General features: G+C 43.6%; 4 protein-coding genes across 6 annotated transcripts in view; 1 reads left to right on the forward strand and 3 right to left on the reverse strand.

The window, feature by feature from the left end:
- The window catches only part of LOC136705512 (chloride channel protein 2-like), a 22,439-nt gene extending 11,798 nt beyond the window's left edge, over nucleotides 1–10,641 (forward strand). The window contains exons 15-23 of the mRNA XM_066679129.1: nucleotides 2,272–2,485; nucleotides 3,177–3,310; nucleotides 3,881–4,050; nucleotides 4,738–4,813; nucleotides 6,658–6,725; nucleotides 6,849–6,887; nucleotides 8,056–8,160; nucleotides 8,952–9,038; nucleotides 9,764–10,641. Coding sequence (XP_066535226.1) covers nucleotides 2,272–2,485; nucleotides 3,177–3,310; nucleotides 3,881–4,050; nucleotides 4,738–4,813; nucleotides 6,658–6,725; nucleotides 6,849–6,887; nucleotides 8,056–8,160; nucleotides 8,952–9,038; nucleotides 9,764–9,946 — 1,076 coding nt within the window. The 3' untranslated portion in view covers nucleotides 9,947–10,641. The remainder of the gene's footprint in view (nucleotides 1–2,271; nucleotides 2,486–3,176; nucleotides 3,311–3,880; nucleotides 4,051–4,737; nucleotides 4,814–6,657; nucleotides 6,726–6,848; nucleotides 6,888–8,055; nucleotides 8,161–8,951; nucleotides 9,039–9,763) is intronic.
- A 1,109-nt stretch (nucleotides 10,642–11,750) lies between these two features.
- LOC136692861 (eukaryotic translation initiation factor 4 gamma 1-like) lies at nucleotides 11,751–53,813 on the reverse strand. Of its 2 annotated transcripts, XM_066666576.1 has the most exons (31): nucleotides 53,488–53,813; nucleotides 47,700–47,775; nucleotides 47,448–47,569; nucleotides 46,955–47,035; nucleotides 42,392–42,589; nucleotides 40,258–40,354; nucleotides 36,238–36,377; nucleotides 33,758–33,850; nucleotides 33,392–33,476; nucleotides 31,801–33,297; nucleotides 27,941–28,023; nucleotides 27,120–27,315; nucleotides 26,582–26,715; nucleotides 25,765–25,881; nucleotides 24,991–25,374; nucleotides 24,374–24,520; nucleotides 23,258–23,494; nucleotides 22,302–22,406; nucleotides 20,900–21,226; nucleotides 19,955–20,066; nucleotides 19,576–19,696; nucleotides 19,199–19,476; nucleotides 18,840–18,961; nucleotides 18,428–18,600; nucleotides 17,973–18,098; nucleotides 17,419–17,500; nucleotides 17,137–17,235; nucleotides 16,898–17,038; nucleotides 15,561–15,642; nucleotides 14,596–14,739; nucleotides 11,751–13,151 (listed from the first exon to the last, which is right to left on the reverse strand). In XM_066666576.1, exons 3-31 carry the CDS (start codon nucleotides 47,523–47,525, stop codon nucleotides 12,967–12,969), a joined length of 5,664 nt encoding a protein of 1,887 aa, XP_066522673.1. In that variant the 5' UTR covers nucleotides 47,526–47,569; nucleotides 47,700–47,775; nucleotides 53,488–53,813; the 3' UTR covers nucleotides 11,751–12,966. The 2 variants fall into 2 exon arrangements, with proteins under 2 accessions (XP_066522673.1, XP_066522682.1); XM_066666585.1 differs by lacking the exons at nucleotides 36,238–36,377; nucleotides 40,258–40,354; nucleotides 42,392–42,589; ... (2 more) ...; nucleotides 47,700–47,775; nucleotides 53,488–53,813 and adding an exon at nucleotides 34,172–34,295 and having other exon boundaries at nucleotides 11,752–13,151.
- A 6,057-nt stretch (nucleotides 53,814–59,870) lies between these two features.
- Nucleotides 59,871–70,900, reverse strand: part of rab38a (RAB38a, member RAS oncogene family) — an 11,524-nt gene continuing 494 nt past the window's right edge. The window contains exons 2-4 of one of the 2 annotated variants that reach the window (XM_066666616.1): nucleotides 63,637–63,823; nucleotides 61,444–61,724; nucleotides 59,871–60,280 (exon numbers count right to left, since the gene is read on the reverse strand). In XM_066666616.1, coding sequence (XP_066522713.1) covers nucleotides 60,128–60,280; nucleotides 61,444–61,724; nucleotides 63,637–63,823 — 621 coding nt within the window. In that variant the 3' untranslated portion in view covers nucleotides 59,871–60,127. Of the gene's footprint in view, nucleotides 60,281–61,443; nucleotides 61,725–63,636; nucleotides 63,833–70,900 lie in introns of those variants that run through there. The other variant, XM_066666609.1, reaches the window with a different exon arrangement.
- ctsc (cathepsin C) overlaps nucleotides 65,752–70,900 on the reverse strand; it is a 5,569-nt gene continuing 420 nt past the window's right edge. The window contains exons 2-7 of the mRNA XM_066666597.1: nucleotides 69,958–70,103; nucleotides 68,777–68,949; nucleotides 68,507–68,659; nucleotides 67,543–67,661; nucleotides 67,330–67,461; nucleotides 65,752–67,232 (exon numbers count right to left, since the gene is read on the reverse strand). Of these exons, the coding sequence (XP_066522694.1) occupies nucleotides 66,733–67,232; nucleotides 67,330–67,461; nucleotides 67,543–67,661; nucleotides 68,507–68,659; nucleotides 68,777–68,949; nucleotides 69,958–70,103 (1,223 nt within the window). The 3' untranslated portion in view covers nucleotides 65,752–66,732. The remainder of the gene's footprint in view (nucleotides 67,233–67,329; nucleotides 67,462–67,542; nucleotides 67,662–68,506; nucleotides 68,660–68,776; nucleotides 68,950–69,957; nucleotides 70,104–70,900) is intronic.

Consider the following 70,900-nt stretch of genomic DNA (forward strand, 5'->3'; position numbering starts at 1 on the left):
ACTCACCACAAGGTGGTGATCAGTTGACAACTCAGCGCCTCTCTTCACCCGAGTGTCCAGAACATATGGCCGCAGATCAGATACGACTATAAAGTCGATCATCGAAATGCGGCCTAGGGTGTCCTGATGCCAGGTGTACTTGTGGACACCCTTATGTTTGAACATGGTGTTCGTAATGGACAAACTGTGACGAGCACAGAAATCCAGTAACTGAACACCACTCGGGTTCAGATCGGCGGGGCCGTTCCTCCCAATCACGCCCCTCCAGGTCTCACTGTCATTACCCACGTGAGCGTTGAAGTCCCCCAGCAGAACAATGGAGTCCCCAGAATGAGTGTTCTCCAGCACTCCCTCTAGGGTCCCCAAGAAGGCATGGTACTCTGAACTGCTGTTCGGTGCATAAGCACAAACAACAGTCAGAGCCCTTTCCCCAACCCGAAGGTGCAGGGAAAGTACCCTCTCGTCCACTGGGATAAACCCCAACGTGCAGGCGCTAAGCCGGGGGGCTATGAGTAAGCCCACACTTGCCTTACGCCTCTCACCCTGGGCAACTCCAGAGTGAAAGAGCATCCAGCCCCTCTCAAGGAGATTGGTTCCAGAGCCCATACTGTGTGTCGAGGTGAGCCCAACTATATCTAGCCGGTACCTCTCAACTTCGCGCACCAGCTCAGGCTCTTTTCCCACCGGAGAGGTTACGTTCCATGTTCCAAAAGCCAGTTTCAGTAACCGAGGATCAGAACACCAGGGCCCCCGACCCCGAACGCCACACGATCCACAATGCACCAGACCCGGATTACTACCTCTCCCACAGGTGGTGGGCCCATGGGAGAGTGGACCCATGTGTCTCCTTCGGGCTAAGCCCGGCCGGACCCCATAGGTGAAAGTCCGGCCACCAGGCGCTCGCCAAGGAGCCCCTCCCCCAGGCCTGGCTCCAGGGTGAGGCCCCGGTAACCCTGCTCCCGGCAAGGGAGGCTGTGTCCATGTTTTCCTCTTTTTCATCCGTGTCTTTATGGATCACTCTTTGTCTGGCCCATCACCTAGGACCAATTTGCCTTGGGAGACCCTACCAGGGGCTATTGCCCCCGACAACATAGCTCCTAGGCTCACGCAGGCACGCAAACCCCTCCACCACGTTAAGGTGGTGATCCAAGGAGGAGCCCCTTCTCTATCTGCACATTACAATTGTTTTAATCCAAGAGCACTATTTAAACCAGGTTCTCCGTGACAGAGTTTAGGATTTGTGTAGGAACTCTGAGCACAATAGGGACTCCTCTGGCGAGTGGATACTCCAGCTCAGAGAGATTGGGAGGCCTTGCCCTTAAGCGGAGGAGTGCCTCAAACCCTGCGCGCATCAATAAGCATTCTAGAGAAACAACCATGTACTTCCCAGAGGTGAACTGAGTCTGTCCGTCATGATGCACTGATGAACTCGGTTCACATCCCACCTCTGGGGAGTAGATGGTTGTTTCTCTAGACTGCGCAGGGTTTGAGGCACTCCCTCGCTTAAGGAACTTGAGACTGTAGAGTGGGTTCTGTAGGGTTCTTTGGGGGGTGAGGTTCTCCCTCACTTAATTGCAATGTCTACAACTGTGGGGGACTGCTGTTCTCTCTGGTTTGTTTACGTCCAGAGGCTCTGTAGCTTTTAAGGTGGAATGGTGTGTTTGAGGAAAAAACATCTGTTGTTGGTACGCGGCTAAACTTTAACTTCTACTAGTTTAGAAGTTTAAAGTTTACTTCTACTAGTTCTGAGAGTGTTTAACTCTTTGAACGACTACAGAATCTCTGTAACTCCATGAGTTTGGTTTTGTAGCACTTCCGCTCTGTGTTGACTTTCATGCAGTTAGCGCTCTCCTGAATTTGAAATGGGTTCGTACCTAAATAATCTGAAAATAAAAAGAAAAAATGTCAATATGGGGCATCCCTTTTTAGGATTTCTAATATTTGGTGCTTTGCAGTTTCACTGCCGTGAGCAGAGAGAGAGGAAGCCTAGCGTGTCGGACAAAGACACATTGTTTTTATACTCGTTTACAGACACCCGGGCTTTGTAAACACATTAGACCAGCACAAACCGACTGGAGAGAGGCAAACGGTGAGGAAACATCCTCAGAATTTGGTAAAAAGAGGTGATTGAAATTGTGAATGTTACCTTTAAAAACAAGAATTTAAGGAGTTTTCCCCTCACTGTAATCGTATCTCTTTTTTTTTGGACATAAGAGGTTATGTTTGCAATATAACAGCAATAAGATAATAAACGTGTGTGTGTTTGCATAGGTGCTGCTGCAATGTCAGGCGCTGCCACTCACACCATCTCCACAGCGATGATCGTGTTTGAACTGACCGGTCAGATCAACTACCTCTTCCCCACATTCTTCTCAGTCATTGTGGCCAATTTTGTGGCCCAAAGCCTACAGCCATCACTCTACGATTCCCTCATCCGCATCCGGAAACTTCCATACCCTGGGGGGCTCAGCTGGGGTCACCACAAGTGAGAAAACTTCACCTTCCATTTCTCCATCCTGTCTCCTTCCCCTGTTCTTCAGCGCTCAGGACCCCACAGAGCAGGTGTGATGTGGTGGTGGATCATTCTCAGCGCTGCAGTGACACTGACGTGGTGGTGGTGTGTTAGTGTGTGTTGTGCTGCTGCGAGTGGATCAGACACAGCAGTGCTGCTGGAGTTTTTAAACCCTGTGTCCACTCTCTATCCACTCTGTGAGACACACCTCCCTCGTTGGTCCACCTTGTAGATGTAAAGTCAGAGACAGTAGCTCATCTGTCACTGCACAGTGTGTGTCGGTCGTCCTCTAGTCCTTCATCAGTGACACAGGACGCTGTCAGCTGGATGTTTTTGGTCGGTGGACTGTTCTCTGAGGGGTTTTAAAACTCCAGCAGCTGCTGCTGTGTCTGATCCACTCACACCAGCACAACACACACTAACACACCACCACCACGTCAGTGTCACTGCAGCGCTGAGAATGATCCACCACCACATCACACCTGCTCTGTGGGGTCCTGAGCGCTGAAGAACAGGGGGAAAGGGGGCTAACAAAGTATGCAGAGCAACAGATGTGTGGTCAGTGAAGCTGATTAAATGGATAGTGACTGGTCCATCCAATTCTTTAAATATTCATGGATTCATTTAAACATATTTGGCTTACTCTCTCTCTCTCTTTCTGTAGGACGTGTGACATACAGGTGGAAGACATCATGGTAAAAGATGTGAAGTATATCAGTCTGAACTGCACTTACAGGGATCTCTACAACATCCTGCGCAGACAGCAGCTCCAAACGTTCCCCCTAGTGAAATCCGCAGGTTGGTACACAGTTCAGCACAAACACTAGTCAAACAGAGATGCCTACATCCCAAGGGCCCCCTGCTGTATGCAGTGGCAGTGTTTAAAGGGAACACAGGTCTGGGTTTTAATGAAACATCTGTGTCCTGTGTTTGTCAAAATGCCACAAAGCACAGCAACATTTTACAATGGTCTAAACTGCCCGTTCATAACGGCAGGTTTCAGCACCTGTTCCTTTAAATGATAATGAGCCGCTCGCTGTTCACCCCGACCCCGAGCTCACAGCAGTGAGGAGCGAGCAGCAGAAGCTCTGGTTTTTAGCCGTTTTAACTCAGTGCTCTTATTTCTCTGCGCTCATTGTGTCTGTTTTGCTTCATTTAACCTTGGCTTTGCGCTCTCACATAAACACGGGTCCAGCGATGTGATTGGACAGACTTAGACGAAAGTGCGGAGCAATACTCAAGTTTCTGCACTTGACGTCAGCTCGTTTTATCCCATTTTCTGACTCGCACAGAAAACCTTTGTTGTGGGTGTTAGAGCTAATGTCAGTACGTGTTATATATATTTTAACAACCCTCCATTTTCTTCAGAGACCATGCTCTTACTGGGATCTATTGAGCGCCCTCAGTTGGAGGCCCTCCTCGCCCAGCAGCTCAGTCGCCCACGCCGATTGGAGTATCTCCGCCAGCTAATTCAGGGCGAGTGTAAGCCCACGAACGCGGCCTGCAGCGATGATGGAACCCTGAAAGTCAACCTAGAGGTCAGGACTTCTGACAGTGACTATTGGACTAGGCAGGGGCTCACAGTAGATAAACTACAGTCACCAATACACAGCACAGGAACTTTCATTAGTGTCATAGACCTGCCTTTAGAGTCAAGGTCAGTCATTACATTCAGTAACTTGTCTCTGACACACACACACACATATATATATCCAAAAGGTTCTGGACTCTCCTTTTTAGTGACATTCAGTTACTTTACAGTGCACATTTTGTTGATGAAGGTGTTTAAATGGGGAGTTCAGCTTTTTTCCCCCTCACATTTTATGCTTTCTAAACAGATACAGGGTGATTTCCACACACCTCAGATAGTTTTAAATCAATAGCTTGAATCAGTTAAAGATATTTTTAAAAAATACTCACACACCCAACATCCATTGGACTCCATTCTGTTGCAAAATCAATGTTACACACATTATACACACACTTGTACATGCTTGATGCAGACAACAATGTTCCTCAGAATGACTCGTTTACTGATAATTAAAAGGCAGTTGTGGAGGCTAAAGCTTGTTGTTGTAACTGACTGTGCACCCTCGAGTCGTACAAATTTATTCATCTGCTGTGCTCCTGCCCAACTCTAAGTTACAAATTAACCAAAAATCATATTTAAAATGTCAGATGATGCTGGTTTTCCTAACAGTGTGTGTGTGTGTGTGTGTGTTTAGGTCTCTACAGATGAACTCTCATTTGGTACAACACATTCATTCTCTACAAAACCAATCACAAGACAAATGGAGAGAGGTACAGGGTCCCTAAACACTACCTACACCACCAAACACATACAAATGTACCAGCTGCACTACAGAATTACATGAAGCACTAATATCGATGTGTTTGAATTCAATCGAATCCTCACAGCAGTTTCCCAGCACACAGTCAGATAAAGAGATAAAGAGAGTCTATTCCTGCAGTAGAGAGGGACTGTTCTCAGTCCAGCAGTGACCCTGAGGGGTCTAAATCTACAGCAGCACTGCTGTGTCTGATCCAGTTGTACCAGCGCAACACACACTAAAGCCCAATTTATACTTCTGCGTCGACCCTACATCTTAGGCAACGCATCGCCGCAAACAGTATGCCGTAGCTTATGGCATAGCTTGACAACCACCTCTCCTGAAATGTAACTACAAATCGCGTCAGTGCAGACTGTGATTGGTCAGAAGTCAGGCGGACATTGTTTATACAGAACTGAAGTAGTACAGGAACATGAACTATTCTCCTCCACAAACACAGAGACAGCAGCACATTCACAGCCAGAGATTTCGATGCAGAAAGCAACCCAAAAGCATAAACACTCAACAGCGTAGGCTCTGCATCGAATCAGTATAGAAGTATAAATCGGCCTTAACACACCACCACCCAAATCACACTCGCTCTGTGGGGGAAGTCCTGATCATGAAAGAACAGACTGAATGGTGGCTAACAAAAGTATCCTGATCAACAGATAGACTACAGTCTGTAAATAGAACTACAGATTGCTCCTGTGTGGTCAGTGGTGCTTATAAAACAGACAAGGGTGTAGTTTTAATGTTATGGCTGGGTGTATCAGCATATATGTAATATTGTACTGTACACACACATTCAAAAACAATCACTCAAGATTGAGCATGATTGTCCTGGTGGATCTCCAGACGGCCACAGAGGCAGATCCGGGATCCACAGCATCCACTACACAGTGGACATGGCTACACCGCAGAGGTGGCTGGTGCTTGGGTCTTCAATTTGGTAAGCTTCTTACTTCTCTTGGCACTTTATATGGTCTTCAGCTGTTTCCTATTGTATCTGTCCTCTGCAATGTCCCTTAGGTTTGGGATAAAGAAGGCATTGTCCAACTCTGCACCTGGAGAGCTATAGTTCTTGAATCTGTAGAAGTATCCCGGTGAGGATTGTCCAGTAGGAATGTCCCTCAGCTCTTTCCAGTCAGACGCGTTTGACATCAGGCTTAAGAAAGCTGGCTGAGAAAACCCAACCAGAGGTGTCCATTCTCATTATGGTTGGCTCTGTTTGTTTACACAGAGAAGTCAATTGTCTTGGGGGTATTTCTCAGTGTTTGTCCAATAGGGAAAGTGTCCAGCAACAATCCTATTGGACAATCCTCAGTTTTGGGCTTAAGTTATCTGGCTAAACTTAGAAATCCTGCTTTCTGGCCTAAGACCTTCCAGAACTAGAGCTGGATGACACTGACTTAATTTATGCAATCCGCCCTACCTCTGAAATTCACCCTTGACCTTCCCAGCTTGGTGGCAAATGTGATGGGGATGACCACACTAACAGCATCTTACACATTTGACCAAACATCCTGAACCCTGCTGTGGGTCTGTATCAGTGTTATCTGGCAGTAGGTCTCCAGGAACAGGTCCACACAACCTTCTTTTAAGGGCATTTCAGAGTTTTTTGCTGTCTACCTAAGGCCCTTCTCTGATCTCATGGCTTGCTTCTGAAAGCTGTGACCTGATGTCATAGAACTGTTCTGAACTGGTATTGAAGGACAGAGAGCGGGTAGTGCAAGTTCTTAAATAGTTAGCCATTGCAGAATGTCCCGTCAAGTCAAAACCATACTTTCCACTGATCCTAACTTTCATTCCTAGGTTTCAAAGATACAGACATTACCTTAAAGAGTCTTCTCTGTTCCCATTCGACTGTGGACGGATTAGAGGTAAGAGAGTAGGAAGACCTACTTGGGATTCCCTCAATCCTTCCCTTGTATCCTTAGGTAAAATGGTGTGTGACACTTCTGTGAATGATCGTGCATGTTGATGTTTGATGTTCTCTCTTCTAGGATGAGCCAGATGTAGATGACACCATGACCAAACGAGAGGTAACAGTACAGTATTTTATGCCCAGACCTGGGTTTTCAACTGTGCCTGAATTCTTTGTCGCACATGAACTTGATTTCCAAATGATAGCATTACCTATATTAGACAAAGGAGTTTAGACAAAAGCATGTCATTAGAATAACAATTCAGATTTCAACAAATGACCAGGGGTTTTGTGTAAAACTTGCATAAGCCAGATAGAGGGACATACTCAAATTTGGTCACACCCAGACAGTTCAGGTTAGGTCCGATTTGCAACATCAGACGATTTATGAGCTGTGTATAGTATTGTTTTATAATTTTGCTCAAACATATTTAATATATTTGACTATGACCCCTGGAGCTCGGTCAAGTCCAAAGAAGCACAGTTGGTCTCATTCTCTTTGGGCAGGTAAAGGCCTTTTCACACAGAGTACGATTTTTTTCAAACCTAAAAAACGGATATGATATTTAACGTAGTGGAACCTTCACACAAAGAAATTTTGAAAGAGAAAGACAAAATAATAAATAAAAACAGAACAGGTTCTATATCAAAATCTGACAAACCATCGCATTGAAGGACACCATTAATACCTGCGTAAAAATCAGATTCAGTGTGAAAAGGCCTTACGAAGGCTGTCTCCCCCAACCACACTCGCCACAACGTTGGCCAACATGAGTTATCAGCTGACAGCAGAATGGAGGACTTACCGCTCTCCTCCAAATGTTCTGAGCTCAAATTAGCTTGCACTGGCATCAGTGTGAAAAGAAGCAGTGGCTGGTTTTAAGTCTTGCTGCCGCCAGCCCTCCAGGTTTGGTAGCTTCATGATAGAAACCTGTAGCATCATCATAGGTTGAAACATTCTAGTAGGCAACAAATGAAAATGATTAAAACTGGGGGGTTACTAACTGGCCCAATGGTCTAAGGGTTGGCCCTATCAACAGTAGAATGCCATTTCAGTCCCAGGGATGCCTCAGCCATCTGAAGCCGGGAGACCAACTGGTTTGGCCCTTGCTCTACTCATCATTAGCAGGAAAAACTGGTAGCATTGTGTTGGATAGAGGGAGTGGACATGGCAATATTTGGGTGAAATCTGGAAAACACTAGTTTGAATGAATAAAAAGGGACGGAAATTGGGCCGAAGCTTTGTTTACAAACAGCTGTGACTTTGTCCTTGTCTCTGGGTGCAGATCGCCGACTGGGAGGAGCAGCAGCTTGCGGAAACTGTCAACTTTAATAACTGCGAGATTGACCCTGCCTCTGTCCAGCTTGTGGAACACACCTCATTGAACAAGGTGTGTGCCCCCTAGGGGTCGGCTGTGTTACATGTTCTACTCTTGGAAAACTGAACAAATACTTATAAAACCAATGGCATAAAGATCACTGTAAAAAAATCACTGTAAATGTAACTTTTTTTGTGATGTGAACTGGATGTTTAGTGATTTATCTGAGATTTGGGAAAAGGTGATGTTTTGTGCAGTAGTTTAACACAATCACAAACTTGTAGTCGATATGAATTGGAAATTGGATCTCATTAAACTTCCTTAATTTTGATTTGACAGCGGAAAAGTCCAGTCACACAAAGTGTGTGATTCATTTATCGGATTCTTTTGACCTGGAGCTGTTCCACAAAGTAGGATTTCTCAGTTTTCCTTAAGATCAAAGTCAAAGGAGCTGAGTCACATGGGACAGTCTTCAATTGGTTAACTGAGATATCCTGCTTTGTGGAATACCAGCCCGTTGGTTTAAATTAATCATTTAATTAAGTCATTTCCCTTTAATTCAGACAAGGATCCTGCTGAGTGCCCTGAGAGATGGCCATAATCGGTCAAATCCCGTTTCATATTCACTGTAATTCGGGACCTGAATGGAACCAGTCTGGTGTTTTTGGGGAAGTGATGATCAATCGTGAGTGACCAAACTCACCTGCCCTTTTCGTACTCGGGTCTCCTCCACTGTTTTTGTTATGAGCCAATGACTTGGGAGTCTTTCATCATTGACTTGACAATGTGGTTGAGGTATGGCAGGAACATCTGATTTGTTATTTGTTCTCTTAACCCACCTTCTCTTTCTGACTCTTCTTCAGATGCACAGCATCTTTTCCCTGATGGCTTTAAATCATGCGTACGTCACCAGCGTTGGGAGACTCCGCGGGGTGGTGTCACGGCGAGAGGTGAGGATTTAGAAGACAAAAGTCATGCTGGGGCCATCTTGATAAGGTTAAGGAAAGAAGACGACATACTACAACAGATTTATCCAAGCTGTGACGTTGAATCATATCAGACCAGTAGCGTATCTGTTGCTGGAGTTTGTATTGATCATCCTCTAGTCCTTCATCAGTGGTCACTTGACCCTATTGGCTACATATTTTCAGTTAGTGGACTACTCTCAGCGCAGGTAATAACCAGAGAGGTAGTTGCACAAAATCGCTGGCTACTTCATTATGGCTACACCTCTCTGGTGTGGAGTTTAGCTCATAACATAGTGGTCAGCCTCTAAACCTTTCTACAAGTGGGCAGCAGTCAGATTTCTGGACATTTTTCAGTGATGGCCCATTCTGTAGTTGTATATGATACACTCATAAAAGCTCCACACACTCAGATACACATGTCAGTGACACTGCTTTGCTTGTAAGAATTACTCCAGTCTCTCATCCACTGTAGCAGTATTTCACCAGCGTGATCAGTCCATCTGTACAGATCTCATCCTGAAAGTGGTAGTGTCTTTGGGTTTGCTCAGATACAAAACACACAGAGGAGGACTCAAACAAGACAAACAAGATCTGGTTTAACCCTCACACAATTAGACTGAGGCTGAGAGAACAATGATCCCGCACTTAATAAAGTGGACGCTGTGAAAGTAGCCAGTAACTCAACCTGTAAATGTGATTTCTCATAGATGCAGAAAGCTTTCGAGAACTCCGTGAAGGTTCAAGGCCCTGAAACACACCCGCCCTTGACCAGCTTCAGAGAGAGCAAGACCAGACGCAGGCACACGCTGACCCCCGAGGCGACAGACCTCCAAACACTCCTGGGCAGCCAGAGTCAACTCGACCTGCCAACAGAGCCCCAGGACAAGTGATGGAAGTGCAGTGGAGCTCAGTGAAGGAGGGAGGGAGGGATGAAGTAATACACAGGGAGATGGGCAGTGGTGTTAAAATAAATGTTTAAAAGTAATAAATAAATTAATTAATTACTTAAAACTGACCCCTACCAAACCCACTTTGTAGAAATGAGAAAAGACAATTGTTAACAGTCCCAATAAATCTGAAACTGGACCAACATCGACCCAAGATGGTTATTTGTGTTCTGTTCATACCATGAAGAAAACAGCCCATCATTAATATCAATGTATCTCCATGTTTGTGGATGTTTAGTTTACATCATTTAAACCCAGCAGCTGTCCTTCACACTGGGTGGAAATTACACAATGCACGGACCAATAGAAATACTCCGTAATTATTTGGAATAAAATCTTTTTACATTGAGTTCCACTGAAAGTTATGTTTTTTTTCCCCTCCTCCTGTAAAGTATTTCCGTAAGCGATATGTACTTAAGAAAAACTTATAACTCAAGGTTCCTATTTCTATTCGCTGGACTATGAATAGCGCCTCAAAGTGGACATGTTGTGGAAAAAACAATATCCTGTTTGAATCCACTGGGACCTCCATTTCTGGCTCTGGAGACAACCAACCCACACACTGTGAAACAAGACCCTCCCCCAGTCTGAAAGCGTGATAAAACGAGTCGTTCTGATTCTGCTTCTCTTCTGACATCAAGTGCAGAGACTTTAGAATTGCCCCGCCCCCTCGCCTGAGTCTGTCCAATCACAGCGCTGGACCGGAGCAGAGAATAAGAGCACTGAGTAAAAATATCTGACTCAGACGAGGAGGCGGGACAAAAACTGAAAGTCTGATATATATATATATATATATATATATATTTTTTTTTTTTTTTTTTTCATTATTTATTTATTAATTTAAAAATGGTATAGTTTTTAATCTTTTTATTCCAGCTCTGATGTAAAGTGAGCAAGTCATGGTTCATAATTAAATACTTAATAACGTGAATCCATATTTATATACACTACACTGCCAAGTATTCACTCATCTATCTTCGCACGCATATGAACTTGAGTGACATCCCATTCTTAATCCGTAGAGTGTAGTATGTCGTCAGTCCACCCTTTGCAGCTGTAACGGCTTCCACTCTTCTGGGAAGGTTCTCCACATGTATGTAAATACTTGACCATTCTTTCAGGAGTGCATTAATGAGGTCAGACACTGATGTTGGGCGAGGCCTGGCTCAGAGTCTCTGCTCTGATTCATCCCATAGGTTTTCTATCGGGGTTGATGGCTCTGTGCAGGCCGGTCATGTTCGTCTGCACCAAACACACTCATCCATGTCTTTAAGGACCTTGCTTTGTGCACTGGTGCACAGTCCTGTTGGAACAGGAAGGAGTTGTCCACAAATAATTCCCACAAAGTTGGGAGCATGAAATTGTCCAAAATCTCTTGGTACACTAAAGCATTAAGACTTTCTTTCACTGGAACTGAGGGGCTGAGCCCATGTCCTGAAAAACAATCCCAAACCATAATGCCACCTCCACCAAACTTTACACTTGGCATAATGCAACCACCAAACACAGACTCGTTTGGCGAGTGAATACTTTGGGCAATATACCTACCACCCACCTACCCAGGTACTTGAGAATATTTTAAGTCAGGGTGAGTGCTAGCTAAACCACACAGAGCTGACAACAATATAATTACAGATATCGGACAAAAAAGAAAAAGAAAACTCTTAAAAGAAATTACGTCATTACAGTTAGCATATTTTTATTTTTGAAAAATTAAACAAACAAAAAAAAAAAAAAAAAAAAAAAAAAAAAAACAACAACAAAAACCATTAACAGTTATTTACAGGACTCTCCTGAAATGCATTTCCACCCCAGGGAGCAGAAAAGGCTTTTAGGATTCGTACTGTCATTTTCATTTAATCTTTTATTTGTTTATTTATTCTTTTTTTTGCCTTTTATTATAACTTTAATACTTCTGTCATTCAGTTTTAAAGTTGATCTCTAAATAGTTTCAAGTTTAGTATTAATTTCATTTGTAAAATGCACTACAGACGGCGGGTTAAAGTAAACCCCCACAACCACTTTCCTCTTCCCCACTATTCACTCAGTTCATTTTTTTCTCTGAAGTGGAGGAAGGTAAAACCAGACGGGGGGAGGGGAGGAGTCAGGGGTAACCCTGCCCCCAGCAGCAGCAAAAAATAAATGTCCAAGTCCACGCCCTCTTCTTCTCCTTGAAAGCCCAAGATAAACCGTCCAAACATCGGCTCTGGAGAGGGATTTGTTTCATCACGTGTTCCGTGATTTAAAAAGAAAAAACACAAAAGTAAAGAATAACCACCACTTCATTCATTCACCCAAATACTTGCAGAAAAGAAGAAAAACAAAGGAACTAAAGCGGAGGAGAAATTGCAAACCCAGGCGTGCCATTACCCCCCCACGAAAGCATTTCGTAATTTACATTTTTTGCATCACACACCATCCGTGCAGCACATGGAGCGTCCAAACGCAATGCATGTAGTTTTCCAAAAAATAGAACTCTGAGCAGCTTTTTCCATATTCGGAGTTCTCCACCGTCAACGTCCGGCAACGTCGGAATAAAGTCTATCCATTTAGCGACGTCCAGAAAGTTGTCGTCATGACAAAACCATGAGGAAAAAAAAAAAAAAAAAAAAAAAAAAAAAAATAATTATCTTAAAGTCTTCAGCGGCATCTAAGGCTTAGTATCCACCACCTCTCTCTCTTTCGCTCACTCTCTCTCTTTTGCTCTCTCTCAAACTACAATCTGAAATTTTAGAAATCATCAGTTCAGTCTTTCAAAAAACACATTTGGTAGCGCCAAACAAAAAAGCAGAATCCTTCCCTGGAAACTTTAACACTTTTTTTTTCTATTTTACTTCTGATTTTTTCTTTTTTTTTTTTTTCTTTTTTTTTTAAATTCCAGGACGCTTGCAAAATTCAACGGCTGTTTTTTTCCTCTAAAGAAAAACAATAACACAACACCAAAAAAAGATCCCTCCGGAGACCTAGCTGTTGTTGTCCGACTCGTCCTCGGCCTCTCTGAGCCAGGTGAAGAAGGCGGTAACGGATTTGAGGGCCACGCCCTTGCCCTGCTGCTCGGCCGGGTCTTTGCTGGACTCCCACTTGTAGAAGCCTTCCTCCTTGATCACGTCCTCGTCGTACAGAACGTCGAAGAACATCCGCAACAAGTCTGCACACACGGGAAGGAAGGACAAACTATTTTTATGCAGCTGTTGTTGTTTTGAATTATAATTATACACTCTACACGGTTATGGGTCCATTTTTTAACACACTCTTCAGTGCAGCAGTGTGCAGTTTGGGACACAGCCACAGACTAACGTTAACTTACTGCATGTTTAGAGCTCTTTCTCACGACCTGAACACAGCTGATATTAACGTTCACTAACTCTCAGATCCTCCTCTGTTTCCCTAACAGTTAAATACAAGTCTCTTTTATAACTGTAACTATCCAGCTGTTATCTGTTGTGCTCTGGTTACTGACCTCAGCCCAGAGCTGGTCAACACTAACTTTATAAACCAGGCTCTGACGGTGAAGCGGAGGTGAAGCTTTATATTTGAACAGGGGCCTTAACAAAGGCTGAAAGAAGACCACCCTGTGTCTGACTCACTGCCAAAACTCGTTAATCTCAGTGGCACACTTTCAAAATATCAAACCCTGCTGTTGAGCCATAGTTGGTGGGACGACTGAAAAAGTGACAATGTAGATCAACACGTTTTTTAAAACTGTGCCTTTGTTGACGGGATGTTTTTAAAAAGTGTAGGAGGATAAAATATTAGGTGTAGAGACATAGAAAGCATTTTTGTGTAATGTAAAATTATGATTAAAAATACTATTTATTCAATAATTTCACTGTTTATTTTACAGTGACTGTTGTGTCATATTAAAAATGACCTAAAAATTAAGTAGTGAGTGAAGACAAAAACAATGGCAAGTTGTAATTTATTGATTGCTGCGTTCGTTGAGAGCTCCGTCAGGAAAAACCCAGCAGAAGACTGTGATGGATTTCTTCTGTTCTTGGGGATAATACTGTGTTGGGTTTAAATGATTTACAGATGGGGGTTTCAATGTTAAAAATCGGGGACAGAATACTTCAATTTTAGGTTATTTTTAGTTTAATAAATTGACAATTGTCTTTTTTAATAATACACAACAGTTACCATAAAATGGCCTGAAGTGCAGAAGGTTTGAATTCTCAGTCACAATTATACACTACACAAAACACTTAGTTGAATATCTAGTGTGTGTGTGTGTGTGTGTGTGTGTGTGTGTGTGGACCTTTTCTAGCAACAAAATGGTCACAAAAGGATATTATTTTTGTATCTGATGCACACTGGGTCAGTGAAAATGACAGACATCTGAGCACATCTTTCACCGTCCAGATGTGAACAAAAACATAAGTCACAAAGTCCATCTGAATGGTAAAAAAATACTGACGTGTCAGCTGCTATCTGGACGATTTACAATTTGCAAAGTGTGTGCCAATTTGTGTGTGCATAATTAGCTGGACATCTACCCTTATGTAGACACACACACACACACACACACAGTTTAATTAGCTGGACAACTACTCTTATGTACAGACAGACAGACAGACACCCACACACACACTTACTAGGAGGCTGCTCCATTTGAACCATGAGACTCTGTAGTGCATAGAGCGCCTGCAGCTCCTTCTGCTCGTCCTTAACATAGCGCTGCAGCAGCTGGGCCCTCTGGGAAATCTCTTTATTGTGCACTTTATAACCTACGTTCTCACCTGCGCAGAGGTGTAAAATTACAATCACAAATTTACAAGGGCTTTCGCAGGATTTGCAAAAACCTGCATAACTCACGCAGAGCAGAAACGCCACAGCTGTTACAAGGAGAGTCCTATTTAAAGCAACACTAGGTAAGATCTGGTTATTTCCCCTTGGTATATCCCCTTACAGTTTCAGAGTGTAATTTACTTTTACAGCACTGTCCTGAAACCAAGGAGGAGGGGTGGTTTCCTCCCCTCCCCCAAAATTTACATAGAGCAATTTCTGCAGTGCTGAGACGTGAGTAGTATATCTATTCTCCCTGATAGAGCTCAGTGGAGCATCATGATGATTTTGAAGATGGAATTTCAAGGTTAAAATACTACCTAGCATTGCTTTAATACAATGAACACTGTTTTATTGTCGATGTCCAATGAAACGCATGTATTTCCAAAATAGTAACTTTACAGGGGAAAAAAAAAGACCTTAAGTTTCATTGGAAGTCAAGTAATTTTGGAGCATTTCTATTGGTCCGTTTATCATTAAACATTCACACAGTGTGAAGGAGAGCTGCTGTAAATGAAACATCCACAAAAATGGGAGGTACGTGTTTCTCCATGGACAGCAAAAATACACCTATGTACTTGATATAAAATATTTCTACAACAAACAAATAAAAAAAAGCTTTTGAATGCAGAATAGAGAAATTAACGCCACAACAACATAAGAACACTTGAGAATTAACTCTTGCAAATAAAACTGGAAGTAAACACCACAGCGAATAAGAATAGAAAGAATAAACGACACGTCCATTTCCACAGAGAGGTCAGAAGGGACTCACAGATAATGGCAGCCTGGCAGACAGAGGTCATCAGGGCTCTCACAAAGGCGTTGGACGCTGTCTGCTGCTCATCCAGATTCGCCTGTGAAGGACAAAGACCAAAGGTTAAAGTGAGGTCAGAGAGTTGATCAGTCCCCACCTCAGTTACCGCATAAACGTTACCTCCATTATCCAATATCTCACACATTTAACGTCTGACGAAGTAGAAAAGTGTGCTGCTGTGGGGTTGTAAACACTGGCAGCGGATGGAGGTGGTTTTTTATTCCAAGTGCAGATGTTATGGGAGGAGTCAGTGGGCAGTTCCTAAATCAGGAGCTTGTGTCTGATTGGCTCCGCTGGACATTATGCGAAGAGTCGGGCAGTTCCTAAATCTAGAGCTTGAGTTTGATTGGCTCTGATGGATGTTATAGGAGGAGTCAGTGGGCGGTTCCTAAATCAGGAGCATGTGTCTGATTGGCTCTGATGGATGTTATAGGAGGAGTCAGTGGGTGGTTCCTAAATCAGGAGCATGTGTCTGATTGGCTCTGATGGATGTTATAGGAGGAGTCAGTGGGTGGTTCCTAAATCAGGAGCATGTGTCTGATTGGCTCTGATGGATGTTATAGGAGGAGTCAGTGGGTGGTTCCTAAATCAGGAGCTTGTGTCTGATTGGCTCGGATGGATGTTATAGGAGGAGTCAGTGGGTGGTTCCTAAATCAGGAGCTTGTGTCTGATTGGCTCTGATGGATGTTATAGGAGGAGTCAGTGGGTGGTTCCTAAATCAGGAGCATGTGTCTGATTGGCTCTGATGGATGTTATAGGAGGAGTCAGTGGGTGGTTCCTAAATCAGGAGCTTGTCTGATTGGCTCTGATGGATGTTATAGGAGGAGTCAGTGGGTGGTTCCTAAATCAGGAGCTTGTGTCTGATTGGCTCTGATGGATGTTATAGGAGGAGTCAGTGGGTGGTTCCTAAATCAGGAGCTTGTCTGATTGGCTCTGATGGATGTTATAGGAGGAGTCAGTGGGTGGTTCCTAAATCAGGAGCTTGTGTCTGATTGGCTCTGATGGATGTTATAGGAGGAATCAGTGGGTGGTTCCTAAATCAGGAGCTTGTGTCTGATTGGCTCTGATGGATGTTATAGGAGGAGTCAGTGGGCGGTTCCTAAATCAGGAGCATGTGTCTGATTGGCTCTGATAGATGTTATAGGAGGAGTCAGAGGGCAGTTCCTAAATCTGGAGATTGTGTCTAATTGACTCTACTGGACATTATGGGAGGAGTCTGGGGTGGTTCTAAAGCAGGAGCTTGTGTGGGATTGGCTCCACTGAATGAGCAAATGTGCACGCACACACACACCTACCTCTACCCAGTCGTATATTCTCTGATTGTTGGCCTTGTCCTGCAACAGCTGATCCAGCTGTTTAGAGATCTCTTCTGAGCTCAGAGACTTTTGGCCACTGCTGCCTTTCACACACTCCTCTCCCAGAGTGTACTCCACTCCCTACACAGACACACACACACAGAAAAACTCTTAAAACTGTTTGTTCAGATGTGGGCCGCAGAAGTGTATTTTAAACCGACTTCTTGTTTTCATCAGACCTTTTCAGTCACAAACTTGTTGACGTCTTTGTCCTCAGGCAGGAAGTCCTTCCAGCTAAGCACCGCCTCCCTCCACATAGCTCCCACCTTCTTATGTGTCTATAGAGAGATCATACAAACAAGCGTTAAGCGGTGACAAAATCAGATCCCTATTCTTGTCCGTGTTGTAATAAATGAGGAAAAAAACAAAAATGAATACAGCTCTCATCATTAACATGTGATTAAGCTGTCCAGTTTTGTTTGAGTGGCTTCAATCACAGAGAAACCCAAGCCTGTACCCACCATTCCTTTGCAGAGGACGGTGAGGATGTGTGCCAGCAGGTCTCCAGCTTTACCGATAGGTGTCAAGGGCTTGGTTAGTTCCCTGTAAAACAGAAACACACACAGCGTCAACTCCCAGAACTCGTACAGTGTCCGTTTTCTATTTGTCCTTTCTACTGCTCCCTATATATAAGAGGTTCTGTATTAAACAAAAACCAAAAAGGCTGCCCTGAGATTTTCATCTCCTGTGATTTACAAAATTAAAAACAACAAATAAAAACAATGAATAATCACAATTCAAGGATTTTTGGCGACTTTTTGGTGGTAAAACTGAACCACTGGCTCTTTAAAAGATTTGATGTGTACTTTTCCACAGATCTATAGATGTACATCTATTTAACCAACTGTTAAACTGGTTGTCAATATGCTGTTAATACATGGTCCTGACTTAGTCTCATGCAGATCTTTAACCCAGTAGTGCTCAAATAAACAAACACGCCGGAGCGCTCCTCTAGAACAGGGATAGCTCAGTGTAATTATTTGCTGGAGCTATAGAGGGAACTAGGGGGTCTAACCTGAAGAGCGAGCCCATGGGGATCCCCCCCTCGTGCAGCATGGGGACAATCAGCTCTGCCAGATACACCCAGATATGAGGGATGTCAATAGCCATGTCCTCTGCCACCTCCAGAACCTCCATTAACCTGAAAAACACACACACACGATAAATAAACAGAATCGACTCTAATATCAATTCAAATATTTTAAACCATACCATCCTTCCTGTATTTATTAATTATTAATAATTTATTAATATAAACTGTGAATTTAAGTGATTTTTCTCCCCAATTTGTCATCACCATTTCCTCCCGCTAGCTAAGAATCCCCCTGATCCCCGATAATGCCACCAAGCTCAGAGACACAGAGAGAGATCAACTACAACTCTCCTGAACTCCCAGCCTCCAAGGATGGAGGGATCAGGAAATGACCTGTGAATTTTGGGAACCTTTTGGGACACACACACACACTTTACCCTTTGTAGTACTGCTGTGTGGACAGAGTTCCTGCTTTAACGAGCTGGTGAAACAGGAGACCCATGTGCTCTCTAGCGATGGTGCTGCGCTCCAGTGTTGACTCGATCCCCGTCCGCACAAACACACACAACATGGAGCCGCAGTTCAGCTCCGATACACACTGGAGAGCTTCCTACACACACACACACACAAACTGTAGGTTAAACCAGGTGCCAGAATGCAACTGCTGTGTCACTAAAAGTGAAATGGAAAATGAAATCAAAAGCTGAGGTGTAAAAATAAATAAACAAAACCACATTGATAATAGTTACATTATTCAATGCCCTTTCCCCCCAAACAAAACAACATGCATCAATCTTAATTCATACTGACACCAAAAATAAATATTTCTACTCCTCCTCTAAGTTGTACCTTCATGTCATTGATGTGCAGGTATTCTTCTATAATGGCTGTAGATTTTTTCTCCAACTCCTCTGGGCTCAGGGCAGGTTTAGATGGAGCAGGTGGAAGTGTTGGAACAGACTCTCTCCTCACTACAGAAGCACACACACACACACACACACACACACACACAATTTAGCGTGTTGACATGTTGTGGCTCTGTTGAGCTGCTAGTGAGCAATGAGGGGCAAAAAGGGAGCGGTAAAAACTGAGATCTCTTGCAAAAATTAAAGTTCACGAGCGACTACAAGCGACAGTGCAAATGGTCTAATATCTATGTAAACCCCCTCCATTTCAGAAGAGCAGCAGGAGGAGGAAAAGTCACACACCGTTGTCTTTGCTGGGAGCTCTGTCCCGGCTGCTGCGCTCCCTCTCCCGTTCTCTCTCTCTCTCCCTCTCCCTGTCTCTATCTCGTTCTCTCTCGTCCGTCATGCTGGCCACACGGCGCACTGTCTCGGACACACGGTGCTCTCGCTCGGCCACACTCTCCCCCTTCTCCCTGCTGAAGCTCCGCTTGGTGACCACCGCTCGGGGCCGGTCCAGACGCTCGGGACCTCGCTCATCCCTCCTCTCAAATCGGTCCCCGCGCTCTCGACTGGAGCTGCTCCTGAGAGACAGATGGAAAGAAGTTGACGGTGAAGAAAGAAGGCAGAGGGCAACAGAGAAAGAGCTTCAGAGAAAAAGATATCTGGTGGGCTTCTCTGACCTGTGAGGCACTCTCCGGTCTGCATCGGGGATGGAGGAGGAAGTGGAGGACGATAAAGATGACGGCTGCTGAAGGGCAGAAAACCGATTGAGGGTGCTGGTGCGGCCAGAGTCTTGAGCCACTGAGAGAGAGAGAGAGAGAGAGAGAGAGAGAGAGAGAGTTAAATTCCTCCATCTGCAGACTGACATACATCTGCCTGTAGAGCCTACAGCAGTGTTCCTCGACCTGTTTTAAATCGTTCAGCTTTGGTGCCGGAACTGGCTAATATTTATGTGGCTGAAGGGCAGCAAATCTTCACAGTTCTAATATCTACACATGGTCTGAGGCCCTGCCAGGAACATGCTGCAGTATCTAACACATACACACAGACACCACTCACCAGGTTCGCTGGGCTTGGCTCCTGACCCACCGCTGCTTCCTTTGCCCCAGCTGCCCCACGTTCCCTTACCCCCAGGGGCAAGAAGCTGGTTATTGAAGTCCATTGCTCCCGGCTACAAGATGAGAGGAGAGGAAGAGAGTATGCATGTTATCTTCATCATGACAACTTCATCGTTTTTAACCACTGAGATTCCCTAACCTGCCCTGGGACGACTAGATCACCAAGTTCCAATCACTGGTTTTCCTTGATGCTCTGTTTTATTTATTTCATTTCTTTTGTGACAAATTCCACTTTAATTTGCTGCTGTAAAAGTTGTGAATTATTCAATTATGAGCCAGTTTTATACCTTTTTTGTGAACAGCAATACCTTATTTATTGATCCTTATATAACAGTATTATGAATTATTGATGGGAAAATAAAGGTTTATTTGTTATTTGATCTCTGCTTGTACCCAAGTGATCCTGCTTATGCAATTATTAGAGACTGTAGACAGTATCTAGACGATCTTGCTGATGGAGTAATGGATGATGTGACTTCTGTATTATATTATAGCCAGTTGGACCTTAGGGATCCTGTGGATGTGAATGTGGGGATATACGACTGCTGGCTGGAACTTAGGGATCTTGTTTATGTGGGTACTGGAAGATAGGAACTAGGTGATTTGACTGATGTGGATTCTGGGTTATATTACTACTGGTTGGACCTTAGGGATCCTGCTGATATAAGTACTGGCTTAAAAGTTCACTGATTGTACTTAGGTGATCTTACAAACTTGAGTACTGGGTTTTACATGATATCTGATTGGACCTAGGTGATCTCGTTTATGTGAGTACAAAGTTAAATAACAACAGATGGGACCTAGGTGATCTCATTTAGGTGAGTACAGTGTTAAGTGATAGCTGATTGGACCTAGGTGATCAGTCTGGGTTATGAGACCACTGTACCTTGGTGATTTTGCTGAGACGGGTGGTGTCGATGGGTCTATTTTTTGTGGAGATTGGGACTGTGTTCCAGCCCTCATCAGGACCCTGGCTACCCCGGGGCCCGGGGCCGTGAGGGCCGCTGCGAGGGCCCAAACCCACACCTCCACCACCACCTCCACCGCCTCCACCTCCACCTCCACCTCCACCTCCGATTCCTCTGCTGTCCTTCTTGGACATAAGCTGCTGCTGAACCTTAGCCTGCTCCCTGTGCTCCTCCATCTCCGCCTCTTTATGGATCTGCTCGATGGTCTTAGGTCCCTGATCCCCACGTCTGGGAACCCAGTTACTCTGAACCACAGATAAGGAGAAGGAAGAAATCAAGAAGTGATTACTGCCATTTTATTTATCCTAATATTGAGTAAATTAGAGTGTAAATCCCTATTTAGTGCCAGTAATTTTCTTCTTTTGTAGCCAACAATGGAAGACAATACACCATCACGTAGGACAGCCATTTACATGGATGTTTTTAGACAACCACTACCACTTCAGGTTACAGAAATACAAAGAGATGAGAGCAATGCACAGGAAACTATCCAACTAACCCAAAGAGTGCAGGCCCTCCTGGACCTCCATTCTAAATGTATTATATATAAATTTAATATTTAATAAACAACAGCAGGACAATGGATAAATAAATGAGCAGTACACTAACAAAAGCAAGTGCTCATTTTGTCCACTTTCATAGTAATCCCAAAATACTCTTATAGATACTAATAAAGAATTAAAAATGTTAAGGTTTTTAGTGACAAAACTCAAGCTTTAGGCCTGAAGCCCACCAACTTTCTTTTAATTTCATTTTGTATTTTTCAGCCCTTGGTCCACAGCAAACACTGCACTTTAGACCCCAGGACAAAACGTTAAGTGTCACTTCTCTAGCTGTAGTCATCTGAATTATTACACACACACCACCCACCCCCCGTCTCGCTTCCACAGAAATGAAACTTTGGCCATTTCCAGTGAAGTGTGTGGGTGTGTTCACAGTGCCCCACAAGGAAAACACACACACACACACACACTTCTACAACCCGTATGGGGTAAGTTCACTGAAAACGCTATAGCAAACTTGCCACTTCAAACACTCATTCACCCACGATGGCACAAAACTACCCTCCCTGCCCACACACACACACCACTTTCCATAACCTGTAAACACAATATTTCCCCAAGAGAAGCTGAAGGAATCCGATTGGCTGACAGCTGTGTCAGCCTATGGCACAGAGCGACTCTGCTTTAGGAGCCGCTCTGCATTAAAGAGCTGCGCTTCTCTAAGCCTCCAAGAAAACCCCGTCCAAGCCAGGGCTGGAGCCTAGAGCGGGGGGTCTACGAGGCTGTTGGTGTGCTGCCGATCAGCGAAGACACTCACCTTTCGCAGGTCAATAACGTCCTGAAGCATGAAGCGGATCCTGGACGAGGTTTTTCTCTCTTTGATGATCTTCTCCATCTGGTTAAAATACTGATCCATACGAGGCTGGGGAGAAAAGGGGAAAAGAGGATGTCAAAATCTCACAACTTTTAGGTTTTGTCTGCAGTGTTCTCCCAATTCTTAAGTCTTCATGGATTTCACATTCCAATGCCCTCCCAGATACCGAACACTCAACACACTCCGAGGAGAACACCAAGTACCTATTTTGCTGAAAGGGTCGGGGAGAGCAGTGGTCCACCAGCCTCAGACCACAGAGGCTTCACCTGAGACCCATGGCTCCACTCAGGAGCCCCTTTCTGAAGGACAGGAACGTTTAGCCACACCCACTCAGTAGTGCGGGGTGATGGGGGTTGTAAACAGGTCTAAAATATTTCTTTAAATACAAATATGACTTGATGTTGTAAGAAAGTAGGATGACCATACTTTGGTTTTAAAAAAGAGAACATTTGTGGCAGGTTTTTATTTATGTATATTATTATTATATATATATTTTTTTGTGGTGTGAGGGTTGGCGCTGTTGTCAAATCACGTCGCCCTAAAGGAAACATCTCGTTTACAACAACCTATAAAAACTGTAATATTGATGGCAGAGCTCAGAGATCAGTCAGTCATTTACAAAACAGCTGTTTTACTGCTTCCTAGTGGCTGGATAAAGCACAGATTCTGTACTAAAAATCTATTTTAAACATGCTTGCCCTCATGTGGGAGACCCACTCTATGGAGCATACATGGCGTCATTCAGAAAGCAATTTGACTCTTCATCTCATTTGAGTCACACCATCATTTTCATAAACATTGCTTGCTTTTTTGTGGTAAAAATGAGTGAAGACCAAATCTTACCAAGTGATGCTTTAAGTTTTCACATATCGTCACTTTAAAACCCAATAGTGCCCTACCCTGGCCTTCTCGAAGTCCAGGTCCTTGCCGATAGTGGACAGCAGTCTGCAGAGACACTCCAAGCTCTCCTCGTCGTGGTTCTTCAGGAGTTTGACGATGCAGTCGTGCATGATGTTCTCCGTCAGCATCTTCAGCTTGAACAGCTCCCCGATGAACTTGATGTTGCCGAGCGAGCGCCGTCGGGCCTTGTCCTTCGCATCATCCAGCTCCTCCTTCAGACGCTGCTTCACCTCATCCTGCGGGGGCAGAGCCACCACACACAGTGTAAAGCGACATGGTGTGAAAATCAACAGAGATCTTTTCATTCAGCTCAAGGACCAACACCTCCCCCTCAATGTGAGGGTCTAGGGTTCTATTCCCCAACCGGGTAACCACAAAGCAGCATATCGATAAAAGTCTCAGAGTAAGACTCCATGCTGGTGAGTGTTTTAAACGTAAATGTAATGTAAAATTAGAATAATAATTTTTAAAAATGTTACTTAAAAATATTTTCGAGAGAGACTTTTCAAGCTAAATACATAAAAAAAAACAACGGACAGTGAAAATATGATGTATAAAAAGTGCAATTTAATCTGGGATGCTTACAAATGTGTGGGTGGTGTGTGTGTGCGTAGATATATCACACTGTGGGGACCAAAACCTGGTGACACACCAACTGGTCCCCACAACGTAATCATTACATATTAAGGTGAAGACATGTTTTGAGGATGGACTAAGTTTAGGGTTAAAGTTAGTTTTAGGGTTATGTTTAGGGTTCGGATTAAAGAAACACTAGGTAAAGATTTTTTTGATCCTGTGGCTCAAATTCATTTTTGCAGCACTGTACTGAAATCAACGGGGAGGGAGAATAACGCGCAGCAGGGTTTCCTACCCTGCTCCAAAAGTTACATAGTGAAGTTTCTGCAGTCCTGAGTCCGGAGTAGAAATGACAGCTAAGTGAAGAATAACTACGAATCTGAAGCTGTAACTATAAATATATTACGACATGTGGTTTTAAGCTAGTAGTACATTTAAAGTTAATGACAAGTCTCAACAAAATGAAAGGAAGTCTATGTGAAATCTCCACAAATCAGACAGTTGTGTGTTGGGGGCGGGGGTGTTTTAATGTGTCTCACCCCGGTGGCAGCATCCAGCTCTTTCTGTTTCTTCTCAAACACTTCATCATCATCCTTGTCCTTCTCAAACTCCTTCTGACAGCGATTCAGCAGCAGCTTCCGGAAGTTCACGGTCACTCCTGGTTTATCCGTGGTAGGCACTTTCAGCTGGGGAGGGTATGTAAAAGTTAGAAACCACCTTAAAACCCTACATCTTCATCAGTTGGCATTGTTATACACATTTACAACAATAAGAATATATAAAAAACATCTCTTTATTACAATTTGTTGGTTCCACCTTAAATGAAGCAGCTACACTGTAGTATTTGGGTTTTCTAATGTAGCTGCTGCACGATTTAAGGTGGAACAGACCCTGAATAAGGAGTTACAATGTAGAATCAGGATGTTGAATTGGCATTTACCTAAGCTGGGAATGGCACTCTGTCTCCCTGTGTAGAGGTGGTGGTGTCACCCACTACTCTAACATAAACATAATGGAGCAGTGGCTATGAAACTGCTGTTAAACTGCCCCCTAGTGGCCTGGACACTGAGGTTCTGTACTAAACCCAGCTTCATGCGAGGGACCCTCTCTATTGAGCTCTTAAGTGGGTGCGGAACCCAGGTTAAAAAGCACCCACCGTGATGAGGCAGCGGCACATGTTGGCGTAGGCGACGGAGAAGTTGGGCTCGGAGATGGCCTTCTCAAACACCAGGTCGATGACACCCTTCAACCGCTCCTCTGTGTCGATGGTCAGCTCCGTCACCTGCTTCATCAGCGGCTGGAACATCTGGGGCGTGAGCTTGTTGAGGATGCTGCGGACCCTCCGGAACAGTTCCTGTGTCTTCAGGGCCTGGGGGTCGTCCTCCTCCTCTTTTCGGGACCCCCTCTTCAATGTGGGTTTCCAGGCCTGCTCCGCCTTGTTCAGCTGCACCTCGTCGCTCAGAGAGACGCTAGCAATGATCTTCCGGGGCTCTTTTCGCGGACCCTGACCGGAGCGCCGCGGACCACCCATACCAGGGGGCTGGAGGGAGGAGAAAGAGAGTGAGGGAAAGAAAGAGAGCAGAAAGGAAAGAAAGATTAAAAGAAAGAACAAATGATAAATAAAGAAAACAATACAAGAAAGAAACAAAAAATATAAAGAAAAAGAAAAAACAAATAAAGATAATTAAAGATAGGCACAGAAATAAAACAAGACAAAAAATACAACAAAAAAATCAGAGACAGCAGCGATAGAGTAAGAAAGAAAGAAAGAATAATAAGGAGAGGTAATCAAGTGAACAATGGAGAGTACATTTAAAAAAAGAATGAGAGTAAGCCATAAAGTGTGGTGGTGTATATGCAGCTAAACAGCTGCATATACACCACCACACTTTATGGCTTACTCTCATTCATGTCCAGATGTGAAACTGACCGGTCCTCTGCCCACCGACTGTCTGCCCAGATTAGCAAACGACGGAGTGAAGTCCGGCCCACAGTTAATCCCCGGCAACCGGCTGAGGTCCAGGGGTTTCAGGGGTGTCTTATTCGCCTAGAGGAAGAGGGGGGTGGAGGTAGAAGAAGGTAAGGGCAGAGAGAGAGACAGGGGCATTAATACACGTGTACATTTGTATTGCTGTGTGTGTGAGAAACTGTCCACAGCCGAGTGTGAGAGTGACTGGGTGAATGTGTGAGAAACTGTCCACGGGTGTGTGTGTGTGAGTGAGTGACTGGGTGAGTATGTGAGAAACTATAGCCTATTTACAAAACATGTTCATGAAGTTCTTTTCTCACACACTCTCACAGAGATCTGACCAGCTCTGTTGTTGCCAGTTTCAGTCCCTTTCCGAATGAGCTGTTTAAGGGCTCTGTCACTTTTATGCAAATAAGCTGTAGCTGGCCACGCCCCACACACTTATAAAACCAGCGAGCAAAATGGTGGGTCTTTGACTAATCTAGTGGGTGGGGCTCTGGTGGGGTTGGCAGTTGAGGGGCGGTGCCAGGGTGGGTCTATGCAAATTGTGATGTCACAATAAGGGAGCCATCCAAACAGCTTGTAGAAGTATATAATTCCTCAGACCAAAATCTTTCAACTGACTCACAGAAAACGCATTGATGTTATTTTTTGCGTTTGGAGTGTTTAAAGGAGCAGTAGGCACACAAGTGGAAATACAAAAGCATGCAAAAAGTTTTGTATTTGTCCCATTTAAAGGTAAAAGTATTACATAGCGTCTCTTTAATGTGTGGTTTACCTTGTCCAGCACCACGTCGCTTATGTGGGGCAGTCCCTCCGGTTTGCTCATGCTGGCGCTGATGAACTGACAGCCCAGCAGAAACTCACGGTCGTATTTCTTCTTCTCCTCTGGGTTTAGAGGCTTCCACTGCTCTGTGAACCCCAGACATTCAGAGACAGACATATCAATTCCTACCCTCCTCCAAAAGATGCATAGTGCAGTTTCTGCAGTGCAGACCACAGGGTAACAGCAAGAGAGGCTCTATTCTCCCTATTACAGCTCAGTGGAGCATTACAGTGATTTTGAAGCTGCAATTTTAAGGTAAAAATACTAATTAATGTTACTTTAAAAGGAAATATTATTCAATTTCTTCAGGTTAGCCATAATTACTGACATCTAAATCTAGCCTGGATGTGTCAGATTTTGTACTAAACCTATTTCAGACAGGGCCTCACCCCTCATGTGAGGGGTCCACTCTATGGAGCAGAAACTGATTAATTTCATAATTGAAAATATAATTTGAATCCAATAATCAATTTGATTAATGTAATCCTACCTTCTTTGTATTGGTATTTCTTCTCAGTGGGAGCAACGGGAGCAGCGCTTTGTGGTTGGATGTTTTCAGCATCAAGTTTGTCCTCTTTCTCCTCCCATGTTTCTTCTACTTCCTCTGCAAGGGGTGGGGCCACGGAGGCAGGCTCCTCTCGCTCAGGCTTGGCAGGGGGCGTGGCCTCAGGCTGAGGGGGCGTTGGCTATTCCAGGGAAGAAGAGGTATCAGATCAGTCAGTTTTCCCAGGAAAAAAAATTCACCACTATACTCCACAGACTCTACTCGCTTTTCAGTCCCAGGTCGATCTAACTACCACAGTTCAACACGTTTGGAGGAGGTCATTAATTGTGCAGTGAACTAATAAACTACCACAGTGGCGAGCATCATGCCAAGCAATGAAGGAAAGGGAGGGCGGCACCGAGTGAAGGAAGCAAAATCATAAAGAAGAACATAAAATAAAATTACTTTTAAATAAATAAGCATTTAATTTCACCACATCACACTGTTATTTTTAGACCGTGAAAGAGGGCATGTGAGTGCATGTTCATTAGCAAAAATTAACAGGTGATTAACAAGCGAGTTCCCAAATGTAGGCGGAAAAAAAAAAAAAAAAAAAAAAGCAGCATAATCTGTGTGTGTGTGTGTGTGTGTGTGTGTGTATATGAGAGCCCTCCCTCTTCCCCAATGCATACCAGCACAAGCCTGTGAGCTAATTTAGCCGAACTGAATAGTTAGTGTTCTCCTCCAAGCGTGTTGAGCTCTCCATCATTTGATTGGCCCAGACGTGGCCAACTGGTGGATTCCAGCTAACGCTTTTAAAAACGTACCTCTTTAAAGGCATCCAGGAGGTCACCAGCCTCCTTCTTGTTGAGGTCCTTCATCTTCCTCTTCTTCTTTGGCACAGAAACGGCTGTGAAGAGGAAGAACGGAGAAAAGGGTTCATTTGGTTATAAAATGGATGTTCAATCATCTGTGGACAAACCTTAAATTCATAACAAAAAAAAAAAAAACATCTTTAAGGTGGTCCCACTGTGGACACAATCACTCAGTCGTCCCTGCTCAGACTGTACAAGAAAAATAGATGGCTCTGGAGCCACTGAACATGAGCCTGAAATCACCTGCGCCGCACTATGGATTTGATGGCATCCAGCCACAAGAGCGTTAGAGCGGTCATGTGTTATTACTAGACGATGAGTTCTAGATCATAAAAATGATTCCAGTTCATCTCAGTGCTCCCTCACTTCAGCGGTTTGTAAAATGTGGGAACCATTTGAGAAATCCTTGCCACAAATAAAATATGTATGCTTTAAAGGAACGCTAAGTAAGATTTGGTATTTTTGCCCCTGGGCTCAAGCTGAGCACTAATTCTAAGCAGACAAACAACATTTCAGTTTCCACTCATTCCTTAAACAGAGCAGAAATTACAGTATCCTGCATAAAATTCCTGCACTATTTAATGTGGAACGGAAAATAGATTAAGCTATCGAATTAGCTACAAGCACAGTTGCCACCTTAAAAGAAGCGTCACAAAACAATATTACATTTGATATAATATAATAGTAATAAACACATAGAATACAGCCACTGATTGGTGTGCAGTAATGCACGCTAATGTTGTTTACGTGTGTTTGTAAAGAGAACCAGACTACTGCTCAGAGTGCCACCTTAAACTTTGCTGTTTGATTAGAATTTGTTCAGCTAACACTTCTGCCTGAGGTTGTATGTAAGATTTACTGAATTATTAATTTGTGAGGTCACCAATGTTTATTTAGTTTCTTAAACTAATATTAATTCCACCTTAAAACAACACTGGCTAAGATTTGATTATTTCGCTCCTAGGCTCCTCTTACAGCTGCAGAGTGCAATTCATTATAAAGCACAGCCCTGAAATCAAGGTTGAGGTAGGAAGGAGAAGAGAGATGACAGAGGAAAAAAAGTTACATAGTGCAATTTCTGCTGTGCTGACCCCAAAGACAGAGGATCTATTCTCCTTTTACAGCTCAGTGGAACATCACAATGATTTTGAAGCTGGATTTTTAAGTAAAAAAAATACTACCTAGTGTTCCTTTAAGACAATGCATACTCTGCACTGAAATTATATCTAGGTGTCCATGGAAATAAAAAAAGCAAAGTCAAAACAATATTAAAGTTGTAAATCTGCAATCTGTGCAGTTTGAGGTGAGGTCCAAGAGGCTTTTTAATCTGGTCATGGCTCAAAACTTGTGAAAGGCAATCCTTGGGAAAACCTGTCTCAGAGTTTACAAGCCACTTTAAAAGGGAATTCCACAGATTTCTACCCAAATCTCAGCATTACTCAACAGTTAGAAAGCAAACAAAGCTGTTCTGAGAGGTCTGTATATTGTCAGGAATGTTCACATTGGTGGTGATAGGAACCAGACGTCCAAAGTCTAAAAGCTCCCTCACTGTAGGCTAATACCACGAAAGGGTTACAGATACATTATTGCCTGATGGGATTGTACACTCTCCAGTGATAAGCAAAGAACTCAAATGGTCTACTCTGGGGGAGCTGCACATTAGCCCAAGGTCAGCATACCTAATGCCAGGAGTCTGTACAAACATCCCCAGCATTTAGTGGAGTATCAGATGTCTATCCTTTCTCTTTGAGCTGATTTGGAGCTGTGTTTGTGACTCAAAACTAATCATCCAACATCAGCAATTGACTTTTGGTAAAATTACAGTCAGATCTTAGTCTAAAGCTGTCTCACAAGAATAGAAGCTGTAAAAATGGATAAAGTACCAACTGATACCATTCATTTTAAAAGAAATGAGTAGATTTGCACAAATCCGCAAACCCTGCCTCAATTTGTGTTTCATATTATTACTATTATTATTATTATTAATAATATTATAACAATTACATATTAACAGTCAGAAGACATGTAATTCCACAGGTGGATTTGGACAGTATCCTAAATAAAATGTTATGACGTTTGGTTCCATTCACCACCACTTTAAAGAAACCCAAGATTTTTTTACATGAGACATGAACAACTCCGCAACAAACCATTTTTAATTTTTTTGTTTTGCTTCTAAATATGCATATTTGAATAAACTGTGCTTCAAAATACAAAGGAATACTCTTTTTAGCACCATAATGTCATTCATCAAAAAATATAATACTAATAATATTTCCACCTTCATCTAATAAACTGATCATTAAATCAATCCAAAATCAATTCTGCTATTCACTGAAGTGAGAGCACAATTGTACGTAAAATATATACACGCAATTAAAGCTAAAAATATTCGCCAAGGAAATGTATTTACCATTATGTGCTCCATGCTATTGCCCTAGTTAGCATTAGGTGGTGGTGCTAGCTCAGTTGCGCAAAAGTGTTCCTCCACTGAGAAAAATTTTAAAAATAGACTATTCTGAGGTAATAATGCTGAGTGTGGGGTGCTGTTCTGTGTGGTGTGCTGTTAGCTTGCAGTTGTGGAGCTGTTTATGGGGTGTTAGCTTAACTAGCATTTTTCTTTTTACTCAAGTAATCTTATAAAGACAGCGCCTGGTTTTGACCCAGTACTGGGCCATGTCTTGAGCATGTCTAGCTTATTCCGATTTGTTGTTTTTTTTATTTTACATCTGCGCATGTGCAGAAATAGGACCAAAAAGTCCAAAAAGTAGTTATTTCAATGCTACAGCCATAAAATGCTAGCGTATTTTGTGCATTTTGTGTGACTTGGTGTAATGTAAATTTATGAATCAATATGTACTAGTAAAGAACCTTCATTGATTAGAGAACAACAACATCATTTCATCACATATGGTGATGAGTTTATCAGCTGTGCAAACACATCCAGTGTTTAGAAAGGAATTTGATCAATGGTTGACTCAATGTAGACTCTTAATAGGATTACAAAAGAGCTTGAATGAATAATGGCCAAAATCCGGTTTTATCTGGAGACATTCATGGTTTAATATTTAGAAACTTTCAGATAATTTGATGAGTTGATTAATTTAGATGATGAGTGATTAATTTATTTACAAGCTAGCAATATAGCTGTATTAGAAAGCCTAGGCTGCAACGGTGGGATATTTCTGGACCAATATTTTTCGGTTACCCTCATTTTGTTGTGTATCATCACAATCTAAATTAAAATATGTATCTCTAACATAGCAACTTTACCAGAGAAAGAAAAATCCAAATAATTTTGGGCCATTTCTATTGGTCCATTCATTGTGAAATTGACAAGCTGCTGTGTTCAAATGATGCAGTAAACTAAAAAATTGACAAAAACGAAGATGCATTATTATACAAATTGCAGTATGCTTTAAAATGTAAGCTCTTCAGGCACTCAAATCTAGTGCACCATCCAAAGCACTTCCTTCACAAAATGTAAGTTTCAATGTAATCCATTTTGGGGTTTTATTTTTTAAACTGGAATCTCAAAAGGTAGGACCTTCAAATGACATTCAATCAATTCATTATCCTTTCTGCTATTATGAAATTTAAGGAGGATGCGCCTATTAAGGTTCAGTGCTACCTCGACTGCCGCCTTGGCTTTTGTTTTAGTGAGAGTTGATAGTTTTGATATTTATTCTGCTCTAGCTCGGGTTAGGCTTGTGTGAGATATTTCACCTTCTACTTCACATGATTTCAAAAGTGCAAACAATTCTCCTTTTTTGCATTTAAAGAGAAGACATTTTAGTTTGAAATACACAAACCTTGCATAGTGCTCTCTGGTGCAGTCGTTTGTGGTGGAGGCGTGTCCTCTCGCTCCTCAGCAGAAGGAGTCGTGGCCCTAAATGCATCAGACACAGCCTCCAAGGAGGCGGGAGTTGTCTTGACAACTGGTTCTGGGGTCTCCTTAGAAACAGGAGAAGGCTCCTTAACAACAGGGGCAGGGGTTTCTTTAACAGGTTCAATGGTTTGCTTAGCAACCGGAAAAGCTGTCTCCTGTACAACAGGAGTCTCCATGGCAACCACAGATGGAGAGGGCATCTCCTTGACAGCCGGGGTAGGGGCCTCCTTGACAAGCTCAGTGGCAACCTCCTTAGCAATGGGCGCAACAACCTCCTTAGCTGGGGTCTCACTGACCACAGGTGCAGGGGTCTCCTTGGCAGCCGGGGGGACCACCTCCCTGGCGGCCGGAGGGACCACCTCCCTGGCGGTCTCCTTGACGGCCGGAGGGACCACCTCCCTGGCGTCCTCCTTGACGGCCGGAGGGACCACCTCCTTGGCGTCCTCCTTGACGGCCGGCGGGACCACCTCCTTGGCGTCCTCCTTGACGGCCGGCGGGACCACCTCCTTGGCGGCCTCCTTGACGGCCGGCGGGACCACCTCCTTGGCGGCCTCCTTGACGGCCGGCGGGACCACCTCCTTGGCGGCCTCCTTGACGGCCGGCGGGAGAACCTCCTTGACGGCCGGCGGGAGAACCTCCTTGACGGCCGGCGGGAGAACCTCCTTGACGGCCGGCGGGAGAACCTCCTTGACGGCCGGCGGGAGAACCTCCTTGACTACAGGCACCGAACCCTCCTTTGTAACAAGTGTGGGGCTCTCTTTTCCAACATTTGCAGGGGATTCCTTGACAACAGGGGCATCCTTAGGAATTTCTTTGATCACAGGTGCTGTAGATGCTTTGCCAACAGAGGCAGGTATCTCCTTGACAACAGGGACAACAGCTTCCTTGTCAACAGGAGCAACTGCCTTGACAACTGTATCTTTAACAGGAACTATGGGAACTTGAGGCTCCTTGGTAACATGAGCTGGGGTTTCCTTGACAACAGGAGGAGTGGTTTTCATAGTCCTCGCAGAGATTTTCTCAGTGACAGGGGGTGCTTCCTTGGTAACATCCGGCTCGGCGATGGGGCTGATATCCCTCTCGGACGCTGAAGCATGATCCCTTGTTTCTGGTGCAGGTAAACCGTTAAATAGTTGGATTTCCTCTGGCTGCGCAATCGGAGACTCCACCGCAGGCTCCACCCCTGGGGCGGGGACAGGGAGGCTCACTTTTACAGGTTCCGCCCCTTTTTCCTTGGGAAGAGAGGGTTTCTCCAGAATGTGAGGGGGCAGGTGAGAGTTGTCTGCAGGGGCAGGGGGCGGGGCATCAACTGTATCACTGATTGGACTGGTGGTAGGAGGAGTGGGTGGAGAGTCTGGTATAGGGCTTTCGCCTGGGGGGATGGGAAACTCTAAAGACACTAACGGCTTCATACGGTCATCTAGATAGATAGATAGATAGATAGAGAAAGAAACAGTTAGAGAATATATCATATATGTGTTCAGATTAAGTCACACACCACAACCCGTACTTACCAGATCTGGATGCCATGGCAGCAGGTGTGGCATTCTCACCATCATTCGGCCCGACAGCTCCGGCATCTGAAGTGGACAGTGCTGACTGTGGAGGAAAACAAGTAGTCCATCAGAGGGAGAGAGTGAGAATATGGACAAACAAAAAGACCAACACAGACTGCTGCCATTTTGTTGTGTTTTAACATGGTGCTATGACAGACACGGTAGAAACTAAATTGGGAGATATCCTTGTGTTTGAATGGTATTAAAAATTAAAAATTAGAGGAACTTAAGGGTTAGAGTTTAGGTTTAGGTTTTAACCACTCTTCCTCACACCCTGCACCTCCCACCACCACACCCTGCAAACACAGAATGTGTGTGTGTTACCTGTGGGGGTGTGGGTGTGGAGGCACTGCGACCTCCTGACATGATCTCTTCTGTGATGTCTCGACCTCCCTGATTAGGGTCTCTTATCCTTATCTGAGACAGAGACAGAGACAGAGAGAGAGAGAGAGAGAGACAGAGAGAGAATGATTCTACTTGCACAGTGAATATGCACATTTTTTACAAGACCAGATCTCTCTCCCTCTCTCTCAGACAGAGAGAGTCAGAAATATTTTGGATCATGTTCTTTACAGCAGAAAATATCCGGAATTCAAAAACACACACGTCGAAATCCAGAGACAGTTTTATAACTTACTCAAGCAGAGCTGCCAACAGCTTTCGCAATGAGGCTCACACACTTCTCTTACACAAACACACTTTCCCAACAGCTTCTACACACACACACACATGTCCTACCTGGCTAAGCCTTGGGCCCACAGGCCTGTCTCATCCTGGGGCTGGAGTTGGAGCCCAAGCCCTGCCAGCCTCTCTCTCCACTGGGCAGAGCAGTCAACAACTCACTGGGCCTCAACACTCACTCCTTTACTCTCTCACTAAGAAAAACGGGCGGAACGACAGAGCAAGAGAGAGAAGGGGGGGGGGCTTGTGAACCGAGTGCAGTGGAATGCGTACCCGCCCACCAAACAGAAGCAGGAGGCCAGAAAAGGAGGAGTGAGAGAGACTAAGAGAGTGTGAGAGAGAGAGAGAAAGACTACGAAGGGGCGGAGAGGGGGAACAGAGCCACGTGGAGCTCCTAAAGCTGGGCTGACTCGTCCTCTCTCTCACACACACACACGCTTAGTCACTACACAGCGTTGCCAGTTCCAAATGCTAACAAGCTTTCTCCAGTTTCTCTTCAAACTGAATCAGATTTTAACAGTGCTCTGTAAAACTGGTCCAACATGGCAACTGTCGCTATGACAGGAGGGTTTTGTAACCAGCAGCACATCCACTGCATGAAGAACCATGAGAAATAAAACAACTGATCTGTGGAAACATTAAACTTACATTTAGAACAAAGTGTAGAACTTTTTACAGAACAATAACACACACACCTCATTTTCCCCTAAGACCCACTCTTCAGGCAAAGTTAGTGAAACGCAAAAACAGAAAGCTGTGCCTCGTAAACCCACTCCAACCGGCTTCAGGAAAATCCTACGAGACTCGTCACATTCCACAAATAAAGCCACAGTCTACGAACAAACGTCTACAAAAAGCAACATGTTCCTCAGCAAAACATATTCATCACCCAATAACTCAGCGAACCCAACGTGTGTTTAAACTCTCAAATGTGCACAACCTTCAAACCCTCAGACAGCACTGCATTCAAAGCGTCAGATTTGCTCGCACTGAAATACGATTAAAACAAATACTAATACGTTTTACAGCAGTTTTGTGTAATGTATAATTGTAATTAAAAATTTAAACCAATCTCCCACTCTTTTGTTGTTTTATTGTATCTTCTGTAGTATTAAAAACCACAACTGTCATTTTAATAAAAGAAATAATCAGGTTTTAGTTTTTTGTTGAAATGTTAAAATGAAAAAACTGTGGACTAATGTTTTAATTCCGAACTATTATTATACATTACACACAAACAAAACCCTATAAACTCATTAGTACACTTAACATCTTCTGATCTGTGCAGCTTTCACGCATGTAGAAACAAGCAGACATTTAAGCTCCACCTGCAAGTGCCTCATTTACATATTCATCTACAAGAGACATGGCCTAATTTGCCTAATTTGTGCAGGCTGTTCAGGAGTGAGCCAATGAAATGCTAGTATTCTGAGGCTCATGAGCTGCTGCTCTGAGGTTGAGCAGTGAGTGAACTTTTTTTGGAACTGGGGCTTGCATAGACGTGTCAGTGCGCACACACACACACACACACTCTTGCTAACACATGCTGTTCCACACACATGAGCACATGGAGGGACAAAGTCCACCTTGGCAACAGCAGCTCTCCCTGGCAACCGTTACCAGTCGCATGCTCCCACAACATCTGATAACGGACAGACGGACGGACCCACCGCGAAGACGGAGAACAAGTGGAAAAATCTCAAAACCAACAGAATGCTGTCGATTTACAACATATCAGATTCCACCAAAAACACCCACCGGAGTCACCTGACCATTGACATCAGACATCAGACTCATCAATGAAACTAACAGACTGGAGTCAATTACCACAGGCGACATCTGGCCCTGGAAATAACAGACTAGGGGCACTTTACTACAGATATAAGATTACGGCTATTGAAAACAGACTAGGAGCCAGTGAAACACAGTTAACACCAACACACAACAGCACAAATATAACACTGCAGTCTATTAACACAACTATCACAAAAAATTAGGACTGGCCCGTGATTTTTACATAGAATAGCACTGACTTGAGGCTACATTCCACTTTAAATAGTTCAGAAACATTAGCGACGCCACAGTGCTGTGTCATTTAAGGTGGAATGGAAAATAAAATATACCTGTTTGCGTTCCCGTTTGGTTGGGGCTGTTGGCTGCTGTGGGGGCGGAGCTTGTTGTTGCTGGGGGGCGGGGTTCATGATGACATTTGGGGTGGGAACCGTGGGCGTGAACTGGGGCTGGGCGGGGTAATATGCTCCAGCTACAACAGAGAGAGCTGAGTGAGTTAGTGTGCACACAAACACATTAATCGGACCCCAAACACTCACGCAGTAAGAAACCTTTTTATTTCTATCAGAGCGCTTCCATTCCACCTTAAACTGAATGTCACTACAGCGCTATTTAAGGTGGAACATTCATTATATAACCGTGCACATATGTTCAGTGACTCCTGATGCCAGTGTCACGCCAAACGACTTTTCAAGCTTCAGACATGACTCCAAAGTTGGAACAGAAACACGTGAATCTTGCTGGAGTTGCAGGGCGCTCTGTTTTCTCGACGATTTAAAAGTGAGGGGTTCAGGAGAGCTGTTCTAACTCAGTCTTATTCTCGTCTTGTCACTTAACCATCAACCGTGTTTAACATCATCACAAGTCTTTAGTCTTTGCTCGTTTTTAACAGTGACGTAGAGAATAAAGAACCTAGAAACATTGCAAAGTACAGTAAGTCTGTTTACATACAAACTTGAGAATGTGGAAGTGGTGGTCACTAATAAATGGTGGTGATGTGGAGGGTGAATCCTCTTTGCACCACTTCAGAGCGCATTCATCATAAAACACACAGACAGTGGATACAAGAGTGGACAGAAGCCTTAATGAATAGAAAATACAGCTATAGTTCAGGGTGTTTTTAATCGTGATATTCATCTTTATTCCAGTTACAAGGGTTTTTTTTTTAATTCCTTAATGATGTAAAATGCATGCACATCTATGTCCGAGCATGAGCGCTTGATCAGGACGTCAAACCCCCGTCTCCATCGTTTTGGACATCGGGTTCCGTTCAAACCCATTGTGAACAATTCTTACCGCATTAAATGACTGTTTACACGCAACTGGATTTCCTCTTTAATCAGTGAACACACATAAAAGCTGCTTTTTACTCAGAGCCTTGTGTCTACAAAAGACTAAAGTTACAAAGAGGAAAAACCATGAAGAAGAAGGGGGGAAAAAAAAAAAAAAGTAAAAATGTCAGCGAATGGAACCAGATTTCCCCGGAGCCTTTCTACTGGTCTGTTCATTCAGAAATAAAGACACAGGGCCAACAGCAGCGGACACCTCAACACACATGAACAAAAATAAAACAGATTTAAAAATCAAAGCAATAGAGGGAAAAAAAAAACAAAAAAACAAACAAAGCATTAAAAATATAAATCTTAGACATTACAACCATCTTAAAACCTTCATTAATCGCGTTCTCTCTCCCTCTCTCTCTCTCACACACACACACTCATTCAGTGAGTGGATTTTGACTATATTTAGTCTTCAGCCTCCCTCCCTGGTCAACAATGCTGCCTCAGTAGGGGAGAGAGAGAGAGAGAGAGAGAGAGAGAGAGAATGTAATGGGACGTTCTTGGAGGGAGTCCCACCACTGTAAATAAAAGCCAAATATATGAGTCACAGAAAAGGAGGGAGGAGAGAAACACAAACACACAGTGAAGAAGAAAGGGAAAAAGAAAGAGAAGCCAGCAAGAAAGAGAGTAAAAGAGCGTCTAACATGGTCACTCTCTCCCTCTCGTATATACACGTACCCTCTGGACTCCCGCTGGACGCTCGGTTCCCCATCGCGCCCTCTCTCCGTCTCTCTCCCTCCCTCTATCCGAGTCGGCTGTGTTTCAACTATAAGACCAAGTACTTCCTTATCTTTCTTTCCTCCTTCCCTCCCTCTCCCTCTCTCTGTCTGTGTGTTTGGAGGTCAGTTAGTGCAGAGGGTTGTGGTGACCGTGTGCGTGCGTGCATGTGTGTGTGTGTGTGTGTGGTGTCACTCAGCAACTTGTGTTAAAAATAACCCCCCTGCTCCCACCTTCACAAGAAAAAGTGAGTGAGCGAGGGTGTGTGCTGTTCCATTTTACAGTGTGCTTTAAAGGGGCGATCAGTCATTCTGACCACAGAAAAGTGGCCATTTCATTAAAGAATCAAACTTTAATGAGTGGATCAGTTTATGCTCCATAGAGAGGGTCACCTACATGGACCCCGAGTGCTCTTAAATTTCTGATCTCAAGTCAAATGTCCTTTATTCCATTATTTTTTTTTTTTTGGGCTCTGCTTTAGCCCAATGGCGCACCCTTGTGGACATTAACTGTAATCTACATTGACTGTATTTGGCAGTTGCTGATAAAGTCACTTAAAACGTTTTAACGTTTTGCTGATCACATATAAAGCCTTACACAACACTGCATCCGGAGACATATCTGAACTTTTAATCCCATATTGTCCACCGCTCCCTACGCTCACACAAAACTGTCTTTGCCTGTCTCATGTTTTACAAACATTTGTGTATCTGTATTTATTACTCATTTTCATTTACAGTGGAATCTTGACTTACGAGTGAATCAACTTACGAATTTTCAGAGATACAAGCCGTAGCTCGGTTGATTTTTTGCTTTATGATGCGATCCGAGATCTGAGATACAGATGTGAAGTTTCCCACAAGTGAACATAGCACAGCAGTGAGGAGCAAGGAGCAGAAGCTCTGGTTTTTAGCCGTTTTCTCTCGGTTCTCTTTCTCTTCGTTTTTACTCAGTGCTATTAATTTTCCGCACACTTAGTGTCTGTTTTGCTGCATTTAACCTCGTCTTTCTGCTCTCACGTACACAGATCCAGCACTGTGATTGGACAGACTCAGATGAGGGGGCGGGGCTATTATTTAGTCTCTGTAATTGACGTCAGAAGAGGAGCGGAACAAGAACGACTCGTTTTATCCTATGTTTTCTGACTCAGGCAGCACACAGTAAACCGTTTCACAGTGTGTAGGTTGGTGGGCTCCAATATGGTCTCTGCTCAGTGTCCAACATTGTAGATTGAGATTAAAGCAACACTAGGTAGACAGAGCCTCTGCCATTGCTACTCTAGGGCCAGCACTGCAGAAACTGCACTATGTAACTTTTGCAGGAGAGTAGGAAACTCCCCAACTCCCCACTACCCTTGATTCAGGACAGTGCTGTATAATAAAATTACACTGCAGCCGTAGCAAAAGTACCAAATTAACCTAGTGCTGTTTTAAGGTGGAAATAATATCAGATTAAGAACGTCAAATATAGCTCATTTCTTACTTAGACAATTTATGATTTGAAATATAGAGTGGTAACAGAGTAAACATCACACATTTATAATTCAGTGAATGTAAAATGTTTTAAATAAAAATACAGTAGACTCAGTCAGCGGCAACACATCAAACCTTTTACAGTGAATCATTTCACATAATTTCAAGCCTTAACACTTAAATCTTATTTCATAAATTAGAAATAGAAAAGACAAGTTTTCAAGGTCTAGGTCAAAATATGGGGTAAATATGAATTATTTTGAAATATTAGGTCAATTTGGAGACTGTAAGCCTCTATATATATTTTCACTTAAATATGTTACTAACTTAAATACTTAGATTTATTTTAAAAATGTAAAAAAAATATTAAATCTACAAAGAGATTTAGAGCAAAGAAGAAGAAAAAGGACTTTTTTAAAATTGATCTAAAAAAGTAGCAAATAGCCTTACACACACACACACACACACACACACACACACACACACACACACACACACACACACACACACACACACACACACACACACACACACACACACACACACACACACACACACACACACACACACACACACACACACACACACACACACACACACACACACACACACACACACGAAAGGGTTCATAAGTGTCACAAAGTTCATCCACAAAGACAACACTAGAAGGAACACACATTCAAATAAAATTACAGGACAGATGACCATTAACTGACACTGAATTAACACCAAATATTCAACTCACACACACTAGGGTGACAATCACTACATATCTAACACACACCATAAAGAAGAATGTGTGCTGAAAGGTTTCCATACGCACCGTACTCAGCTGGACTAGTTCCAGGGTAAAATCCAGGAGAACCGGCGACCTGGTACTGTTGAGGGGTCACATAGGGGGGGCGGTACTGAGAGAGAGACTGAAAGAGAGAGAGAAAGAAAACTCACTAAAGGCCTCTTACTCAGCAGGAATCTCTGAGCTCACACACACACACACTGCTCGATTTGAGGGAAATGTCCTATTACAGTTATTTCTAATCAGTGTTGATTTTCGTTGCAGTTATTTTCTACATATTTCCTTAAATAAAGCGCCCTCACATCCATCATATTTGGTTCACTTCATCCCCTTTCCACACCATCAGCTGGTCATGATTGTGATGTCACAATTTGCATATATTTAGTCGTTTCAGATCAGATTTTACACAGAATACATACTTTTCACAAGAGGATGTCTGGCTTGTGTTATATAATCAGTGCCACGTTCTGTTTACTGAAGTCACCTAGATTTGTATCAAAAATATCTTTAAGTTTTGACACGGAACCGGACAAATTATAAATAAACACTCCAAATATTATAAAGTTCATTTATCATCAAATAAAACAAGGTTTTGAAAAAAACATGTGCATTTATATAAAATTGAAAGCTTTATGACTTTAGTTGACTTTACGGCTCGTCCCCTTCCAGCACCACAATATCCTCCACCCTCCTCCACTCATTCATTGTCTGTAAGCGCTTATCCAGTTCAGGGTCACGGTGGGTCCGGAGCCTACCCGGAATCACCGGGTGCGAGGTGGGAACACACCCTGGAGGGGGCACCAGTCCTTCAAAGGGTGATACACACTCACACATTCACACCTACGGACACTTCTGAGTCGCCAATCCACCTACCAACGTGTTTTTGGAGCGTGGGGGGAAACCGGAGCACCCGGAGGAAACCTACTCAGACTCAGGGAGAACACACCACACTCCTCACAGACAGTCACCTGGAACGGGGCTTGAACCCACAACCTCCAGGTCACTGGAGCTCTGTGACAGAGACACTGTTCTGCCACCATTCACCCCAAATTTCCATATCTTCACACATTTCCAACAGTGATCCAGCTGGGATCTGAACTCATCATGTGACATGTACGAAGCATGTGATAGGTCGATGAGTTTCCTGGACCGTTAAACCTGTACGGTAAACACTAGACTATTTACAACAGTTCAAATAAACATTTGTCCAGGTTCAGGTAGAAAAGTGTGGGGGTCCGGACTGGGAACACCATCCACCTGTTAGAGACCCCTGTTATAAACAGTCTGCAGCAGGGTCTGACTCAAAAGAAGCTGCTAAGCACTTGTGTGCTGTGACATCACAACCATAACTGATGGGTAGTGCGCCAGACACCAGAGGCCATTCATGCTTCAGTTCAGCACAATCAGGAACAGTCGAGACGGTCAGCTGACCTGCTCAACCCTGAAAAAGGGGGGGCATCAGCAGAATCCATATGTGGGAGTGTGTGAGGGAGAGAGAGAGTGTGTGTGTGTGTGTGTGCAGGATGTGTCAATGGAACAAACGCATTGATTCATTCACATCCTGTACCTCAGCTGCAAGGTACAAGAGGGCACTCGGAAACAAGGGGTAGGGGTAAAAATAAGAAATGCAATTAGGCCCCAGTTATTACTACTTACAAAAAAGGCTACATTTCAGATGCTGTGCCGGGATAGCACCACTTCTAATTTAAATATGGAGAAATATATCAGAAAACTAATAGCATTCGCTTAAAACAACAAATAAAATGTAGTAAAAAAAGCAATGTCCCACACCCACAAATTCACAGGTTTTCTCATTTTTTATGATTTCAGCGGGGGGGGGGGGGGCGCAGCTGTGGTAGTAGAAACCCAACCAGGGACCAAACAGAGAGTAGAGTCCAGTAGAGTTGGTACCATGCAGTGGAATAGTGCTATTAGCTAACATAAAACCTTCCACACCTGTATTAATTAGCACCTTCTTAATAATTTCACATTAATTTAGAAATGTCAAACTTTATCACAGACTTTCAACTCCACCAATCATGCCTCTGTGTTTGTGTCACATGTCAGAGCAGACACCAATCACAGGAGAGAGGGTCAACTCCTGACAACTTCTTCAGACACAATGTCAGAAACCAGAGGGTCCTACTAGCTTTATTCTTACCTGTCCATGTATGTAGTAGGCGGGGCCCTGGGAACTTGGGAAGCTGATTTGCTGCTGTGGGATCATCATCATCTGGGACCCGGGTGGGAACACGTGAGCGGGGTGAGCTCCATGTTGAGTGGGGATGGGGCGGGGGGCGGAGGTAGGCTGGACACGGGCGGTGTTTGTGGGTAAAGTGGGCCGACTAGTATAGTACGGCTAGAGGAAAGAAAGAAAGAAAGACAGAGACAGAGAGACAGACAGAAAGAGAAAATTAGTGAAGCAACAGACACAAATTAATGAAATAACCAAAAGTCTTTGGACATCCCAGTATGACGAGTGAATTTTGCTACATTAAGAGTCACTCACTGTGGATTAGTTTATAGTATCACTGGTGTGAGCCTGTTTTAGTTTTTAATAAGTTGTTGCCTTTGTTCAGGGCTGGACGATACGGGCAAAATTTATATCATGATATATTTCTTAATTTTGGTCGATACGATATGATTCCGATATCGACACAAACAACATAAAATCTAGTGAAAAACGTCCGAGAACAAACAAGAAACATAACATCACCATCAAACTTAAACCTGTTGGCTTTGTCAATATTATTATTTTTAAACTAAATTTAAAATGTAATGCTGAACTGACGACAGCACCCTGTAAGGAACTTCATTCAGTGATAGATGCTGTATATAATGTATATTGAAATATTAAAAGTGCTTAAAATCATATAATTTTATTGATAAATTACTGTCTAGACCTACTAAACCGCTGACTTTGAGCAAATTAATTTATGTTAGGATCAGCATCCTGGTATATCAGGATGACCTTCATCTATTTTATTTTATTTATTGTTAAATCTAACCGTATTTTTAACCATGCAATTAATTAAAGGAGCCCCAAAAATACTGGGGTTATGTCTTGAATAACTCAAGCCTCTAATTTCTTATTAAAATGTGATGCATTCTTCTCTTCCTCCACAGTGGAACACAGTTCTGGGTTCTTCATGAAACACCACAAGGAACAAACCTCACAACAGTGTTCTCCCCCTGTGTAAACAGCCCTCTTCAGAACGCATGCTTTCAGCACCTGTTCCTTTAAATGATAATGAGCCGCTCGCTGTTCACCCCGACCCCGAGCGCACAGCAGCGAGGAGCAGAAACTCTGGTTTTTAGCTGTTTTCGCTTTGTTCTCTCTCAGGGCTCTTATTTCTGCGCTCGTTGTGTCTGTTATGCTGCATTTAACCTCATAAACGTGGGTCCAGCTCCTCGAATGGACAGACTCAGACAAGGGGGCGGGGCCATTTTAAAGTCTCTGCAGATGACATCAGAAGCGGAGCAGAATCAGAACAGCTCATTATATCCTGTGTTTTCAGACTGAAGCTCACAACAAGCTGACTGGGGGGTGGGGGGGTCTTGTTTCATAGTGTGTGTGGGTTGGTGGGCTCCAGATTCACACATTAATATGAACATGCACTGAACAAGGGACTTTTGTGAAAGGATCTCAGGTTAATGGAAGATTCATAAATATCACAGAAATGAGGAAGGGTTACCTGCAGTGACCTGAATCCTCCCTTCAGCAGCACAACACACACACACACAGTAATAGAGTAAAAGAGGAAGATGGGGAAAAACACAGCATATTAAACACAGGTTATGAACAAGCGCAGCATGCAAACAAGCAGCCTACGAGTACGGAACTGTGTAAAACTCAGAGACCACCATTTATTTAACTTCTGGTAAAAAATAGCCATTAAAAGGGGCATTAAAGGTTAAAGAAGTGGGCTTGGGATGATCCCCTAAACTGGCAGGAAATATTGGGGGTGGGGTGAAGGAACAGCACTGTCTCCCTCCCTCAACATCCAGGGCTGAGGTGATCTAGAGCAAGGAACCTAACCCCCAACTGTTCCCTGGGTGCTGGGATGGATGCGCACTGCTCTCACACTGTGTGTGTGTGTGAGAGAGAGGGGTGTCCATTCAGACCCACAGTGCTGAGCTGTTCTCTCCAGCTCTACGTCCTTTCAGACAAACAAGGATGAGGAGTTGATCTCCTCACAGAAGAAGGATGGATTATCTCTCAGAGATGAAAGATTTAAGGTTATCTAAGTTTATCTGACTGGAGACTAATTTGGTGGTGTGTCAGGTCTTTAACTGTCGTTAGGACTTTGGTTATCTGTTAATTAGCCTTTAACCATTTTGGAAACTGTTTTTCCACTTATTTCCATTGACCTTCCCCCACTTTTGTTTTTGCACATGGCTCCTTTATCCAATCCCCTCTGAAACACTGCATGATATATACACTGAACTTAAAGGTGACATTAACAATTTTAATAAAAATAAATAAATAAATAACACAATTTATAAAATTCGGAGGATGTTTTCCTCACCAGTCGGTTTGCACTAGAAACTGGTCTAATGTGTTTACGAAGCCCCAGTGTCAGTAAACAAGTAAAAAACAAAGTGGCTCGTCAGAAAGTCTAGGCTTCCTCTCCCTGCTCACGGCAGAGAAAAGGAAAAACTCCAAATATTGATCATCATGAAAAGAGATGAGGATTTTGCTCTACTCTTGCTTCGTAGGTGGGTAACAGACTTATTTTCACTGTCACAAATCACTAAATCCCACTCTAAATTTGGGAGAACGCTAACTGCATGAAAGTAAACACTACAAAACTAAACAGCTCCCATTACAAATGTCTTTTTTTTAATCCTCAAACAAACCCTTCCACCTTAAAAGACACAGATCTTACAATCGTTTCCAGTTCAAAACGACTGAAGAGCAGCAAATGGTGAGGAAATTTTATATATGTTTTTTTTATTTTATTAAAATTGTGAATGTCACCTTTAATGCCTGGTCTCTGAGTTTTGCACAGTACTGTATGTGTGAGAGAGTATGGGTTTACTACCTGTTGGTGTAAAGCTCTAGCACCTGGGGCGAACTAGAAAGAAAGAGAGAGAGAGAGAGAGAGAGAGAGAGAGAGAGAGAGAGAAAGACAGAGAGAGACAGACAGACAGACACTTTTCAAAAGACAGAAGCAACAGCCAAAAGGAAGACTGGTGTGCACACACAGACACCCACATGCACCCACCCACACACACCGACACGTTTTCACAGCCAGGAGGATTCAGGCAACCATCCATTTGTACTGCTTTCTCACATTGCTTCATGTTTAACTTTGTATTTCATTTCATTGGCTTTTATTAAAGAATCAGGACACACACCGCCTCTGATATAAAAGGCTGAATAGCACCTCCTGCAGAGCATTGAGTTGAATGAGTGAATGAGGGACTGAGTGTTGGGGTGCAGGTGTGTGTGTGTTGGTAGAAAGTTGACTGAGGGACCAACTAACTGAGCCTGTGTCTATGACTGTGTTTATACTTGGAGTTCGCTTCCATTGAATAAATGAATGAATGTATTAATTAATTAATAAGATGACTTCATGCACTTGAAGGATGTGTGACTGGTGGCTTTTTTTAGGGGCTGGACACACAGCGAAGAGGTGGTCAAATGGGTAAAAGTGGCACCAGAAATCCCTCACTGCTCCAGGTTTGTCCTTGGCTCATCGTGGTTAGTGTTGTTTAGTGTCGTATCTTGTCACATTGCATCGTGTGTTTGATTCTCTCAGAGACCTTTGGCTCAGAATGTGTACATATTTGAAATGAAATGTACCGGAATTAGTTTAGAAACAGACCCAGACCTGCTCAGGCACTCCAGAGAGACGCTAGTTTGGTGCCCAAGCGTTCACACTTGGGGCGTGTAGTTCATTTGCTCTTTAATATGCCCCTTGGTTTGGTCTGTTTTCACACGGGGGGAAATACAAACACACAAAATAACCCCACCACAAACTCTGTTTCTAATAATCTGGAGATTTAGTGTTAAAGTTAAACAGAAAAGCTGCAGTGAACTCGTCAGAAGGGCATTCACAGATGTGTCAAGTGTGTAGGTGAGGATTATAGACAGATACGAGATGATTTTCTGTTTTGTAAAAGAACAGAAAGGTAAAAACTTGTGGGTCACAACCTCCTCATATTTGCGTTTATGCGGCCTACAACACACCGTAAAGTTTTGTTTTTAAGCCGAAGTGAAGTGTGTGTGTTCCATTCAGCACTTTACGCTCTGAGCCCTTGAACACTTGAACCCTCGCATCCTTTTTTCTCAGGCTTCAACAACATCATACAAGTGCACACTTCAAGGGCCTTAGGGCAAGTCCAGTGCTCTTTGGCAATATGCTGCGTTCACCTGACACTCGGGTCGGGTCGAGGTCATATCACATTCTCACCAGAAACAAACCGCACCAGAGTTCGTTTGGGACTGGACCGAGACCAGCTCCTCTCAAAGGTCTTGGTGTGGTTGCTTTGGTGCACATCTGAGTGTGATTACTTCTTTCACACCTGCACAAACACACTGCACCATGGGTGAAAACAAACCAGAGTTTGATTCAATCGAGCCAAAAAGTGCAGGTGTGAAGTGGCCCTTAGTCTTAGAAGTCGCACTAACAGAGCGATCGCAGCAGGGTGTGAACGCAATATTAGAGAGTTACTGAGTGAGTGAGTGAGTGAGTACACATTCCCCTGTCGGACCTACCTGGGGTGGGGCAGAAGGGTTCATCTGTGGAGGGGGCGTGGCAAACACCACAGGTGGGGTCTGTGTGGGTGGAAAATTAGACTGCAGACAAAAGACAAATGCAGATTTCAGTTTGCAAAGTCAGTGCAGAGAGACATAGCAAACAGTCGCAACGACTGAGAATCTCTGACTTACTGTGACAACAAATCAACATACACTCAAACACAGGCAAGTAGCTTCTGTGTTAGGCCAAATTTACTACTGGGGGAGAGAGTGAGTGAATGAATGAATGAATGAATGAATGAAAGAATAATAATATATACATAGTACTCTGCCATTTCTAGATCCAATCAGTATTTATAAAAATGTATTGCCACTTGTTTCTGCTACAAAAGCTGTGACGTGTTAATTCTCTCAGACTTCTGTTTGTCAACACACTCCCACTGTATTTGGACTTTATCAGATACATACACATTCAAGAAATAACACACCACAAACGGAAGTGTGTGTTTACCTGGGGCAGGCCAGGGGAGGGTGCGGGGAGGGGGGCAGAGGAGGGGGGTCCTGTCAGAGACTGAGGAGCTTTATTCATTTCATCTGGCTCTGCATCGAGTCTCACCCATCTACTGAGAAACGCTGAGAGAGAGAGAGAGAGAGAGAGAGAGAGAGAGAGAGAGAGAAAAGAAACATAATAAATGTGAGCAACAGAGAAAGACAAAACAAAACTAACAAAAAAACACCACATTTCTCTCACAGAGGAACTCACTTTTGCGAGTTACTTGTGTGATGCTGTGGTCCCTGAAGTGGGACGCTGTGTTGTTCTGCTCCAGCTGTCTGTCAGCCTATCAGAGAAAGAGAGACAGAGAGAGAAGTCAACAGAGGTCACAAAGAGCAAGCACTATCAGTCTAGCTCACACACAGAGCGAGATATAAAACGTGATCTCTGCTGCAGCTGTAGATTTTACAGAGGGAGAGTTGATGCTGGTCGTCTGCGTTGCGTGGCGTAGAGTGACAACTCTCTCTGGACAATCAGCGCTCTGCAAGGTTTACACGCCACGGCTTAGTCCCTACTCGGCTCGCTCTGAACCACGAGAGAACAGCCACTAAACAAGGACCCGCTTCCAGAACCAGAGCTGGGTCAGGAAAAAAAAGTGGAAAAGGGTCATATGTTAGAAAGCTGTTTTAAGAGAGCGGTTGTGAAATTCACTATGCAGACGTCCACTGCTTTGTTCATGCCAGGGCGCTGGGGAGGTCAGTGGTAGCATTGCATAATCTCAAAATATACCTGAGAGAACACACACACACCCCAGAACGTATGCAGACACAGCTCAGATCTCATCGCTGCTTCTTTGGGAGTTTGAATGCAGTGTGTGTGTGAACCTTTCCAGCCTGTTTCTATTGGTAACGCCACTGCAACATAGAGCTGCACTCTGTAATGCGACAGTAATGCGTCCATGACAAAATGACAAAATCCCAGAAACCCCAACTTCTCACACACTCAGTTTACAGAACTTTGTCTGCATTAACACTGGGATGTCGTTCTCCTTTGGGAGGGGGGGGGGGGGGGGGGGGATTTATGTCTTGGACACAGAGAACAGTGCTTTCCCCTCCCTCAACATTCACAGGTGAAATGTCCTATCTTCAGCAGCACATTAATCAGCATCTACACTGAGCCACCCCACCCACCCCCCCCCTGTTCTTCAGTGCTCAGGACCCCCACAGAGCAGGTGTGATGTGGTGGTGGATCATTCTCAGTGCTGCAGTGACACTGACGTGGTGGTGCTGTGTTAGTGTGTGTTGTGCTGGTGTGAGTGGATCAGACACAGCAGCAGCTGCTGGAGTTTTTAAACCCCTCAGAGTCTGGACTGAACAGTCCATCGACAAAAAACATCCAGGTGACAGCGTCCTGTGTCACTGATGAAGGACTAGAGGACGAGCAACACACACTGTGCAGCGACAGATGAGCTACTGTTTTACTGTTGCGTTAATTTGCTGCATTTCTGGAATGATCTGAGGTAGTCTAATATGGCAAAGAACTCATGACTCCACTAAATGGGAAAGCCTACAGAGGCTTGTTCACTACAGTGTGTTAAAGTGGAAATCCATCTCTGGTTCAGAGCGAGTCGATTAGGGACTCAACCATGGCGCGTAAACCTTGCAGAGCGCTGACTGTCCAGAGAGAGTCGTCACTCTACGCCACGCAACGCAGACGACCAGCACCAACTCTCCCTCTGTAAAATCTCCAGCTGCAGCAGAGATCACGTTTGTTTTTATCCGAGTCACGGCGGCAGCTCGTAAAATTACGCCGTGGTCTTTTGAAGAGGTTCAAACGCTCCTTGGATCGGTGGCAGACGAAAGAATCCAGCGAGAGCTGGACGCTGCAACAAGGAAGGAACAACCTCTACTGATCTGTCTGAACTGATGACGGAGCTGTGTTCAGTCCCAAACAACAACAACACGCCAATACACCACGAGTAAACACCGCCGTTGCTGTGGTTTCCAAAGCCCGCTGTTCCCATTAGACACAAGGTTTTACAGCATTGCACACTGAATGACGGTCATTAGAGGGCACTGTCATCAGTTTAGCACTCAATTTTAAATTTAGTTTAAAAAATAAGTTGATGTTCAATGGTGATGTCATGTTTGTTGTTTGTTCTTGGAAGTTTTTCCAGTGGGTTTTATACTGTTCGTATCGATATCAGAATTATATCATATCGACCAAAATTACAAAAGCATATAGTGCAGTATAGTCCAGCCCTAGACCAGATGCACTGTTCTCTGTAGAGGTGAAACTCTATCCAGTACCTCTGGAAGGAGCAGCTTTGATCTGGAACAAGCCCTGAAAATAGCCCCTCATCTTCCACCATCATCATCATCACAACCGTCAGCACCATCATCACAGAGGATTTGTTATTAAAACTCCACAGCAGTCCTGAATCATGGAGGATGCTCATTAACCATGAGCTCAAGCAGCATCTTCTCAATGACTGAGCCACACCAGAGCGCAGCTGGATGTTTGGTCACTGTCCAAAAGTGAGTCCATTCATGTGGAATATGAGATCCATCTATAATCCACTCCCTAGCAATCAAAGCTGGGCTGTGGCAGATCAGATATTGACTGTTACTCTTCTGCCACACACACACACCCTAGACCTAAAGTTACATAGTGCAGTTTCTGCAGGGCTGCACCTGAAACAGCAACAACAGAGGCTCTATTCTCTCCATTACAGCTGAGGGAGAGAAAGCATTTTCAGTGTGTGAGTGCGCTACACAGTGTGTAGTATGTTTGCTTTGTGTATTATATGTGTTTACATATTTAATGTTTTTCTTTTATTACTAAAAGGTGCCTTTCTTTACTTTAAATAGTGCTTTAAAGGTTATAAGGCAGGTCACCTTACTCAATATGGTTACACCGATAAAGAGACTCAAACTAATTAATTCTCTATCATTAGTTACAGCAAAACCTGTCAGGCAACATACCGTGAATACTGCTTTTCTTATCGCACATAACAGGGGTCGCTAACGGGCGGACCACAGTCGGGTCTGGATCCAGACATTGTGCTAACCGGAATATAAAAGTGATAAATTATTGGGAACTATTTAATGTTTATTTTAACTGTTCCAACTTTAGTCATTATGGTATAGGTTTAACAGTCCAGGAAACTCACAGACCAATCACGTGTTGAACATTTCACACATGAAGCTCCTCAGCCAATCAGATCTGTGAATTTTGATGATTGCTACGACTAGGTTCAATAACACAAGGCAGTGCTATTGCTGCTGGGACCAATAAAAATAGCCCATGGGACGAGCTCATTTGGGATACATTTGGGATGACAGTGTCCTGTGCTGTAAGACGTTATAAATTGATCACCAGTTGAAATACGAAGTTCTTTTAACACTCAACATGGAGGTTGTTTACAGATAAAATCCAGCCCTTCGTCAAAAAGAGCCAATGAGCTTGTTGTTAACAGATAACAAAGTACCGCCCTCCAGTGAAAAGAGCCAGTCAGCTTCCTGGCGATGCAGAAAAAGCAGAGGTAAGTGTAACAGAGGTAATAGTTACAGCTAAGTGTAACTATGTATTATTGGGCACTTTATTTTAAAACACACATTTATTTCAGAATCATTGTCTGATTTTCAAATGAGGAAAAAGAACATGTATAATGCCTTCATGATGTTTGCTTGTCTGACAGCTGTTTAAAAACTCAGACATCTGTGTTAATTCTGCAGCCAAAGATTTTTTTCCATGTTGAAAAACTGCAGAGATATCTCCCCCACTACCTTATAAATTTTCTGCTTCATGTGATAGAGAGAGAGAAAGAGAGAGAGATGCAAACAAAAAGGGAGAAAAAGAAAAATGAAGAAAATGAGAGAAGAAAATTGAAAGAATGAAGGCAAATTAACAAGGAGAGAGAATCCATCCATCCATTATCTGTAACCGCTTATCCAATTTAGGGTCGCGGGGGGTCCAGAGCCCACCTGGAATCATCGGGCGCAAGGCGGGAACACACCCCGGAGGGGGCACCAGTCCTTCACAGGGAAACACACACACACACATTCACACCTACAGACACTTTTGAGTCGCCAATCCACCTACCAACGTGTGTTTTTGGACTGTGGGAGGAAACCGGAGCACCCAGAGGAAACGGGGAGAACACACCAACTCCTCACACACAGTCACCCGGAGCGGGAATCGAACCCACAACCTCCAGGACCCTGGAGCTGTGTGACTGCGACACTACCACCGTGCCGCCCAGGAGAGAGAAGAAAAATAAAAAAAAAATAAAGAACAAATACAAATAGAGGACAGAAAGAAGGGAAAGAGAGAGAGAGAGAGAGAGAGAGAGAGAGAGAGAGAGAGAGAGAGAGAGAGAAAAGAAAAAAATAGAGTTGTCCTACTACAGTAAACGCAGTGTGTGGCAGATGGAGCCCCACGTGAACTCTGCGCGCGCATGCGCCGTTGCGGCAGAAGCCGGTCTCGGAGCAGAGTCCTGAGGCGACGAAAAGAGAATTGCGTCCCGTTTAAAACCAACGTTAACATTAAACCGCAAGCAAACGCGTTAAAACCCCACACAACCCGGACTTCTCCGTGAGCCTTCACTCGTTTTAGAGAAGCAGGCAACTAACAACGAACTTACGAGCTGTTAGCCTGCGAGCTAACGACAGTCGTGCTAGTTTTGCTAGTTTCTCCCCACGGCCTTGAACCCCTTGGATTTGTTGACGTGTCATCACAGAAAAGTGCCATAAATTCATTTTAAATCCACCTTAAACCCTGTATTAACAAATAATAACACTGTACAGCCTTGTTATTATAAACTAGCCCACACATGCTGGACACGCAGCTGCAAGAAATGTTAAGTTCAAGCCTATCAAAACACTGTCCAAACTAAAGAGGAAAATTAGCCGTCAGAGATTTTCAGCTCCAAATTCTAGTTTTGTCAACATTCTTAATACAGTAATACCTTTAAAACACGGTTACAATGTCTAAATACAATAATTAGTGTTCCCACAAGCAGTAGAGGAGGTTTAGAGTTTAAAACTCAGTGTAAGGGGATAAATAAGCCAACAAAGCAAGTAAAGAGAGATAAAACACCAATAATCGACACGAATCTGACAAATTATGAGCTGTAAATAAGAAAATGACATCTTTAGGTTTTAGGTTAACTGGTAAAACCAGACATAAGATGAAATGGATCTGTGACAACAGGTTTAAAACCGAATAAAAAGGTATCAGAAAGTCACTACCTTAATTGTAACGTTACATGGACGTGTGAAACGCTTGCTGGCTGGCTGGATATTTCTAACATCTGTCCCTCTCCCTTTCTCTACCTCTCTTTTCACCCTAGAGTCTATGTTAGTCAGGTTTGGTCTGGGCCTCATCTGAATTCAAAAGCAGAAAAAGCGGAATCACATTAAAAAGTGAATGCACACGTCAAGTCTAGACTTATGAAACCAATATAATGTCATAGTTTTAAAATGAATTAATCGATGGCAAGAAAACGGCAACTAATCGACCCCAATTTAACTGTGGTATAAAAGAGCACAGGACACAGAATAAGACTCATCTACAAGCTTGTATTTAAGACCAGAGGTATAAAAATAAATCCAGCATTGAACCATACGTGGCCTGGTGTCACTCGATTAATCGCAGTAAATAAAAGATGACGAACCCGTTAGCTTAACGTTAGCTCACCCGTCGGCTGTATTATTGCTTACTCACTACTAAGTAAGCCATAAAGCGACGTGACACACATGCACAGGGTCCAAATGTGGAGAACAGCGCGGCTCAACTTCAAAATAACCCCTGGCGTCAAACATATAAATCGCTGGCAACTATTCGAAGCAAGACCACGTCCATTGATAACATCTGTGGGCTCACCAGAGACAGAGGTTTTAAAACCACGAAGCACACTCTGGCTTCTCGTTCTCTCTGCTTCTTATCCGAACGCTCCTTTCCACCTTAAATTTAAGGTGGAACGGAGCGCGCAAATAAGGAGCCTAGTTCACTTTCTTTGGGGTGGGGAGGGGGTTGGTTGTGCGCGTGACCTTACTTGGTTGGACGCCTCCGAGCCCCTTGATGATCCTCGAGACCGTGTATCCGAAAGGGCTGGTCACGTCCACGGCTTGTGTCCACGCACCCACTCACATCACGGCCAGCATTACAAGGGGGAATAATAAACACGTGGGCGCCCGACCGTCGCGCGCCCGAGCACGTAGTGTTCCGTGAGGAAAACACGCGGCGCACGAAAAGGCGAAAGCACGTGGGGCGCGCGGCGTGTCCCGCTGCACGCGTGTCCTCGTCTGGATGGGTCTCAAGTCCACACCGGAGCAGAGACACGCGATGGCGTTTCGCTATGCTTCAGTCCAGCACCGGACACAAGCCTTCCTGCCGGAAAAACGGAACACTGCTTCCGTTTCAGTGACGCGAGGAATTCCCTTGTCACGTGGCAGATAACAAAAGCAGTGATGATACAATATTGATTCAGATACTGATACCGATACTGACCATGATACAATATTTATGAAAACACGATACGTATACAGACACTGTGACCATACATTCATTTATTCATTGATTCATTCATTCATTCATTTGCTCATTCATTCATTCATTCATTTTGTATACCCCTTATCCTGTTCAGGGTCCGGTGCCTGGAATCACTGGGTGCAAACCAACAATGGTTATAAATTAAATAAGAAAATCTGTTCTATTTTAATGAGACAAAGACATACATAGTATGTCCAATGACTACCATAATGCAATGCGGTGTACGAATGATCACAGATGGCCCATGACAACAATTTTACCTATGAATGTAAATATATCCTTTTTATGCAAATAAATTACTGTAATATTTAGTTCCCATTTTCCCCATTTTTAGGTTAATTCACTGTTGTGTATGATTTATTTATGCAACAGAATAAATGTCCGGCATATTTTATTAGCAATATTTGCGACTGTAGTGTCCGAAAAGCCTTTAGATCGTACCCATAGTGTAATAAATACTATATAACGACTGAACCTTTTTGAAAGTTCTAGCAATCCATAACTATTTAGAAGTTTCCAAACTGTTAGCAACGGTAACTAGGGGGGCGTGGCTTGCGTGGTGTTCGACGTTAGTAGAAATATATATAAGGAGGAGACACCCAGACCTCATTATCCAACGGGAGAAACGCGAGAGTAGATGGAAGTCTGAGTTAACTCCTGAAAAATGTTGTAGGGGACATTTTTAATGGGAACAGGTAAAGTGTGATTTGATATAAGATATAAAGCTTAATCTGAGACTGGAACATATGAGCCAGCAGCTTTTGTTAAGGTGGAAAGGTCGAAAATGAGAACTTATTTAAGTAAGGACTAAAGGTGTAACTTACAGGGAATTGTGTTCTGCTTTTTATAGAGTATAATTATGAATGTCCTTAAATACTGAGTGTAATTCATGTAAAGGGAATGTTTATAGTGAAAATAAATGAGGAAAAGAGCCTTTACACGGAGTTAGTGATAGTAAGGAGCAGTTTGAATACACGTAGATATTAAACATAAATATAATAAAAGGAAATTTAGTTTTTCAAAGTTCAGTAATAGGGCGGCACGGTGGTGCAGCAGGTAGTGTCGCAGTCACACAGCTCCAGGGACCTGGAGGATGTGGGTTCGATTCCCGCTCCGGGTGACTGTCTGTGAGGAGTTGGTGTTTTCTCCGCGTGGGTTTCCTCCCACAGTCCAAAAACACAGCTGGTAGGTGGATTGGTGACTCAAAAGTGTCCGTAGGTGTGAATGTGTGTGTTGCCCTGTGAAGGACTGGCGCCCCCTCCAGGGTGTATTCCTGCCTTGCACCCAATGATTCCAGGTAGGCTCTGGACCCACCGCGACCCTGAACTGGATAAGCGGTTACAGATAATGGATGAATGAATGAAAAATTTCAGTAATTGCATTTCCCAATTATGAATGTTTACGTGAGAGTTAGATGAAATTACATGTGTTATATTAGTTGGTGACGTATTATTATACACTAAAAAAATAAATAAATACGCTAAAAAAATAAATAAATAAAGGGAACACTAAAATAAAACATCCTAGATCTCAATGAAGTTGAAAATCTTTATTTGTTACATAGTGGAATGCGTTGAGAACAAAATAACAAAAGCGATCAATGTAAATCCAAATTATTATCCCACAGAGGCCTGGATTTGTAATCCGACTCAAAATAAAAGTGGAAAATCAAATTACAGGCTGATCCTACTTGGTCAGTGTAAATTCCTCGAGACACGTTAAAAAGAGGCTCAGTAGTGTGTGTGGCCTTCACGATGAGGCGGCAGAGGTCCTCCTGAGGGATCTCCTCTCAGACCTGGATTAAAGCATCAGTCAACAGCTGGACAGTCTCTGGTGCACCGTGGCGTTGGTAGATGATGTCGCAGATGTGCTCAGTTGGATTCAGGTCTGGGGAAGGGGCAGGACAGTCCATAGCATCAATGCCTTCATCACGCAGGAACCGCTGACACACTCCAGCCACATGAGGCCTAGCATTGTTATGTATCAGAAGGAACCCAGGGCCCACTGCACCAGCATATGGTCTCACTATGGGTCTGACTATCTCATCCCGGTACCTAATGGCAATCAGAGTACCTCTGGCTAGCACAGGGCTGTGCGGCCCTCCAAAGAAATGCCTCCCCACAGCATTACTGACCCACTGCCAAACCAATCGTGCTGGAGGATGCTGCAGGTGGCAGAACATTCTCCACAGCGTCTCCAGACTCTGTCACAGCTGTCACATGTGCTCAGTGTGAACCTGCTCTCATCTGCGAAAGGCACAGGGCAACAATGGAGAATCTGCCAATCTTGGTGTTCTCTGGCAAATGCCAGTTGCCCTGCACAGTGTTGGGCTGTAAGCACAAGCCCCACTTGTGGACATCGGGCCCTCGTACCATCCTCATGGAGTCCATTTGCGCAGAAACATGGATATTAGTGGCCTGCTGGAGGTCATTCTGCAGGGCTCTGGCACTGCTCCTCCTGTTCCTCCTTGCACAAAGGAGAAGGTAAATGTCCTGCTGCTGGGTTGTTGCCCTCCTACGGCTCCCTCCACGTCTCCTGGTGTACTGGCCTGTGTCCTGGTACCTCCTCCATGCTCTGGACACTGTGCTCACAGACACAGCAAACATTCTTGCCACAGCTCGCATTGATGTGCCATCCTGGATGAGCTGCACCACCTGAGCCACTTCTGTGGGTTGTATACACCAACTCATGCTTCCTCCAGGGGTGAGAGCACTGACAAAATGCAAAAGTGACCAAAACACCAGCTAGAAAAGATGAGAACAGAGAAATGGTCTGTGGTCACCACCTGCAGAACCACTCTTTTTTTAGCGGTTGTCTTGCTAATTGCCTCTCATTTCTACCTGTTGTCTGTTCCATTTGCACAACAGCAGGTGAAATTGATTCACAATCGGTGTTACTTCCAACTGGACCAGCTGATTTCACAAATCTGTAATTGACTTGGAGTTACACTGTGTTGTGTTCCCGTTATTTTTTTTAGTAGTGTATTATAATAATATTTAAGAGTATGGTAGGCCTTAGAGTGAACTGTTAGATATCTGTATGTTATTGCTAATATGATTATCTCAATTAAGCTTTTGAGTCTCCAATCCACCTACCAACGTGTGTTTTTGGAGCCCACGTAGACACAGGGAGAACACACCAAACTCCTCACAGACAGTCACCCGGAGGAAACCCACGCAGACACAGGGAAAACACACCACATTCCTCACAGACAGTCACCCGGAGGAAACCCACGCAGACACAGGGAAAACACACCACATTCCTCACAGACAGTCACCTGGAGGAAACCCACGCAGACACAGGGAGAACACACCACACTCCTCACAGACAGTCACCCGGAAGAAACCCACGCAGACACAGAGAGAACACACCACACTCCTCACAGACAGTCACCCGGAGCAGTGACTGCGACACTACCTGCTGTTCCCAACCTGGGAGCTCAGCACCATCTTTACAGCTGAGTCAGAGTCTTTCCTCCGCTCCTCTTCGGCTCAATGGCGAGGGAGATGTGCTGGATGAGATGAGCTCTCCTGATCTCCCATCTCCTAGACCCAGTGAGGACTCTCCCAGTGGAACAGGACCAGCAGCAGAAGAGAGACAGCAGATGGTGAGTAACAGCTAAGAGATCGGTTAATCACGCAGCTGCACGGGGAGAGGGCACTCGGGGGCAGCTGTGGATTAACAGAGGTGCTGCTCTAGCAGTCTCACTGTACACTGATAAGAAAAAACATTAAAAAAAACCCTCCTTCTCTCCACACTCACTGTCCTTTTTTTATCAGCTCCACTGACCACACAGGTGCACCTTGTAGCTTTACAATTACATTGTAGTCCATGTGTTACTCTGCATAATTTGTTAACCCTTTTCACCATGTTCTTCAAAGGTCAGGACCCCCATTTAAACTGGCTTCATGCCTTACGCCTCATTTCCCTCACCTTACACTCAGCTGAACACAGTTGACTTGCAGTTGCTGTACTTTTCCACTAGATGGCAACAGAGTAACACTTCAGAAAAGGGTGTCCTCTGAATAACTGCTTCAGCAAATCGGATAATAATTATCATTAGAAGAACGACAGAGTAATAGAAGTGATTATATTGATAATAAATGAATAAATAATTAAACCTGTGCAGGACAGTGGTGCTGCCGGGAGAGTTGCTGTCCCGCGCTGTCTGGGGGTCCTGGGTTCAGTCTTGGGTCACTGTTAGGAGTGTGGTGTGTTCTCCCTGTGTCTGCATGGGCTCACTCCAGATGTCCAGACATGGGGAGAACACACTAAACCCCGCTCAGACTCGAGCCCACAACCCCAGGTCCCAGGAGCTGTGTGACTGCGCCATTGTGCCGCCCCAAAATTGGGATATTTAGATTCTAATTCCGGAAGTGAAACCATTATAATTCATGTTATTACATTGTCCATCTGATTTTGGCCTAATCCAGAATGCGATGTGACCAGCAACCATTTGCCATCGAGCCACCAAACAGATATGTTTTGCTTCTCAGAAGGACACTGCCTTGAGTCTCAGGATGTAGCAGACACTTTGGTAGCGATGCATTCATTCTTTAATCAATAGAAAACCAGGGCCCAGATCAGTGTATAGGAACCTGCTGTGACAACACGGAGTGAACAGGTGAAAACAACAGTGTGAGATGAAAGAGAAACTGGAAGGTTGGTGTTTTCAGAAGCAGATGTTCGTTATGAGACATGCTTTCAGCTTCGTTTGATGTTTCTTCCGAAAGTGTGTGTGTGTGTGTCAGATGTGTCCCGAGCTGAGATCAGAACTCACACTAATGAACTCGGATTAAAGCCACTGTTCTTTAAAACCATCCAGGTTCTCTCCCTTCAGCAAAAGTGTAGATCAGTCACAATGATGGGTTTCTGAAGTTTGTTAATATGGCTCCCCCTGCCATTGTTGGGTGCAATTAATATTTACAGAACTGTCCTGAAATCAAGTTACATAGTGCGTCTTCTGCAGTGCTGAGTCTGGAGTAGCAACGACAAAGACTGTATTCACCCTGTTACAGCTCAGTGGAGCGTCACAATGAGTTTGAAGGTGGAAATATAAAGTAAAACTACTACATAGTGTTTTACATAAAATCTGGGTTGAAACAAAAGGATTACAGTTTTTTAAATGCACAGTCAGGATTGAGTTCACTAGCCGACAGCCTCCTGTGTCACTGATGAAGCACTAGAGGACGACCGACACACACTGTGCAGCGACAGGTGAGCTACTGTCTCTGACTTTACGTCTACAAAGTGGACCAACGAGGGAGGAGTGTCTCACAGAGTGGACAGTGAGTGGACATAGGGTTTAAAAACTCCAGCAGCACTGCTGTGTCTGATCCACTCACACCAGCACAACACACACTAACACACCACCACCACGTCAGTGTCACTGCAGCGCTGAGAATAATCCACCACCACATCACACCTGCTCTGTGGGGGTCCTGAAAGGGGGCTGATATTTAAACACCAGACAGTGCACTGCGTAGAGTCGTTTACACTTTAATCACAGCAGTATGTACACAACAAACTTCATATACAACCAACTATATCACAATATCATACATCACATTTCATAATAAATATAACCCGGGGGGGGATTATGATTAAGGGAAGAAGGGAAAAAGAGGAAAGGACAGCGGGTGGAGAAAAGTATTAGGGGAGAAGAGAGAAAGAAAAGAAGGGAGAGGTAGTGAGGGAGGAGAGAAAGAGGGGACAGGAGGTAGAGAAAAGCATTGGGGGGAGAGATGGAGAGGGAAAGAAAAGTGGAGGGACAGAGGGAGGACAGACAGATGGAGAGTTGTGTGTCTGTTGCCATGGAAACCAAGACACAGAAATTATGCTCTTGTTGCCTTCAGGTCGATGGCCTAGAAAAGAACACATATATTATTTATTTCTTTAGTCCTGTCTCTAGTGATGTGTGGGGGTCTTTTAAGAATCGCTAGGTATCTTTTAGGGGTCACTGAGGATCACAGGGTTTTACTGGGGACCACGCTGGGTATTTTAGGGGCCCCAGTGTCTTTTATGGGCCACTGTGTGTGTTTTAAAGGTCATTAGGTGTGTTTTATGGGTGACTGGTGTATTATACAAGTCATTTGGTGTCTTTCCCAGGTCAGGGGGGTGTTTTACAAGTCCCGGGGGGGTCACTAGGACCTGAGGCAGCCAGAACATGAAGACCCTCGTCCCTCGTCCAGGTTTGGTGAGACAGTGTCTGGAACCTGGGCCTTGGTCAGTTCAGTTTCATTCGCCAGAATATGTTTCACCAGACAATCAGCGGCTTCATCAATATTAACATTCTCCTAGAGACAGAGAGAGTGGTAGAGACAAAAAAAAGGGATAAAGAGAGTATGATATTGAGTATGAGTTGTATAGTAGGAGAGTGATAAATACAAAATGTGAGTGATAGAGACAAAGAAAGAGTGATAGAGACAAAAAGAGAGACAGAGAGAGTGATAGAGACAAAAAGTGATAAAAACAAAAAGAGTGATAGAGACAAATAGAGAGTGATAAAAACACAAAGAGTGATAGAGACAAATAGAGAGTGATAAAAACAAAAAGAGTGATAGAGACAAATGGAGAGTGATAAAAACAAAAAGAGAGTGATAGAGACAAAAACAGAGTGATAGAGACAAAAAGAGTGATAGAGACAAAGAAAGTGTGATAGAGACAAATAGAGAGTGATAAAAACAAAAAGAGTGATAGAGACAAATAGAGAGTGATAAAAACAAAAAGAGTGTGATAGAGACAAAAAGAGAGTGATAGAGACAAAGAAATTGTGATAGAGACAAAAAGAGTGATAAAAACAAAAAGAGTGATAGAGACAAATAGAGAGCGATAAAAACAGAGTGTGATAGAGACAAAAAGAGAGTGATAGAGACAAATAAAGAGTGATAAAAACAAAAAGAGTGATAGAGACAAAGAAAGTGTGATAGAGACAAAGAAAGTGTGATAGAGACAAAGAGTGATAGAGACAAAAAGAGAGTGATAGAGACAAAGAAAGTGTGATAGAGACAAATAGAGAGTGATAAAAACAAAAAGAGTGTGATAGAGACAAAAAGAGAGTGATAGAGATAAATAAAGAGTGATAAAAACAAAAAGAGTGATAGAGACAAAAAGAGTGATAGAGACAAAAAGAGAGTGATAGAGACAAAGAAAGTATGATAGAGACAAAAAGAGTGATAAAAACAAAAATAGTGATAGAGACAAAGAGAGTGATAGAAAAAAAGAGTGACAGAGAAAAATGAGAGTCAGAAATGAAAGAGACAGAGAGGGAGTGCATGGTAGAGAAAGACAAAATTACACTCATTTCATTTTGCAACAAAAAACTAGGGGCTATTAATTATGCACTGAATATTCAAACAGCGATATTTGCATATTCATTAGACTGCAACTCAACAGGAAGTGCCTGTGATGTTCTGGCGGTGCCACTTCTATCACCAACAGTGAACACACACACACACACCTTGGCGGAGGTTTGGAACCAGGTGATAAAGCCATGTTCCTGACAGAACTGCTCCATCTTGAGGACGTTGTTGGGGAGAAGATCTCGGTTCTGGTCACATTTATTGGCGAGGAGCACAGCCGGCACGGCTTTTTCTCCATCCACGCCCAGCTTCGCGTCCAGGTCCTCCTTCCACTTCACCACCGCCTCAAAAGTATTCGGCCTCGTCACATCGAACACAATGAAGGCCCCCATCGCCTCACGGTAATAAACACGGGTCATGTTCCCAAACCTCTCCTGACCTGCAGGTACAGCATAATTACAGAAAACACAGTGGTGCAGCAGGTAGTGTCTCTGTCACAGCAAACAGTGGTGTGTTCTCCCTGTGTCTGCGTGGGTTTCTTCCGGGTGACTGTCTGGGAGGAGTGTGGTGTGCTCTCCCTGTGTCCACGTGGGTTTCCTCCGGGTGACTGTCTCTGAGGAGTGTGGTGTGTTCTCCCTGTGTCTGTGTGGGTTTCCTCCGGGTGCTCCGGTTTTTCTCAGATGCTCCAAAAATACATGTTGGTAGGTGGATTGGGACGACAAAAATGTCCATAGGTGTGAGGAAATATGAAGGACTATAGAGTTACAGACAGTGAATGAATGAATGAATGAATGAACATAAAGAAAAAAAATTATAAAGGTCAGTTCAGAAAAAAAAACGACTTCACTAAGTTTTTATCCAGGTGCCACCCTTTAAGGTGAATTAAAAATATGAATAGGACACAGAGGAGTGTGTGAGGATTAAAATGTAGATAGCATAATGCTAATCTGTGAGGTATTAGCTTCTGTTGTTGGCCACTTTAGCCTCGTAGCTCCCGTCATTCCAGAACGGCAGGCAACACAACTCAGAGGAACCACATGGCTATAGCCTGGCCCAGGATGAGAATCGTACCATTAATAGAACCATTCTGTACAAAGCATTAACAGAACCATATACAAGATGTTCTCAGTTAGCTCTAGGTTCTACCTTAGCATTCATGCTGTGTTGTACAGTCCTGATTGGTCCTGTGCTCAACTAATCCTGACCCTGGAGGGCATCCATATTTGAGGCCCACATCTAACCTAGGCACAAAACTTGCCGATACCCAGGTGGGCTCCCCCTACAGGCCCAACATGGGTGGGTTGGCTGGGACAGTGTTCTCAGACGCCTGGGTCTAAGTGTGTCCAGAGTTCATTCAGCTCAGTGGAAGCTTAGCCACTCAGTGAATAATAATCTGAAGATATTAATAAGAGAATAATAGAACGACTGCCTCATTAAAACAGGAACACGTTTCAAGGAGCTTTTCCTTTAATCTCATCAGTTTGGATTTTTTTCTCACCACAGTCTCACAGTTCACTCTGTCCCAAGTGTTCAGACTTTTCTCAGTGTTTACAGTTGTCCCATTTGTCCCTTTTGTATTTCACATGTATTTGTATTTCAAGATGATCAGCACACAGTCTCCAACAGCAAGCCTGAGAACCACTGATTCTCTCTCTCTCTCTCTCTCTCTCTCTCTTCTGTGTGTGTGTGTGTGTGCAAATCTCCCTCACATGAGCGAGAGACACATGATTTCTCAAGTGGACTGTGTGAGGTTCAGCACAGAGAGAGAGAAGGAATTCTCACATGAGGAATCCAGACACTCGGCTGTGTTCCAATCTTCACAAACAGCCCAAAGTCCTTCATTCAGCAGAGCTCCCTAAATACTCAACACTTCACAGAAACACCCACAAGTGGACATAAATACTCAAATTGACATAAACACTTAACACAACCTAAATACTCATCATGACATAAAAACTCAACACTGGGCGTAAATACTCAAATACTTATCATGACATAAAAACTCAACACTGGACATAAATACCCATCATGACAAAAATACTCAACACTGGACATAAATATTCAAAACTTCACAGAACCACTCAAGATTGGACATAAATAATCAACACAACATAAATACTCATCATGACACAAATACTTAACCACAACACCCACAATTGGACATAAATACTCAACACTGGACATCAGTACTCAAAGCTGGATGTAAACCCTCAACACTACAAAGAAACACTCACCTCTGGACATAAACATTCAAAGTTGGAAATAAACACTCAACACAGGACAGAAAATTAAACACTGGGCATAGACACTCAACACTGGACAGAAACTGAGTTTTACAGAGTGTTGTTTACCTGCGATGTCCCAAAGCTGCAGCCGGACAGTGTCCTGGTCCAGGGTCAGGACTTTCAGAGCAAAGTCCACTCCGATGGTGGCTCTGTAGTTTGGGGAGAAATTCTGGTGAACGTAGCGTTTGATGATGCTGCTCTTCCCGACGCCCAGGTCCCCAATTACCAGAATTTTATACAGATGTTCCTTCGGCTGCTGCATGCTCAACACAACGTCAACTCTAATCAATACTGATAAATGCTAAAGAACTTTGGTTAATCTAATCAACAATGACCCAGACCAACACACTCTGATCAACTCTAATCAATACTGATCAATACCAATAAACACTGAGAAATGCTGTTTTAAGCTGCGGTGGTGTTTCAGGCCACAGTTTTCAGTGTGTGTGTGTTAGGGATGGAAAGGGAGGGAGGGAGAGAGAGAGTGGGGGAGGTGGAGTAAGTCTCAAACACCCCACCCTGGTTCTGGGCGAGCGAAGGAAGGCGGAGCTGAAACTTGTGATCAGTTGGAGACACAAGACTAGGGTCAGAAGGTCACGTTTCCAACCACATTTAACACAGAGTTGCTTTGTAAAACCCAAGGATCATTCATTCATTCATTCATATCATTCTCGATAAAACAGATTACTTCTTTAAAGCAACACTATATAGTATTTTTACCTTAATGTTTCAGTTTGAAAATCATTGTGATGCACTACTGAGCTGTAATAGGGCGAATAGAGCCTCTGTCATTGCTGCTCTGGGCTCAGCACTGCAAAAACCACACTATGTAACTTTGGAAAGAGGGTAGGAATACAGATGAGTAGGAAATAAGCTTTCGTAAAGTTCCTGGTTAGAAAGTTTAAATCCAGCTCAGTTGTACCACAATTTAGTTAAAGCAATATGAGGTATGATTATTTCCTAGCCTCCTCCAATTTTACATAGTGCCATTTCTGCAGTACTGAGCCCAGTTCAGAAACAGAAATATATTATGGTGCTTTTGCACTGCATGGAACCTACACCGCTGTACATGACTCAGCTCGGCTCTTTTGCTTTTTCCACTGGCCAAATCTGGTCCTGGTCACTGGAGACGGGTACATTTTCAGTCCCAGCTCGCTCCGGGCTGTAGAATGCTGAATGCTGATTGGCCAGAGCCATGTCACTCACCACAAAATGCAGAGCTCATTCAAATCCAGCACAAAACACCACTGGTAAAATCTCTTAAGTTACAGCAGATTTCACATTTATTTTTAATCAGACTCACAGCAGCAGCTTGTAACTTTACCTCAAGGTGTTTTGAAGAGGTTTATATACCAGACATCCCAAGTTGCAAAAACGTATTTCAGGGAGTTACACAACGGACCTGGACCATGACCCCATCCCACCAAAAATGGACCTACAGATTTTGGGGAAGAGAGGTCACATGAAATCTGGAGGCTGCTGGAATCCTGTGCCCAGAGCAATCACCAATAACGTCATGTCTTTACTCCACCACCAATTGACCGTTGGGTGCAACAGATGAAGTGCCCTGAGGCATCAGATTTTAGAACACCATCCATTATCTGTAACCGCTTATCCAATTTTTTAGGGTTGCGGGGGGTCCAGAGCCTACCTGGAATCATCGGGTGCAAGGCGGGATTTTAGAACACCTATTGGCTGAATTTGTGTTGCTACTTAAAAGGTTTCTTTAAGGTTTTTGATTGGCTGTGTTCCTGTCATTCACAAGGGTCATATGGCATCTGAATTTTCACCCTCTGCCACAGAGCAGCCTGTGTCAACATCACCTAGTAGCAAAAAAAACAAAAAAGAAAAGGAAGCTGCCTTTTCAATTATTTTAACATATGTATATGTAATTAGTTCACGATTATAGATAAATATTTACTAAAGAAATAAAAATGTATATTTCCACAAGGGAAGGAGGCACCCTAGCGCCCTCTGTTGTCCAAACACCCCTGCAGCAGAGAACCTATAAAACTTGGAAACCAAATTCAGCTGAAAGCTTTTAGTTAAAGCTGGCTACATGCATCGCTAATCAGTCTGAGACCTGAGCCTAATGCTAAGAGTGTTAAGACACAGAAATGTGTTAAAGAGGAAAACTTGAGACATTCAGAAAAATCCAGTCAAATTATTTTAAAAGCAGTGTTTATTGGACTTTACAATTACAAAAAGGGAAAATAAATGAAACTTGCCAAAGTGGAAAATCCCCAATGAGTTGAAATAAAAACCACAATATTTCACTGAACCTGAGGGAATGGGGGTGGGGAGAGAACCCCACACATTTCAGAACCGAATATAATCACTGTGTCAAACAGGAGAAATAAAAAAACAAAATAAAAATAATAAATCAAGCAAACACTGAAGTCAAGACTTCCCTTTTGTTAGCATCAGCAGCTAGCAACCACTGAGCTAGACACTAGCGGAGGCTAGCAGAAATGCAAATGTGATAATAATCCCTTTGTCAAAGCTAATTATGTTTAGAGATCAGAGTCGATCATTTAAGGCAGCGCTGGCGAAAATAATCGGTATATTGATCGAATTTCAGTTTTGATAAAACACTTAAAACATACACGAAGTCTCAGAGGAAAACCAGACCCAACTCTTCCCACTAATATATTGATTGGCTGAGATGTGGTCATTATTTCATTAAGAACTGTGTTAATGTTCTTTTGCTTCTGGGGCTCCCCCTACAGTTTTAGAGTAATCCCTACCCTCCCCCTAAAGTTACACAGTGCAGTTTCTGCAGTGCTGAGCCACAATAGCAAGGACAGAGGCAGATTCTCCCCTTTACTGCTCAGTGGAGCATCACAATGATTTGGAAGCAATTTTTTTTTTAATATAAAAAATAAAATTCCTTAAAATGCTACACGGGACATATGGAGGTTGATGGAATTAATAGAATTTTGATCTCTAGAAATAAACATCTCAGATGTTCAATGAAATTTTGGGTGAAAACTGGGATACATTTGACTCCCCCCCCCCCCCCCAAAACTCTCACTTTAACCCTTTTACTTCCAGCATGAGAGAAAAAAAGCATTAAATCATTTCCAGAACAGTGCAAGTCGGAGTGATCTAGAACCTTTGTGCTAACAGACCTAGAATCTCAGAGCTGAGAGTTGTTGCACCTCACAGCTGGGGGATGGGTGTTGCCGCGACAGCAATGCTCTCGATGGCACACTCATCGGTTCCACGGCGGATCCTGAAGTACCCGTCCTCGCCCCAGGAGGAGCCCCAGCTGTTCTTGACGATCCAGTACTTCTCTCCGGTTTTGGGGCAGCGTCCGTAGCCCACCAGCAGCACGGCATGGTTGGTGAGCTCAAAGGGGTTAATCGTCCCCCGCAGGCCGGTGTGGTGGTAGATTCCCTCTCTGTAATTCATAAAGTCGGGATACACCTCCAGGGCCACGCCCATAGGGCCGGACTCCACCAGCTCCCGCATCATCGCCACCTCGCTACAGCCTCCGTAAAACCCGCCTACGTAGTGGTAATCGGACACGAAGTAGCGCACACAGCCGGAGGGAAGGTTGCACGGGGAATCTCGAGCCGTGTAGGGAAAACACTTTTCCTCCACGATCCCGAAATCCTGCACGTACTTCCCAATCAGGTATGGAAAACCGCCGTCGCAACCTGGAGGGAAACACCGGATGATGCAAAACAAAAGATTACAGTGAAATTAACAGTGTACTATTTACTGTGTATGTTCATTTTCTGTGTGTGTGTGTACCTTGTGAATACTGGGAGCAGGAGACCACCTGTTGGGGGCTGAACTCTGGGGTCTGTGTGTTGTTTGTTAGGACCCGGACCCTAGACTCCAACATGCCCATGGTCGCAAACGAGTAACAGCTTCCACATGATGCTAAGGGCACACACACGCACGTTAAAAACTAATTATATAAACACATACACAAACGAGAGAGAGAGAGAGAGACAGACACACCTTGGTTCCGAACAGGACTGACATAGTTCACGCCATTGACATCTCTCCAGTCCCAGTGCTCTGGGAGACCAGCAGCCAATCTCAGGGTCTCCCTGGTAACGGAGGCGGAGCGGATGTGCCTTGAAAGTAAAAATAACAATTACCAACAAGAAGGTCTTTAAAAACCTACATGTGTAATACTGAGCACACAGAACTGAAAATATACATTTTAATCCACTATGAACACACACACACACGTGTGGTATGAACTGGGAGAGAAGGAACAGTACTTTCTCCTCCCTCAATATGCACAACAGAACTTTGCTTAAGCAAAGCATTTAGACTAACTTCTCAGGCTGAGATGTGTTAGCCCACCACTGTGTGTGTGTGTGTGTGTGTGTGTGTGTGTGTGTGTTCACTACCACAGATGTGTTAAATATGGGTTAAATCAAGACAACTTTTTGTGATGTACCCAAATCAGAAAACATGGGATAAACAAACTGTTCTGAATTGCCCCACCCCTTCATCTGTGTCTGTCCAATCACAGCGCTTGACCCGTGTTTATGTGAGAGCACAAAGACACGGTTAAATGCCACAAAAAAAACAAAAATTAATGAGTGCAGAGAAATAAGAGCACTGAGTAAAATACGGAGAAAATGAGAACGGAGAAGAAAGAGAACCAAGCAAAAACGACTAAAAACCAGAGTTTCTCTCCTCAGTGCTGTGCGCTTGGGGTCAGGGTCATTATCATTTAAAGGAAATGAAATCATATCAAAATCATTTTTGAAACTTGTAAACTGTCAGGGTCAAGGCTGATAGTAAAGGCAGGGTCCTGCAGCTACAGACTATAGATAAACCACCTAGTGGTCTCTTTCCTCTGACTGACAGGGTAGAGGAAGAAAACCTACAGCTTGGAATATAGCCTTGGCATGCGTTTCCCACATAGTGTGTGTGTGTGTGTGTGTGTGTGTGTGTGTGTACGTACTGTGGTATGCGTGACGAGTGACCCCCCGCTCTCTGGTACATCTCCTGAATGGTGAAAGTCTCGTGTTCTTTATAAACAGCAGCTCTCCACGAACTCTGTACCAAATTGATCTTCTCCACAAGCTCCACATCATTCTGATAGAGCCTCAGGAACCTACAACACAGCACTGCCTTCATCATCATCATCACCACAATCTTCCTTCTCCTCCTCAAGCAAAACACTTCATTATAATCATATATGTAATTGTGTAATTTCTTGGGAGGCTCTTACGGGTTTTGAGCAGGGTTGTGGGCGTGGTTGTGGGCGGGGCTAAGGGCAGGTTTGGGAGGAATGGGGATGATCTTCTTCCCAGTGAAACATGCCCAGTTATTCCCCAAAACATCATGAACCCAACCTGGCATCGTCTGATCGCAGAAACTCACTACAGACCCCTCCTGAGAATACTGAGAGACACAGAGACACACAGACAATCTTTAAGTAAAGCTTCAAACAGCACATCAATGATCAGTCTGTCATCTATGGTTCCTCTCTTTACAACCAAAACCTCTGCATATCCTACTATTCCTGTAGTGTATTACACTCTCCATTCATATGAATATTGTTTAGTGTCACTGCTGACACCAAACAAAATATATATACATTGATAATTTAAATAAATATATAAATGAGACAACTCAAAGCGATAGACACACTCTCCTGACCACAAACATATCAGACCTGACTCAGAGTTGCACTTATGGATTACTTCTCCACTGTTATCTGATTAAAGTTACACAACTTCACAGAAACAGATCAGAGATCAATGATAAACTAAGTGTGAACTCCATTTTAGTTCACGTCTGCACAACGGCATCTTTAACGTGAGTGGATCTACTCTGCTGCTACAGTAACGAGAAATGTGGAGCTGTAAATTCATAACAGCTTCTTTAAAAATAAAAATCTATAAATAAAGTGTAGGTTACTACTTTTTTTAAAAACATGGTCAAAATGTAACATTACTACACAGCTGGGCTGCTGGAGGTTTTGAAAGCCTTCAGTGTCACTGCAGGACTGAAGATTCTACCCAACAAAGGGAAGGGAGGGCATGAATTTATATTTATATATATATATATATATATATATATATATATATATATATATATATATATATATATATATATATATATACACACACACAACACAAATGGTATCTTCTCTGGAGTGGTCCTTTGGGGGTTGTGACCTTTGATGACCAGGGGGTGGAGCAACAGATGGACTACTGGAGTTCCCCAGTTTCTGTTTGGAGAACCAGGTGTGTGTGTGTGTGTGTGTGTGTGTTTGTTCTTCCTGCTTAAAATGTACAGTCTTAGTTTCCCCAAAGGGAAAAATAAAGTATAACTTCCTCAATTCTTTTTCTTTATTATTTTTCTTCTTAAAAAAATAGAAACTCAGGATGAAGTGTAAACACTGACCTTGAAGAAGGCGAACCATTTGTATCCTCTGAGCTCCACCTCAAAGCCCTGGTTATAAATCAGTGTAAAAAACCCAGTGTGTCCCAAATCGTCCACAGCCACTGAGAGTTTCTCCAATGTCACTGTCACAGACTTCACTACAGGACCTGAATAGAGAGAAAACACAAACACAGTAAATATTCAGAGACAAACAATAAATTAGACTAAACATCAGAATGACCTCCTTGTGCACATAGATGTACTTCATGTTTAAAATTAATGCTCAGGACCCCCTTAGAACAACTACTGAGCAAAAAAATCTAAAAGCTCCCAAACTCCAGCAGCACTGCTGTGTCTGATCCACTCGCACAAGCACAACACACACTAACACACCACCACCACGTCAGTGTCACTGCAGCACTGAGAATGATCCACCACCACATCACACCTGCTCTGTGGGGGTCCTGAGTGTTTAAGGACAAGGTGAAAGGGGGCAAACAGTATGAAAGTATGCAGAGCAACAGTCGAACTAGAGTGTGTAACTGCAGAAGTACAAAGTGGCCCTGTATGGTCAGTGAGTGCAGAAATACGAATAAGAATGTGTATGTTTATGTCAATGAGGCAAACAGCGGATTATTTTACAGCTACAAAGCTGAAACCCCATAAACTACAACTCCCATGATGCAGTGCGAGGTCAGCAGACTAGCGGGAAGGTGAAAGCGGAAAATTGGAAAAATAAAACTTAGAATTACATACATATTTAGTTAATAAACGAACCGAATGAACACAAAAATCACCGTACGGATCAGTATCGATCACATATTGATCAATTGTAACGAGACCGTAGCAAGGTTAATGCGCTTCCTGTTAAAGAGGGTTTTTTTTATTTACGGAGGAACGGGAAGTCAGGGGCCTTTAATTCACCCTACATTTATTATAAACCTCCAAATACTAAAATAAAATA

The sequence above is a fragment of the Hoplias malabaricus genome, chromosome 1 (assembly GCF_029633855.1).
Source record: "Hoplias malabaricus isolate fHopMal1 chromosome 1, fHopMal1.hap1, whole genome shotgun sequence".
In the NCBI taxonomy this organism is placed as follows: domain Eukaryota; kingdom Metazoa; phylum Chordata; class Actinopteri; order Characiformes; family Erythrinidae; genus Hoplias; species Hoplias malabaricus.

What these genes read in the sequence shown, in the direction of transcription:
- LOC136692861 (XM_066666576.1), bottom strand. Translation starts at nt 47,525, where the DNA reads ATGAATAAAGCTCCTCAGTCTCTGACAGGACCCCCCTCCTCTGCCCCC. An exon ending in ACCAGAGAGCACTATGCAAG is followed by an intron (nt 28,024 to 31,800) that starts GTTTGTGTATTT and finishes TCCTCTTCACAG; the next exon opens with CCGTTTCTGTGCCAAAGAAG. An exon ending in ACACAGCAGTACTACAAAGG is followed by an intron (nt 18,099 to 18,427) that starts GTAAAGTGTGTG and finishes TGTGTTTTTCAG; the next exon opens with GTTAATGGAGGTTCTGGAGG.